The sequence below is a fragment of the Nomascus leucogenys genome, chromosome 12, assembly GCF_006542625.1.
Source record: "Nomascus leucogenys isolate Asia chromosome 12, Asia_NLE_v1, whole genome shotgun sequence".
NCBI lineage: Eukaryota > Metazoa > Chordata > Mammalia > Primates > Hylobatidae > Nomascus > Nomascus leucogenys.
The window spans coordinates 26,558,875-26,630,582 of record NC_044392.1 but is presented as its reverse complement, the minus strand read 5'-3'; the positions used below and the strand labels follow the sequence as shown (position 1 = coordinate 26,630,582).

At 45.0% G+C, this 71,708-nt stretch overlaps 2 protein-coding genes across 7 annotated transcripts in view; one reads left to right on the top strand and one right to left on the bottom strand.

Moving 5' to 3' along the window:
• Positions 1 to 19,988, top strand: part of TNN (tenascin N) — a 72,688-nt gene extending 52,700 nt beyond the window's left edge. For both annotated transcript variants that reach the window (XM_003258919.3, XM_030823193.1), the window contains 5 exons: positions 127 to 278; positions 7,706 to 7,802; positions 8,681 to 8,848; positions 16,582 to 16,745; positions 19,142 to 19,988. In XM_003258919.3, the coding sequence (XP_003258967.1) occupies positions 127 to 278; positions 7,706 to 7,802; positions 8,681 to 8,848; positions 16,582 to 16,745; positions 19,142 to 19,282 (722 nt within the window). In that variant the 3' untranslated portion in view covers positions 19,283 to 19,988. The remainder of the gene's footprint in view (positions 1 to 126; positions 279 to 7,705; positions 7,803 to 8,680; positions 8,849 to 16,581; positions 16,746 to 19,141) is intronic.
• Positions 19,989 to 35,278: 15,290 nt separating this feature from the next.
• On the bottom strand, positions 35,279 to 70,910 carry KIAA0040 (KIAA0040 ortholog). Of its 5 annotated transcripts, none has more exons than XM_012511587.2 (5): positions 70,783 to 70,910; positions 70,552 to 70,628; positions 55,487 to 55,560; positions 44,277 to 44,452; positions 35,279 to 38,873 (listed from the first exon to the last, which is right to left on the bottom strand). In XM_012511587.2, exon 5 carries the CDS (start codon positions 38,738 to 38,740, stop codon positions 38,444 to 38,446), a length of 297 nt encoding a protein of 98 aa, XP_012367041.1. In that variant the 5' UTR covers positions 38,741 to 38,873; positions 44,277 to 44,452; positions 55,487 to 55,560; positions 70,552 to 70,628; positions 70,783 to 70,910; the 3' UTR covers positions 35,279 to 38,443. The 5 variants fall into 5 exon arrangements, with proteins under 5 accessions (XP_012367041.1, XP_012367043.1, XP_012367040.1 ...); XM_012511589.2 differs by lacking the exon at positions 70,783 to 70,910 and adding an exon at positions 54,278 to 54,352 and having other exon boundaries at positions 70,552 to 70,688; XM_012511586.2 differs by lacking the exon at positions 70,552 to 70,628.
• Positions 70,911 to 71,708: the final 798 nt, after the last annotated feature.

Sequence of the window (71,708 nt, the reverse complement as noted above, 5' to 3'; positions counted from 1 at the left end):
AAGAAGCTGAAGTAGGAAGTTATGAAATAATTTCCAAACAAAATAAATTGCCTTAAAATAGGGAGAAACTCCACCTCTTTCCTCCTTGCCCTTGTCCTAACAACACTGTCTCTGCTTGGCTCCCAGTTGGTGCCCGTTTCCCACACCCTTCGGACTGCAGTCAGGTTCAGCAGAACAGCAATGCCGCCAGTGGTCTGTACACCATCTACCTGCATGGCGATGCCAGCCGGCCACTGCAGGTGTACTGTGACATGGACACGGACGGAGGTGGCTGGATTGTGAGTCACGCAGAACCCTGGGGAGCTCTGTGTAGGGCCTTGCTTCTCAGCCCAGGATGCTGGTCATGGATGCTCCATAGAGTGTTTGGAGCCCTATTTCTTCTCCACCCATGGAAGAGAGGAGTTCCCAATGTTACAGGAAAGGGGTCCCCATCCAGATCCCAAGAGAAGGTTCTTGGATCTCATGCAAAAAGGAATTTAGGGCGAGTCCACAGTGCAAAGCAAAAGCAAGTTTATTAAGAAAGTGAAGTGGTGAAAGTACAGCTACTCCATAGACAGAGCAGGGCGTTTCTGAAAGTAAGGAGGAATGCATGCACCCTAGGTACAAGACTTGTTTATATATAGGATAAAAAAAGATCATGAGGGGATGTGCTCTGTTACAATGGTTCGTGATAAAGGATTAATTTTCTTAATTACTATATTTTGCAAGAATCAATATTATTAAATTTAAAGCAAAATTAGGAGTGCTTCTGTTCTCAAGATATCAGGACATTCCTAAGTCTGGGTCTGCTTAGTAAATACTGTCAATCTGTTCTCTTAACCATAAACATCTGGAGGCTAGGAATACCTAACTTTCTGGGAATGCAGCCCAGCAAGTCCCAGCCTCATTGTCTTAGCACTCACTCAAGATGGCTCTGGTTCAAATGCCTCTGACACCAACCAACTGTAAGGATAGAGCCTGGTACTTAACCCCTGTCCTAGAACAGGCTTGGTTAGACTAAGGCTGATGACTATGAAGGCTTGTGGGTTGATCATCATCTAGTAATGCCTTATATGTAGGTATTACCTATATTTTACCTTCTTCAAAGCACTTTTGTACACATGACCCTCACACAACAGCTTTAGAGTAAGTGAGAGAGGATTGTTTTTCCTATTTTACAGATAGGGACAGTGAGTCCCACAGAAAGAAGTGCCTGGCCTAAGTCATACAAGAATGACAAAGCTGGGACCAGATTTCAAAACTCCAGACTCCTAATCATTGGTCTTCTCAGTGAGTTCATCTCAAGTCATCCAAGATGCAAATGCATAGCCTGTCTGGGGAGTTCAGACCTCTGAACTGGAGTCCATTGTCCAAGTTCTGTACCCTGGCTCCACAGTACAGCAACAAGGCCTTTGAGGTTTTGATTGGAAAGACTAAAGTCTGAAAGACGGAAACTTGGGCAATGCTCTAATTGTCCCTCTTCTGTGTAGACGTTTTATTCTCTTGGGCCATTGTCTGCCTAAACCACATGGCAGCTTCTTTGATTGCATCAGCCTGATCCAATTATATGATGAGCTGCTTTTGAGGGTTGCAATCTGATCCTTCCATCTCCCCTTGCCCCTTTTCTCCCTGTGCCTGAATGATAAAGATTCTCACTGCTCCAAGCCAGCATGCAGCCTTAACCTGCTGTGCATCCGCAACTCATTGTGGGAAAGAGAGAGCATGATCTCTTAGTGCTCAAACCTTATTCATTTACACATTCACTCAGGGGCCTGGGAAGCCAAAGACACTTGAGCAGCCACGAATAAAAAGATACCATCTGATGAGCAGCAATGAAGAAAACTTATTATCTGCACAGCGGCATCTGACGATTGAAAGGCAGTAATTGGATTGGCCGGGGGAAATTCCCGATTGATTTATAAAAACAACAGAACAGAATGTAACTTGGGAGGTCTTCCACCTGACCAGACCCATAGGGCCGTACCTGCTGCTTTTCATCAGCACCATTGTAAGGCTAAGCATTTTGTCCCTTCAGGCCTGCAGCCCAATTTCCTGCCTTTGTGCCCGTAATTGACCTTTGGCAGGACGTTTGTATTGTCTATTGTGGCCTTTTTGTAAGCCAAGCTCCCACAGAGAAGGAGGCATTTATTTGGGGCAACATTTGGAAAGAGATCTGTCAGTCTGTCTGCCCTGGAATAGTCATGACTTATTGCACAAATATTTATGGAGTGCCTACTATGTGTCAGGCACTGCTTCATGTACTCAAGATCCAGCAGCAAACCAAACCAACAGAAATCCATGCCCCCAAGGAGCGTGCCATTTACATCCTGCTCATGCAAATGACCCCTCCTCAAACACAGAGATCGGTTCCAAAAATAATAAAACCACTGTGCATTCTGACCCTCCCCAGCCCCAACCGCACCCCAAGTCTTGTTTTCTGAGCCAGACTCCTGGGGGTCATGCATGAACTGACGTTCTGCAGGGTTTTACTTAAATCCACCATGCTACAGAAAACATGGAGTCCTGAAAACTTCCCCACAAAACATTTTACTGACGGTTGTTATAGTTTTTTTGCGGGGGGTTCAAGAGTCCTTTGTCACTGAAGGATGACCCATAGTCTGTTTCTCTGTTTTATTGAGCTTTCAAAATCCTTTTATGGTAATTCTTCCATCCCAAGCAGCAGGAACTCAATTTGAAGAACAGGCCAGAAGAACTGTGCCCTGGGGTAAACTCTGTGGCTGGTGGGAGGCTGGAAAGAAGAACATCAGGGAACACTTAATGTCTCAAATATTTCCATCTTTGTTTTCCATCTTGAAAGTCTTAAGGGCTGCATTGGAGGCTCTTTCCACAGACATTTCAATGCAAGTTTGACTTTTTTTCTCTGTATTTAGTCATTCAGGGCATTGAGTAAGTTCTAGAATGCAATGACAACTCTAGTATAGAACCAGACATAAAGAGGTTTTTTGTTTGTTTGTTTGTTTGTTTGTTTGTTTTTTTCCCTTTGAAACTTATTTGGTAAGGGGGTTTTGTGATACCCAAATAGTTCATTATAGGGTGTTTTCATCTCATAGAATGGGAGTGGATTAGATTCTGAGTGAGTCAATTAAGGCTGCCTAATCAAGATGTATAAATGATCCCTGTGGGTCAGTTCACTTGGAAACTGATATAATAAAATGCAAACTAACATTTATTGAGAGATCATAATAACCTATTTTATCTATATATGCCAGGGTCTGGCTTAACTACTTTATGATTTACTATGATTAATGACCTTGCCGAAGCCTTGATTTAAGATTGTGACAGAGAGGCTGTTAACATCTTAATCTAACAGTTTAGAAAAGTGAGGCTTGTCAAGGTTGCCCAAAGACACAACTAGTAAGTATAGAGCTGGTTCTGGTTCAAAACAGTGATGCAAAGAGCACCAGAATCATTTTTGGAAGCCTCCCTGGCCCAGATGAAGTGTTATTACACACACACACACACACACACACACACACACACACATACACATACACACATCGCTGGAAAGCTCCTATCAAGCTTGGGCACTGGGTTCACTGATAGGAGATAGAGACCAAATACCTTTGTAATGCATTCTAGGGGGACAGGGTTGGATTTGAGCCTGACCTTGTGGTGGGAACGTGATTTGACACGATGTATGTGGAGCCATATATTGGTGCTACATCTGTCCTAAAATTCCACTGTCCATGGTACAACAAGAGTCCCAAGGAAGGGGTTGGACCAGGCACCTTGCTAGGAAATTAGCAAGTTCTCAGAGTCTTTGGAAATTCGATTTGGGAAACAGATTCAGTAGGGCTGGTATTTTCAAACTTTCTGACAGAAAGATAAGATTTATGCCTGGTCTTTGTATCAATGATTAGCTGTAGGACTCTGGATACTCGCTTTTCTGGACTTTCACATCTGTCAAATGGCATCATAAATACTTGCTCCAGGGCCAGCACTCAACAGATGCTCACGAAATGATTGTCGTCTGGCCGGGCGCGGTGGCTCACGCTTGTAATCCCAGCACTTTGGGAGGCCGAGGTGGGCAGATCACAAGGTCAGGAGATCGAGACCACAATGAAACCCTGTCTCTACTAAAAATACAAAAAATTAGCCGGGCGTGGTGGCGGGCACCTGTAGTCCCAGCTACTCGGAGAGGCTGAGGCAGGAGAATGGCGTGAACCCGGGAGGCAGAGCTTGCAGTGAGCCGAGATTGCGTCACTGCACTCCAGCCTGGGCGACAGAGCGAGACTCCGTCTCAAAAAAAAAAAAAAAAAAAAAAGATTGTCGTCTAAGTGAATAAATGAGTGAAGAAAAGTGAGGGAAGCCAAGAAGGAAATAGGGCATCTTTAAAAGATGGATACTTGAGCAAAGGGGAAAGAGAACAACGTTAATGTGGTGTTAACTGTTTGCCGTGATATTTCCTGCATTCTGTTCAGCAGCTCTTGCCCATTTATAGAACATTTTTATGTGATGTCTCATTTAGTCCTCCCGGAAGTCTTATGAGGTAGGCTCTTCTCTTCCCTTCTGTTCCTGTTTTACCATGAGCTGGCCGAGGGTTAGGAATAGAAGAGGCTGCCTCAGCAATCCCCACCCGTCCCCTGCCCAGGAAGTGGCTGTGGTCTGACTTGGAGCCTGAAGCCTTCTGCATCCATGGTGCCCCACTCCTTGGCCAGCAAACATGAATGGGTGCTTTGGAAGGAGTTAAATGTGAACTCCCATGTGGAGCTTTCAGCATTGCTGCAGGGTAACCTACTCTCTCTTCCCTCCCTTTCTCTTTCCGGAGAAAAATATAAAGAAGGCACGAATATCAGGTGGTTTACCTTATAAATTCAAGATAATGTGTTTTACTTCAAGGTGCATGCTGTGAATTCTAGTGGAAAGGAGGGAGATTAGATTTTGTGTTGGGGCTTCTGCATCTGAATGAATGCAAAGAAAAATAGGCAGAGAGAGGAATGCAATTCTAGCCTTTGGTTAGTGGGAGTCGTTCCTGAGGTTAGCTAGGATGGCGTTCAGCTTGGCTCTCAAGGTCATGTGGAATTAGATGTATTACCAATTCCAATAGTGTATACAGGTGTGTGTAGGTACTTTTCAGATTTACTTCCTATAAAAGAATCCAATTTACTGTGACTGGAACTGCCTTCCTTCTCCAAACAGAGGAATTTTTGAAAAGAAAGCAGTCCACACTTTGGTGAATAGCACCCAACTCTGCCTCCATTTTCTTGCTTCTCACTCATTCTTTGGTCCGTTCCAGTTTGGCTTCTGTCCATATCTCACACTGACACAGCCCTTGCTAAAATCACCAGTGATTTCTGTGCCACTAAATTCTAGGGATGGTTTTGGCCTCCTGTTCCTTGACCTCTTGTCAGTACTTGACACTATTGACCACACCTTTCTCTTTATGGTTTTTGTGATTCCATATTTTTCTATTTTCTTTTTCTCCACTTCTGTTGCCCCTTCTCTCTCCTTAATGGATTCGTTCTTCTTCATTATACATATTGGATGTCCTCAAGGCTTGATTCTAGGCCACTTTATCTTTTCAGTTCCCATTTTCTTCCTATGTGGTCTCATCTTTTCCCATGACTTCATTTTACCCTCCTCTGGGTCCCAAGCTTCTCTTTACTAATTAGGATAGAATGGGCTCCAAATTCCAGCGATTGAACAAACACGATGTAGTTTTCTTATGTGTGCAATGTCTTATGCAGGTTTGACAGCCAGTTATAAGTGTGACTCAGGGATTCAGGCTGTTTCCATCTTGTAGTTCTGCTGTTTCAGTGTGTGGCCTTTCCCATGGCCCCGTGGTACAAGGCAGTAGAGGAGAGAGTGTGGAGAACCCACCCACACACAAAAGGCTCCTACCTACAGCCTTTTGGCTGCAAATAGTCACATAGCTCCAACTTAAATACAAGGGAAGGTGTAAATGGACATCCTCCTGTGTTCCTGGGAAGAGGAAAGTGAACTGGGACTCAGTGAACTTCTAGCATTGCCTGAGACACACTCTACCTTAATAAGTCTAGCCTAGACATCTCTTTAGAACTCCAGCCCTTACATCCAATTGCTCTGTGGTATTTTCATTCACCAGCATACCTCAGAAATAACTCACACTTACCACATCCCCAAATGAGCTCATGACCCATTCATAAAACCTGTACTCGGCCAGGCGCAGTGGCTCACACCTGCACTTTGGGAGGCTGACGTGGGTGGATCATGAAGTCAGGAGTTCAAGGCCAGTCTGGCCAATATGGTGAAACCCTGTCTCTACTAAAAATACAAAAATTAGCCGGGCATGGTGGTGTGCGCCTGTAATCCCAGCTACTTGGGAGACTGAGGCAGGAGAGTTGCTTGAACCCGGGAGGTGGAGGTTGCAGTGAGCCAAGATCACACCACTGCACTCCAGCCTGGGCAACAGAGTGAGGCTCCATCTCAAAAAACAAACAAACAACAACAACAAAAAATAAATAAAAATAAACTACCATCTGTCCTCTCTGAATCCCCCATCTCAGTGAATAGCTGAGAGAAGAGTCATCTGCAAGTTCATACTATAAGAACCTTATCTTACCTTGACTTCCTCCTCTTTCAGTCATTCCTCCACATTCTGTCACCACCTCTGTCAACTTTACCTGCTATCCACTTCCATCTATTCTCAGGGCATCCCTCATCCAAGCTACTGTCACCCTTCATCTGCACTCTACAGTGGTCTCCTAATTGGTCATCTCATTTCCACTCTTGCCCTTGACCAGTCCATTCCATACACTACAAGCTAGAGATGAATCTGATCGGATCTCATTTCCTGCTTAAAACTGCAATAATTTCCAGTGCTCTTACTCGGACCAACGTCTTCAACAATCCCTTTTAAAGGCTCATCAGGACTGACTCTTGCCATCTTCTCAGCCTCCCTTTCCATCCCTTCCTCAGCCCCCAGCAGCCCCAACATTGGCCCCCGTGCACTTGACTGACCACTCCTACTCATCCTGCAGCTCAGCCATGTCCTGGGGGTAGTTTCTTGGCTCTTTGGTCAGATCCTCCTGTTTTACGCTCTTACAGTTCTGTTGCGTCTTTCCCTCATAGCCCTTATCACAGTTTTAAGTGCATTTAAAAATTATTTAATTTAGTAATTTTATTTACTGAACTATTAGCTCCAGGAGGGCAGGGACCATTTCTGGTTTCTTCATTTTGCATACTATCTTGCATATTGCCTAATACATAGTAGATGCTCAGTAAATATTTGTTGTATGAACTTTTTTCTCCATAAGTATTAAATAATCGCTATATTAAGAATCAGGTGAATTAAAAAATAATTTCTACTCTCAAACTATTTCAGAAAAGGGGAAAAAAGATGCCATAAACATGATGTGCCCCAATTGAGTTGAATGGGTATTGAAAGTTACATGTGAGAGTTGGCAGAGGTCTGGAATATCTTGTCCTAGACAACCCACACTAGCGACTGAATCACACAAATAATGGAAAGAACTGAAATTTCTTAAGGGCAGGAACCTTCTCTGCTTTTGCTCTACACGTCTTAGTACCTGGCATACTACTGTACATATAAAGAATGCTTATTAATATAGTGAATCTACTGACATATAAATAAAAAGCCTCTCTAAAAAGAAAGGTGTGCTAGCTGGAGGAAGGCAGTGTATGAGCAAGCTGTTGGTCCTCTCTTGTCTCCCAGCACCTATGTCTGTTTGGAGAGTCAGAGTGAAGTATTCATCTTCCTTCTCAGGTCTTCCAGAGGCGGAACACTGGGCAGCTGGATTTCTTCAAGCGATGGAGGAGCTATGTGGAAGGCTTTGGGGACCCCATGAAGGAGTTCTGGCTTGGTATGATCTCAGAATCCAGGAGGCTGGGGCTGTGGGGGGTGATTTCTCCCAGGACAAGCTAGCTAGGAGGCTTAGGGAAGCTCACCACCTTCACTGAGAGGCCCCAGTGGCAGGGAGACGGAGGACTGCCGAGCAGGTTGTTGGTGGAAATGTTGATGGGAAGGCTGTCCTGCACTCTGAACTTCTTGAAAGTTAGGGTGGTCACAGGGGTTTTATGCTGATTTAAGCTCTGCAGGATCTGCCTGCAGCCTGAAGATCTTAGAAGCCACAGTAGTAGAAAAAAAGTTCAGTGATTGGGATGCTGGTCCATTACTGGGAGGTCACTCTAGCAGTCTCTAAAATTCTGCTGGTAATGCCAGGCATTATGAGCAATTTTTTTCCCCTTTTTCCCTCTGCTGTCCTCTGGAGCAGATGTTCACAGACAGTGAAATAGCCAAAAGCATGAATTGAGAAATGAAGAATTAAAAAGTCATAATTCAGATACCCAGTGTCTAATAAAGTAGATGATGTTTGTGGTTTGCTCAGTATAAAATCTCTTTGGGGATCTTAGGATGAGCCGTTGACCTGCCCTCCTACTTGGTGAGATAAATGGATGATAAATACAACTGCTTCTATTTTAGAGGGATGGAGCCAATGGAGGCAGATTCCTTCTGGGGTTACCCTGCCCCCCTCACTGCTCCCTTCCATAGAACGTGGTCTCCACACTCCTTAGTGTGACTATGAGCCCCCAAAAGAGAAAGTGCTGAGACTGCCCCTTATTAGCAGAGAAGGTAAAGACTAAAGTGACTTTAGGTTCTGAAAGCCTCAGATGCACATGTTGAGTGCTTACTCGCACACATGGGTTGATTGGTTATTGGAATTCCATTTTTCATTTTTAGGACTTGACAAGCTACACAACCTCACCACCGGCACTCCAACGCGGTATGAGGTGAGAGTGGATTTACAGACTGCCAATGAATCCGCCTATGCTATATATGATTTCTTCCAAGTGGCCTCCAGCAAGGAGCGGTATAAGCTGACAGTTGGGAAATACAGAGGCACAGCAGGTGAGAAAAAATATTTTCTTACTGCGAAGGTCTCTTGCTGTCTGTTGTGTAAGGATTGGTTTGCCATGTGCCACTGATCTGGGGTGTGGAATATTATGCTGTGGAGGTGAATTGTTCTCATTGACAGTGGATGTCCTACTTTCTGCAGGGGGTCAGGAGTGAACAAGTAGTTAAAGCAATCCTTGACCACCATAAAATTGGAACTTTCGTATGTTATATGTCACCCCCCCACCCCAATAAAAACCCTCCCCTTGTACTCCTGTTATTCAGGCTGTTGTACATTAGCTGATGAGCCCATATTCTGAAAAATTTCTTTTTTTTTTTTTTTTTTTTTGAGACGGAGTCTTGCTCTGTTGCCCAGGCTGGAGTGCAGTGGCACGATCTCGGCTCACTGCAACTTCCACCTCCCAGGTTCATGCCATTCTCCTGCCTCAGCCTCCCAAGCAGCTGGGACTACAGGCGCCCGCCACCACGCCCAGCTACTTTTTTGTATTTTTAGTAGAGACGAGGTTTCACTGTGTTAGCCAGGATGGTCTCGATCTCCTGACTTCGTGATGCACCCACCTCGGCCTCCCAAAGTGCTGGGATTACAGGTGTGAGCCACCGCGCCTGGCCCTGAACAATTTCTCGATGCTTGTCACTCTTTCATTCGGCTTTAGCAGTGTGGCTGTCATCTTTGTCTGCACAGTAGTGTGTGTGTGTGTGTGTGTCTGTTATTATTTGAGCTTTTGGTGGCACTTTGCTATAAAAACAGAATAAGGAAAGTGCTGATTCAAATAATAAGAAGTATAGGTCTCATTAATTTAATTCAACTGTGACAACACAGAAATGAGCAGTTCAGTGGAAAGTGAGGGAACCTTTAGCCTCTAGTAGCCGCTCATTGGAGCTAAACCAGTTGCTGGTGTGTTTGGTTGTGAAGGAAAAGAGCAAAATTAAGCAACATGACTGAAATGCTGGAATGATACCAGTAAATTAAATATATTGTGTAAGAGGGGGAGGTGTGGTCACTGTTTTAATACTAATATTTTAAAAGTTGTATTTATGGTTTTTAAACCCTAACAAGTAAGCCTGTGTTTTGACATTTGCATGTTTTTGACTTTGGTGTATTTACATAGGAATGTGTTACTAGCCAGATTGACTGACTGTATAAGACATGGCAGTCTCTCTCCTTAGACTTAAATGTAAATAGGTGAAAACAAATAGAAGGTAACTTTTGCAGAATGTCAAATAAGGGGTAAGAAACATAGACAGTTACAGGAGTGTGGAGAAGGTGGGCACATGGAGGATGAAGCAACTGGAGGGAGTTGGATCTGCAAAAAGGGGCAAACTCAAGTCGGAGGAAAGAGAGGGCTCTCCAGGCCTGGGGGCTTTAGGGTGAGTAGGGACTGAGGGGAGGCAAGAATGCTGGAGTTTATCTCACAGCCTTGCTGGACTTCTCAAGATTGTCTACTCAAGGACCCCTGATGGCAGAAGACTGTGAACAGAACTTCTGAGTGTCTGGGGCCATGATCTGGAGTGGCCAACTATGAATGCAAACCTTCTTTGAGATCTTATAATTTCATTTAAAAAATAGTCACATGAATTTTGCATTTGTTCTTGTTTCCCAGTGCCTGTCTCAGAGCCTGGTACAGAGTAGGAGAGTTTAAAAAATGAAATTGCTAGCAGGACTTTTCTATGTACATAATCTTATGGATGTTTAGTATCTTACGTAATAGTCCCTGAGACCCAAATAGGTTCCATAGGGGTGAATGAAAGGGTGAGTTTGGTGACATGGTGACATTGGAGGGGACAAAGAGGGAGGGGTAGGCACCTACCAGAGTATGAGGCATTTGGGCTACAGACACGGGGAAACTGTTCCAGGATTCTGAGTAGGAGTTGGGTGAGAAAAAGTATGCAAAGAATTATTTCAGGGAAAAGACAATCCTTGAAAAAAAAAGCATTGCAGCTAGAAGATCCTCACTGCCTTTGGATACTGTCACTTCTTTCCTAAGTAGTCCTGGGTCTCCACGGGCTGGAGACAGGCTGTGCTACGTGTACTTGAAGTATAACATAGTCATGCGTCGCTTAACGACAGGGATACATTCTGAGAACTGCATTGTTAAGCATTTCATCATTGTGCAAATATCATAGAATGCACTTACACAAACCTAGATGGCAGAGCCTTCTATAGACCAAGTTATATGGTGTAGCCTATTGCTACTAGGCTACAAACCTGTACGGCATGTTACTAAATATAGTAGGCAATTGTAACACCATGGTAAGTACTTATGGATCTAAATATATGTAAACATAGAAAAGGCACAGTGAGAATATGGTATAAAAGATAAAAAATGGCCAATCTGTACAGGGTACTTACTATGAATGGAGCTTGCAGGACTGGAAGTTGCTCTGGGTGAGTCAGTGAGTGGTGAGCGAATGTGAAGACCCAGGACATGACTGTACACTCCTGTAGACTTTAGAAACACTGCCCTTCGGCTACGCTAAATTTATTTACAAATGTTCTTTCTTCATTAATAAAAATTAACCTTATCTTATTGTAACTGTTTTACTTTATAAACTTAAACATCTTTTTCAATTTTTTTGACTCCTTTGGAGTAACACTTCGCTTAAAACACAAGCAGATTGTACAGCTGTACAAACATATTTTCTTTCTTTAGATCCATATTCTGTAAGTTTTTTTATATTTAAACATTTTTTATTTTTATTTTTTACTTTTTAAACCTTTGTGTTAAAAACTAAGACACAAACACACACATTAGCCTAGGCCTGCACAGGGCCAGGATCATCAATATCACTGTCTTCCACCTCCGCATCTTGTCTCGCTGGAAGGTCTTCAGGAGCAATGGCACACATGGAGCTGTCATCTCCTGTGATAACGATGCCTTCTTCTGGAATACGTCCCAAAGGACCTGCCTGAGGCTGTTTTACAGGATTTTTTTTTGTTAAGTACTCATACACTCTAAAATAACAATAAAAAGGATAGTATTATTCACATAAACCAGTAACATAATTGTTTATTATCATTATCAAGTATTATTTACTGTATGTAATTGTATGTGCAAGACTTTTGTATGACTGGTAGGTTTGTTTACACCAAATCACCACAAACACATGAGTGATGCATTGGTTTGTGACCTTACGACAGCTGTGATGTCTCTAGGTAATTTTTAGATTTATTGCGATCTTATGGGACCACTGTCATATATGCGGTCCCTTGTTAACCGAAATGTTCTTATGCAGGGCATGACTGTATAAAACATGAAAGTCAGATATAGAAAAAGACAGTTATAATACAGTTGGGAAACATAAATGGAAATTCATATGATTATGAGGATATTAACTGAATGAGAGGGGATTTAAACATGCTATTTTGTATGACTAAGCACACTGCCCATATCCTCCCACCCCATCTCTAAATGAGATCAGACTATGTGCCTGACAGCTTATTCCAGGTTCTTCCAACCCTTTGGTATAATACAGTACACACATTCCAGTCTGTCCCAGAGCCCTTGGGCCTCTTCAGTCCACATGGAGTCCATCTGATCATTTCTTTGGTTCCCAGTACCCTGTTGTCTGCTCTTGATCATGGCCATCCGTTAGCCTCAGCCTTTCCTTCTCGGGTTAAAGAAGTCTATATAAGCTCTATGTGTGGGACCCTCCCTGGACACAACATGAAGTTGGGTGTTTTTCTTTGGCCTCTGTGCCCCACATCTCTCCCTGAAACCCAGTGCCCTCCCTGGCCTCCTGGTCATGAACCTCACTCAGGCCTGTCCTCCCAGGCTGCACATTTCCTTTCTGTTGGCCATTACCATTTGCCTTTTCTGAAGTCTGTGTTAAAATGATTCAGCAAATGAACTGATGCCAATGGGAAAGACACTGAAAGGCAGTCAACATGTTTGGGGAATTATTTAATTCTCCTCCCAGGTACTCTGTTTGCATGTTAACTGCAATGAGGGGATAATTCCTGTTCTAAGGTTGTTCAGGCCAACAGTGGCAGCCAGTAGAGGATGTATTTTTTAATAGAATTTATTTTTTAATAGGAGACTTTCACACAGCATTTAGGCAGCGATCTAGTCTTCCCATGTGTACTATCATTCCCGCTTTTAAATTCTGAATTACAATGGTAGGGTTAGTAGAGTTTTAGCGTTCCTTAGATATGCTAATTTGTCCATGAGGAGGGTTTCAGAATTTAGAAAGCTCCTGGCTACTCATGTCTTGAATGCTGAGGCACTGTTTAGAGGACACGGCACTCAAATGGAAGGTGAATATTTTGATACCTCTCTGCATGCACCAGCTCTCCCCAGCCTCTATCTTCATTTTAGCTCTGATTAGAACTGGCATGCATGCAGCCTGGCAGCAATGTGTGGCTTAAGGCTTGCTCCCTACTCATACTGTCCAGGTGGGCCCTCAGCTTTTGACTTCCACTCAAGTCATATCAGAAAGCCCATTTTCCCTTCATGAAGCAAATTCCAGCAAGGTAATGATGTGTAAATTTAGTTTCTGATTCTGAGTCTTCTAGTGGGGGCAGGGAGGCTATCTTATGAGCTCCACCATTAAGATGTGATTCATCTATTTAGAGATCATAATGAAAACATAAAGAGCTAGGCATTCAGAATGGTGCAGAATGAATTCTAGGGCTAACCAATTATTTACAGCTGATTTCAAGTCCCACCTGCATGGGCCACAGTGGGGACACAACCAGGGATGGATCCCAACCTGGGGGCACTTGGAAATGTGACTGGGGAGCTCTGGAAGCATTTAGTGGGTTGGGGCCAGGGATGGATTTTTAAATGCTGGCACTTGAAAAAGAAAAAAAATTAATGGGTACCTGGACGAAAGGGAAAGCTAGAAATGGCACAAATCATTTGTAATCATTCATTCCTAATCCTGAAATAAAAGACATTCAAGGTTCCGACACACAGTACTGTGTCTGTGTGTGACTGACAGGGGATGTGATGTTAATGGCTTCTCCTGATCTTTGAAGGTGCAGCTGCCTGGGCCTTCTTTCCCATCCTGGTGAATCCTAGACGGGAAGAGTGGGTCTCAGAGGGACATTTTGATGAGATGGATGGTGACCAGCTTGATCCCCTCTGAGTCTGGGCACAGACCTTTCATGGGCCTGCCATGAACCCCTCCAGTCCTCATTCTCACTCTCTACACACTGAACATTAGGATGGCTTCAGTTTCTAGACGGTAGAAAATCATTCTGCAGAAACAGACCTCCCACATTTGGGTGAAAACCTGCTTTACCTTTCTTTATCCCAGTGCCCAGGTTTAGATCATCACAAACATGTCTTTAAGAGAGCCTCTGCACAGATTCTTAGAAAGCAGCCCTGGGAACCTTCTATGTAAATTAGGTAAGCTGTGCTCATTTAAAGAAGTTTACTAAGGGAGACACTGCACGGTATTTCAAGCTGTGGTTAACTTTCTGTACGAAGTCTGGAGGGAGGAGGAAATATGTATGACTAGCATGACAATATATCTTTCTTGGATTGGAGAAAACTACTGGAGACAGACCTGTCTACTGCGTCTGCGTGGAAGTGGCCTCTGTGGCCCCGGAATCCTCCTGCTTTTTCTGGGTGAGGCATAAATGAGCTGCTGGTGAGATTGCAGACTTGGAGGGGCAAATTAGGACCTTCCCTTTTAACATATGCTACCAACTCTGCATATTCACCCCACCCACTCCAAAAACGTTTTTGAGACCAAGGACCTCCTTATTTTTGTGTTCACAGAGCCAAGCATGTGCTGCTCCATAGCAGGTGTTCAGTAAATGTTCCCTAAAAAACAAATGAGTGAAGTTGTAGACTAGAGGTTCTCACACTGTAGCCTGCGTCAGATCATCAGAAGGGCTTGTCAAGGCATAGATTGTCGGGGCCCACCCTGTAGTTTCCAGTTCTGTAGGTCTGGGCTGGGGCCAAATAATTTGCATTTCTTTTTTCTTTTCTTTTCTTTTCTTTTTTTTTTTTTTTTTGAGATGGAGTCTCACTCTGTCACCCAGCCTGGAGTGCAGTGGCACGATCTTGGCTCACTGCAACCTCCACCTCCCGGATTCAAGCAATTCTTCTGCCTCAGCCTCCAGAGTAGCTGGGACTACAGGTGTGCGCCACCATGCCCGGCTAATTTTTGTATTTTCAGTAGAAACGGGGTTTCACTATATTGGCCAGGCTGGTCTTGAACTCCTGACCTCATGATCTGCCTGCCTTGGCCTCCCAAAGTGCTGGGATTACAGGTGTGAGCCACCGTGCCTGGCCAATTTGCATTTCTAACAAGTTCCCAGGGGATGTGGACGCTGCTGGTCTGGGAACCCCACTTGAAGAGCCATTGATAGATGGCTCTCTCTTGCTAGCGTGCAAGAAGCCCCCCATTCAAATAAAGAAGCCATAGGTGGATTGGTGTCTCAGAAAGAACGTTGGACTTGGAATCTCAGGACAGAGATTTGAGTCCCAGCTCTGCTGTTTGTGGACTGTGGGACCTTAATAATTTCCTAGAGTCTAATCTTTTTGAATTTATTTCCTCATGGGACCAAGAGCTGCCCTGCCCACTTCACAGGGTTGCTGTGAGAGTGAAATGAGAATGCACATGTGAAGAAGATCACTAAACTCAGAGCTGAAATATAAATGTAAGAATCTTTATTGCAGGAACAGAGCTTGATGAAGCTTGTGATTGATATGGGCCCTTATTGCCTTTTATGAGCAGAAAAAGAAATCTTGTAAAAGGATGACAAATATGATAGGGAAACAGGAGATACACAAGCAAAATAATTAAAGCAGTTTTCCAGATGGGATGTAATGAAGGACTGAATTTTACGTGTGTCCCCAGAAGCGCTCTGGAAGTTCGGGGGTGTTTGTGTGTAGGAGTGTGTGTGTGTGTGTGCGCGCATGTGTGTTAGGAGGGTGCATGGGAGGACCAATAAGGAGAATCTGCCTTAGAAGGGGGCTTGAACTAGGCTCTGAAGGGATGGTTAGGATTTGGACAGATGAGGGCAGAGAGAAATTCCCTGGAAGGTGGGCTGGTCCACAGTGGAGGGTGCATGGTGGAGATGGTGGGATGCAAGATTGTGCATAGGGCACAGCCAACCTACAGGCCTGCAAGGCATGGAAGAGGAATTCACCTCCATGTGGTATGAAGTAGACTGTTAGGCCTGAGATGATGAAAATGGACGTCTAAACTCCAGAGGGGCTGGCAGGCAAGAAGCCAGAGAGAAGGCTGTTTTGTTAACACAGACCCAGGATGAGAGAAGGCCGAGGGTGGGTGTTGTGGGAGCAGAGACGTGGGGTGTATGTGAGTGACCTGCAGAGGGAGGGCTTGAGAAGGGGTATGAAGGGATTGTCAAACATGGCTCCAGGTTCCAGGTCTGGGTGGTGCGGAGAAAGGCGGACCCAAGGCAGAGTGGGGAGAGTGGAGAGTGGTGCTCTTGTGTGTGGCGTGGTCGGGGACTTGGGGAGAGTTGTTATGTTTGGATATTTGATCTGACTGTGGAGCTTCCAAGTGAAAACGCTATGAGAACTGTTGGAGAAACAGGCCTGAAGTTGGCGTACAGGCCAGGAAAGACAGCCTGTTCACATGTGTCATGTTCCCATTTGGGCTGTTTTGAGAGAGCGGTGACTATCTGTGACATGACTGGCTGCATCCTTGGCATTTTCATGCCTAGAGATCTTCCTGCTGGGTCCTCTTTTGATCATCTCCTCGGTGGCTAACCCTGGGCTCTCGCCTCCGTCTCTTCTCTCCTGCAGGGGATGCTCTTACTTACCACAATGGATGGAAGTTTACAACGTTTGACAGAGACAACGATATTGCACTCAGCAACTGTGCCCTGACGCATCATGGTGGCTGGTGGTATAAGAACTGCCACTTGGCCAACCCCAATGGCAGATATGGGGAGACCAAGCACAGTGAGGTAGGTGACAGGTGAATGTCTTTACTATCCCAGGGTATGCCCATATTCAGCTTCCAAATGGACACCCTCCAGGCCAGTCTGGCAGCCCCTCTCTTTCTGAAGCTTCCAGTCAAAGCAGTAGAGCTTCTCCTCCAGACTCCATGGCCTTGAGGTCGTGGCCTCCCTTCCTGATGGCCATGGCTCTGCTTGTTTTGCATTGCCAGTGCTGCACACTTGCCTAGGGGAAGGTGCAGGAAAAGCTTGGGCTGCCCACTGCCGTGTAATGACAGATGATGTGCTCCACACACTGTCTCATTTCACTAGTTCACACAATGTCAGCTCTGGCTGCTGTAACAAAATAACACAGACCAGGTGGCTCAAGCAGCAGACATTTATTTCTCACAGTTCTGGAGGCTGGGAAGTCCAAGATCAGACTGCTGGCAGATTTGGTTCTTGGTGGTGGACCTTGCTGGCTTGTGGATGGCTGACTGCAGCTGTGCGTCCTCACATGGCGGACAGAAAGGAGCTCTGATCTCTTCTTCATATAGGGGCATGTGTCCCATCATGAGGGCTCCACCTCATGGTCTCATGTAAACTTAATTACCTCCCAGAGGCCCCCTCTACATACCATCATGTTGGTAGGGGGTGGTTAGGGCTTTACTACATGAATTTTGAAGAGACACAAACATTCAGTTTATAACAAACACTGCCTACTTTCTAGTTGTTCTCCTAGTTGAACAAGAGCTATTTCTTTAGGCTGAGCATGGTAGTTCATGCTTGTAATCCCAGCACTCTGGGAGGCTGAGGTGGGCTGATTGCTTGTGCCCAGGAATTTGAGACCAGCCTGGGTAACATCGTGAAACCCCGTCTCTACAAAATATACAAAAATTAGCTGGGCATTATGGCGTGCACTTGTAGTCCCAGCCTCTAGGGAAGCTGAGGCAGGAAGATCACTTGAGCCTGGGAGGTTGAGACTACAGTGAGCCATGATCAAGCCACTGCACTCCAGCCTGGATGGCAGAGCAAGACCCTGTCTCAAAAAAAAAAAAAAAAACAACAACAACAAAAAAGCTGTCTCAAGTACTTTGAACACCAGGAAAACAGTCTTTTGTGCCTTAGGTCAGACCTACTCTTGGATCCACTTCACCCAAAACCTGCCCAGAACATTGAGCTAGACCAATCTCTCCACAGTGGGAGTATGCGCCCAGGGCCCAGGGGTCCAGGAGGGCTCCTCTTCCCACATTGCTCTGAAACTGTCCCACCCGCTATTTCTCAAGCCTCCTCCACCCCAGTGCATCATCCTGACTCTTTGACAGCTGTGGGGCACTTCCCACCTACTCCCTCACAGTTTCTTGAAAATTGCATCTTTGTCTCTGCTCATCAGTAATCCTCTCCCCTCCACAAACCCTGAGTCCCCATCCTAGGTTTCTAATTTCCCATCTGCAGCCCTGATGCTAAGCCTCCAGGAAGCCACCTCTTCAGAACTTACCTTGTACCAATATTACTGTAAATATTAGCACATCCAAAGTCCAGGTACATTTTGATTACCTTGGCCCTGACCAGGCTGTGGGACTCCCAATCTTTGTGTGATTTTTCAAAGGGAAGAAGAAATTCGCCCCCAGGGAAGCTGGGGAGGGTGGGCCCACGAATCATGGTGGCAGCGTGTGGGCTGACTCAGGGAAGCCAGGGATAGGAGATCAAATATTGGAAATGAGCAGCCAGGATGCCCTGAACCATCCCATATTTGCTAATAAAAGACATTCATCTGGTTAATGCACTTTTCACAGTCTGCAAGGCGTTTAGCTTCTTGTTTATTATTTACCTCACAAATTAAAATACATAAAATTGGTCACTTGGGCTTTTTATTGGCCAGGTTGCAGGGTTATTAAGTGAATTAAATATTATTGCGCTCACCAGTCAAAAGACATAAAATGAAATTTAGTTTTCAGCAGGCTATTTGTTACCCCAGAGCTAATATCTAAACAGTCTAAATTGAAAATGATTTTACACAATTGGCCAATTAATATGTTTATTTTTGCCTTTAATTTTTTGGAAAGAAAAAGAGTGAAGCAAAGATAATTTGCCCATTGCCGGCCCGGTTGACCCCTGTGTTGTCTCTGTGGCTGCTCTGGCCTCACCCAGCTCCTGGGCTCACACCCCTTTGCTCCCACCACAGAGACTGCCAGCTTCCAAATCGTCCAAGTCCTCAGCCCGTCTAACCCCAGCTGCCCAGCAGAGGGCGCGTGTGTCCGGATCCTGCCCTCCCCTCCCTTCTCATCACCCCCTGTCTCTTTCTCTCCCCTGAGCAGAGAGGGAGTGGTTTCACTGGTAAATAATTAATTCCTTTGTACCATAACGCACCCTGCCCTCCTCCCAAGAGGCTCTTCTTGATGTGGCTTTTTTTTTTTTTTTCGTAGGGGGTGAACTGGGAGCCTTGGAAAGGACATGAATTCTCCATTCCTTACGTGGAGTTGAAAATCCGCCCTCATGTCTACAGCAGGGAGCCTGTCCTGGGCAGAAAGAAGCGGACGCTGGGAGGAAGGCTGCGAACGTTCTGATGGGCCTGCGAGCAGTCCTCGCAGGAGACACCACCAGCTGTGGGAGCTTGGGGCAGGGTGGGTAGTGGTCACTGGGGTCTGGGAGTGCTCAGATAGCCCACAGAACAAATCATGTCACCAAGCTTCAAGCCATGGAGGTTCCTTCCCTCTCACCTGCATTTTTGCCCATCTTTATGAGGGTCTTGAAAATCAAAATAGTAGTTGCACAGTATGTGTAGGAAGGACATTACTGGAACGGCAAGGTTTCTCAGCTTATCTTCAGCAACAAATATATTGGATTAGGGCAAGAGAAGGAATCACCCAGCACTTCACCAATTGGAAATCTCTGGAAATTTACATCTATGTATTTAAAGCTCTGCTAATGCAAATCTTTTCTCTGGAAAGAAGCACAGTGGAGGGGTTCTGATGACCCCGGGGCTAGGGCTGAGACAAGCGGATGTTTGTCACCATCTTTCCTATTGGGTTTTTAGGAAAACAGTGTGAACCTCCCCCTTTTAATTTCTGGTGTTATGAGGAAGAATAAAGAGAATAAAAGGGGCTAAGATGGACTCACGTTTAGCTAAGTTCTGACTTGTATCCAGCATGCTGGAGACCAAAGCTGCCGCCTTACTGCTATTTTTAAGCGCCCTCTTTTCAGTCATTTGCATAATTGCGTCCATAGAGCTGCATATGTTGTGAATAAATTCTCACTCATTTCAACTTTGAATAGTTTGACTCTCTTGATAATTGGTTCCTCCCAGAGACTCTTCTGCAACTCCCGTTCCTGCCCACCAGGCCTCAGACTGCCTCTTTTCCCCGCCCCGCACTATTGGAGCCCTGGGTTTTGTGGGAGTGCTCAGCACCGTGAGTCTTATGTTTGATCGAACAGTTGGCAAGATCAGATCCTCTTTGCTTATTTTCTATCATTTTAGAGGGTTTTCTGTAGCAAAGTCAGTGACCAATGAAGTAACTTAAATTCCTATTGAAGAAAAAAATAACAAACCACTTGATTTAAAAAAAAAATTGCCATGTGTTATTTTCCCCCACATAAGTGCACTTGAATTCTAAATTTAACCTACGTGCAAGTGAAGGTACAATTCGTGCATTGTAATGGAATTTGGTTGGCTGTGGACTCTGATTTGCATGATGGGAAATAATGGTATTTAGAATGCAGAAGTGAGTGAATGGGAAGTAAGGCGAATGCCCGGAAAGCTGCTGTACCTCTCCAGGACCAGGGTGTGGTCTATTGCCTAGGTGTCTCCAGGTTTGAACCTCTGGGTGAATGTCAGACCATACTCCTGAAACCATTTCTGTCAACCTGTAAAGTCTTCAGCATCCCCCTCTGGTGCCTTCCTTCCCCAGACACACACATTGAGCAATGCCATGGTAACTGCTCGCTCTGATAATGGGTGGTCTCAGTGAAATACAGTTTTAGTGTTGATGCTGACGATGAAAAAATGTGCCTGCATGTTATTAATTGATTCAACAAGAGTTTATTAAGTGTTTGTCTGCTTTGTATCAGGCAGGGTGCTGGACACTGGGGAGACAGAAGTGAGCAAGATAGACACTATCCTTGTATTGATGGAGCTTGTGTGCTGTCATTCATTCATTTGTTTACATTCACTCAACGAATAGAGATGAAGCCCTATTATGTGCCAAGTTCCATTCTAAGCATTGGTGTTAATCAAGGACATAACATCATATTCCTGTCCTTGTGCTAATATTCTCATGGTGGAGGCTGACATTAAACAACAAATAAATGTGTAGTTACAAGAAGTGGGAAATGCCATGGAAGAAAAAGTAGGATGAGAAGATGAAGGTGTTGCATGGTGTCGGACTATGAAGCCTCTCTGAGGAGGAGATGTTTACAGAAATTGACCAGATTTCTCCTAGTCTTGATCTAGCTTTGTCAGGGCCTGAGCTTGAGCTAATTTCCTTGTCTGCCTTTTTTTTTTTTTTTGAATGGGGTCTCCCTCTGTCATGCAGACTGCTGTATATTCACATGATCAAGGCCACTGCAGCCTCGAACTCCTGGGCTCCAGCAATCCTTCCGCCTCAGCCTCCTGAGTAGCTGGGACTACAGGCACATGCTAGTGTGCCCAGCTAATTTTTTACTTTTTTGTAGTGATGGAGTCTTGCTATCTTACCCAGGCTGGTCTCATCTGTCTTAAAGGTCTGTCTGCACAACTTGCCAGTTCCAAGTCTTCTCAAATTCTCTTCTTTTAAAGACATTTTTGTAGTTTTTTAGTTGTTTTATTTAATAGAAATGGAGTCTCATTGTCACCCAGGCTGTGTGAGGAAAACAGTGTAAAGCTCTCCCTTTTAATTTCTAGTGTTGTGGGGAAGAATAAAGGGAATTAAAAAAGGCGAGTGCAGTGGTGTGATCACAGCTCATTGTAACCTTGAACTCCTGGACTCAAGCAATCTTCCTGTTTCAGCCTCCCGAGTAGCTGGGACTGCAGGCGAGTGCCACCATGCCCAACTATACATCTATGTCTATATCTATATCTATATCATCTATATCTATATCTATATCTATCTATCTCTATAGATATATAGCAGGCTCTCGCTATATTGCCCAGGCTGGTCTTGAACTCCTGGCTTCAAATGATCCTCCAGCCCTGACTCAGGAAGTAGCTGGGACTACGGGTGCTAGCCGCCGCACCTGGCTGGAATTCCCTTCTGCTGTTCCGTGACCCTGTTTGCATGTAGGGTACTCAACTTTGTGATTCTGAAGCTTTGGGCTCATCACAGTGGTCCAGGGTTTTTAGATAAGTGCCTCCTTTGCAAAATGGATCAAATCCCAGAGATTGACTTCGAGCCAAGGATGGTGGTTGTTGGCAATGCTTCTCGACTTTGAACATGCTTGTTAACACAGAGATCACGGGGTCCCTTCCCCAGACACTCTGGTTAAGTAGGTCTGGGTCGAGGGCTGCTGCTGGAGTGGTGTCCACTCTGAATAGCTCTGGCGTGGGGGAGCCACCGGTGGTCCTTTTGCTCTGGAGGAGTCTGTGATGGTAGCAAATTACAAAACGCACACCCCTGTGTTCATTGACCCCGGGGTTTCTCCACCACTGGCCAAGAGGAGCACTTTTGGGAAACAGGAGCTATTTCTTACATTCTTTTGCCTGTAGGACCCACGGTACACAAAGGAGCTGGTGAAGAAAACCTCAGCTGACCCTTCAAAGGTTCTACTGGGGACCAGGAAGGAAGTTGAGAGAAACTCATTTTCAAAGGGCCTTTGTCTGACTGAGTGAAACATTCCAACTCGAAACTTCCATGCCTAACCTCATTTTAACATGACCAGTGCTCATAACTTCCAATATGGTAGCTGAATATGGGCCCGTGGAATGGGTTTCTGGATAGACCTGCTTTTTAGAGAGAGTGCATTTTCTTAGAACCAGGTTATGAGCCATCAAGGTTTTGAAGCTTACAGGGACGATTTCTACCCTTTAGAACAAACTAAAGCAAACAAAAGCTCTCATAGAAGGCACAGGCTGCAAGCCAGACACTAGGGTAGATGCAAAGACAGAAGTCTTGGTAAAGTTTCCAAAGTGTTGCCTTTTATGCAGGACATGAGCAAGACAGTGATGAACAGAACACAAATGCGGCCCTCCAGCAGCTCTTGTAGTGGTGGCAGAGGCAGCCGTGGAAACAAACTGGGGAGAGTGAGTCCACAGGGAGGTGGACTGAGCACTGTGGGCAGAGTCGGGGTGACTCATCCTGCCAGGGGTGCCAAGGGAGAGAGCTTCACGGGGATGTGATGTCGGCTTTAAGTCTGGAAGGATGAGTTCCAGGGGGAGAAACCAGAGGCCTGAGGCGGGTGGGGCCCATTGGGTACAAGAGACTTGCCAGCAAGGAAGAGAAAGTGTGGAGTGTGGCATGTCTGAGGAGGGCAAAGTGGTTTCTTACTGGGGTGAGGAGAGCTTGGTGGGCCAGGCTGATGAGATGAGTGGGGTTTCTTCCTTTGCCAGGCCAGTACTGTGGTTCTCAGCGCTCACTACCTGTCGGAGGCGGCGGCGGGGGGGGGGCCTCCATGGGTACAGAAGCTCCACTCCCCTCCACAGGCTCTGCTCCAGTGGGTCTCAGGTGAGTTCTGTGCACCTGAGCTTCCTAAAGTGCCCCCAAGGATTCCAACATAGATCACACTTGAGAGCCACTGCTCAGATGAAAGCATGTGGAAAGTGGGGAACACACAGGTTTTTAAACCTGAGAGTGACGAGGTCAGATGTGTATTTTCAAATATCAGGCTGGTGATAGGATAGACAATGGGCTGGGAGTGTTGAGGGGAGTTTTGGAGGAAGAATAGAGACTCACAGGCAAGTTGAGTGCTATAGTGATAGTTCAGGCAAGCAGTCATAACTTCCTTGGCCTGTGGCAGAAATGGTGGAGAAGGGGAGGAGGATCTAGATTAGTGAGATATCCAGGAAGAAGGAATGGTGGGCTTTGAGGAGGATGGGTGGTACGGGCAAGAGATGGGTCCTTTCATGTCAGAGCTTAGAGCTGGTTGTTCCTGTCAGTGGCTTCCTCTGGGAATAGGGTCCCAGAGTTTATGTTTGTCAAATGAGATCAAAAGCTCTGTGTTTAAAATTTGAACTCTCAGGGATTTAAAGATGATTAAAGCCAGGAAATGCTGAAGGAGCTGAGGAGAAAGATAGAAAATGCCTCCAGAAATTGTGATCGAGGAAGGAAAAAGGCCAGGTGTGGTGTGTGAAGAGATGTGGACAGCGGACATGCAGATGAAGGGATGGCGTGGCAGAAGGAAAAACAAGTATAATAGCTAGAAACTCTTGGTGAAATTTAGCCAGTTGATGGAAAAGGCCCTCAGTGGAGGGATTAGTGATCCCAGCTACTCCGGAGGCTGAGGCAGGAGAAGGCTTGAACCCAGGAGGCAGAGGTTGCAGTGAGCCGAGATTGAGCCATTGCACTCCAGCCTGGGCAACAAGAGCGAAACTCCGTCTCAAAAAAAAAAAAAAAAATTCTAAGTCATTACCTCAAGCGCTTCTCTAGGGTGGTGGAGGGGATCAGGAGGGAGTTCATGTCAATACAGAGCTGATCAATACGGTTGGGACGGCAGCTTAGTGCAAGAGGCTTGCTATATTCAGCCTGGCCAGGAGATGGCAGTGTTGTCCTGTCGGGAGCCTCTCATTTCAGCGCCACTTCTCTCTTCTGTAAAGGGGAGTTCTGGGGGCTAGGTCCCCACTTTTCTCTTTTCCTGGGTGATGCTATCTGGAGAGTCAGTCGGTGAGGCCCAGCTTAGCATTGGGCCTGCACTTGGTGGTTTCTTAGGCAGCGTTCTTGCTGGACAAATGCGCAAAAAATAACTGGGAACAACCTTGAGGAGATTGCCTGGTGAGATTGGACTCTATCCCCAGACCCGGCGCACTGGGCTGCTGGGGAGGAAAGGCGGATGGAGGTCGTCAGCCTGATGAAAGGTGAAGGAGGGCACCCCTGGGAGAGATTTCAGGCAGCTCCTAATTTGCAAATGAATTCACTTCTCCAATTCCTTCTGTCAGTCGGCTGTTTCTGTGGGTGAAATGATTTGAGTTCCAATTCTAATGTTATATAAAGAAGGTAGGTTCTCAGGTTAGCCCAGAAAACTCTGTTTACTCTACAATATAGATGAGTTGCAGTGTATGTATAATGAAAAATAGAAAACAATAGTATTGCGGTACTGTAATTTAAATACAAGAAACAAAATATAATGGAAACAGTTCTTTATTTTGGTGAGTGAAGAAAATTAGGTTTAATTAGAGAAGGAGAAGGAGGCAGATGAGGCTTGCTGTGGGACATATAAAGGAGACATTTGGGCACTTTAAAGGCTTATGGGTAGACCCTTGATTGTGTTCTATAAGTTTCCAACTCAAGGGAGGGGCGTCTACAAGTTCAACAGTCTTTGAGGAGCCAAGATCAGATTGGCCTGGATCTCAATGCCTGGTGTGCAGAAGGAACACTGGGGTAGGAGTCTGAAGACTTGGGTTTCTATTCCAGTTTGGGTAAACTGGCTTACCTTCTCTGGGCCTCATTTTCTTCATTTATAAAGTGAGAATCAAGTGAAATAATGAAAGTGGTTTTTATGTATGAAGGCACTCTGGAATGGTAAAATAGTGGGCTTGGATCTTCAGTCTTCATATTTTCATTTAAAACTTTTTCTTTTTTTCTTTGGATAGAGATGTCTCTTTAGCAGCTCTAAAGCATATTTGCTATGAATAGCCACCACTAGGATTATTATGTGTTGCAAATGGAAGAAAGAGAGAGGGAAGAGTAAAAGAGAAAGGTTCATAAAGGTTAGTGAGAATCTGTGTACACTGCAGAAAGAGTTTCCTCTGGAGATGACATTGACTGAGCCTGTAGTGGAAGTCAGGAGCAGAGGAAGCGTGGAGTGCTCACTAGCTCTCTATGGAAGACGGGAGCAGGGGACGCGTGGAGCGCGCACCAGCCCTCCATGGAAGTCAGGAGCAAAGGATGTGTGGACTGCGCACTAGCCCTCCATGGCAGCGTTTCCCAAATGGTGGTCCCTGAACCTTTGTTCCTCCAGATGTGCTAAAAGAAAAAGAGGCTTATGGTTAAATAAATTTGGGAAAACTTTAAGTGGAGTTAAACCAAATTCTTTATTATAGCACCTGCCAGAAACTTTAATGTGATAAATGCGTTGCAGATCCCAAGGGGATAAAGTGGGAAAATTATACTATGGAGTGTTTGAAACTTTTTTGACCGTACACAATTCTTTTGTTGTTCTGATAGTATTTCTCAAGGTGTGGTTCAGGGACCACCTGCACTGACCTGGTGTTTATTGGAGCAGATTGTCTGGCATCACCCTAGACTTAATAATCATCCAGAAAGGCAGGGAGAGACAGGGAATTTGCATTTTTAAGAAACACCTCAGTGTTTATTTCCCCCAATCAACACATTTATTTAGCATATAGTGTGTGCCAGGCTCCATGCTAGGTGTTGAAGATATAGTAGTGAATAAGACAGTTCTAATTCTAATCTCGTAAAAGCTAATTCTAATGGGGGTCAAAATAGGGGTGGGATGCTGGGAATAGAAGAAACACACAATTGCAATGTGGTCTAGTCTTACTGCAGTGGGCAAGACGTGTGTGGTTAGGGAAGCTTTACTGTAGTGAGGCTATATATAGAACACTTCACCAATATATGTTTGTAACAACAGTTGAGACCTGTGATTTATGGAAATCCCCCATATGTCACATGAGCACGGCATTCTGGACCCTGACAGATTTGTGAATTTCACAAAAAACCCGGTGACTCTTTTGCACATTTAATTTGAGAACAGGTGAACTAGCTAGATGGATGTTCTGCAGGAAACACTTCTCAGGTGAAAAAGATGTTGACCCACGCTTTCTCCTGATCTGGCCACCAGGTGGCACTGTCAAGCTGGGGCGACTTGGTTGTGGGCAGAGGTGGGACAGATAATTAGGCAGCCTTGGAGCCAAGATGGCCGAATAGGAACAGCTCCGGTCTCCAGCTCCCAGCCCCAGCGACACAGAAGACGGGTGATTTCTGCATTTCTGCTTGAGGTACTGGTTTCATCTCACTAGGGAGTGCCTAACAGTGGGTGCAGGACAGTCGGTGAAGCGCACTGTGCGCGAGCCGAAGCAGGGCGAGGCATTGCCTCACTCGGGAAGCGCAAGGGGTCAGGGAGTTCCCTTTCCTAGTCAAAGAAAGGGGAAGCAGACGGCACCTGGAATATCGGGTCAGTCCCATCCTAATACTGCGCTTTTCCAACGGGCCTGGAAAACGGCACACTAGGAGATTGTGTCCCGCACCTGGCTCGGAGGGTCCTATGCCCATGGAGTCTCGCTAATTGCTAGCACAGCAGTCTGAGATCAAGCTGCGAGGCAGCAGCGAGGCTGGGGGAGGGGCGCCCGCCATTGCCCAGGCTTGCTTAGGTAAACAAAGCAGCCAGGAAGCTCGAACTGGGTGGAGCCCACCACAGCTCAAGGAGGCCTGCCTGCCTCTCTAGGCTCCACCTCTGGGGGCAGGGCACAGACAAACAAAAACTCTGCAAGAACTTCCACAGACTTAAATGTCCCTGTCTGACTGACAGCTTTGAAGAGAGTAGTGGTTCTCCCAGCACGCAGCTGGAGATCTGAGAACGGTCAGACTGCCTCCTAAAGTGGGTCCCTCACCCCTGAGCAGCCTAACTGGGAGGCACCCCCCCAGTAGGGACAGACTGACACCTCATTCAACCCGGTACTTCTCTGAGACAAAACTTTCAGAGGAACTATCAGACAGCTGAATTTGTGGTCTCACGAAAATCTGCTGTTCTGCAGCCACCGCTGCTGACACCCAGCCAAACGGTCTGGAGTGCACCTCTAGTAAACTCCAACAGACCTGCAGCTGAGGGTCCTGTCTGGTAGAAGGAAAACTAACAAACAGAAAGGACATCCACACCAAAAACCCATCTGTACATCACCATCATCAAAGACAAAAAGTAGATAAAACCACAAAGATGGGGAAAAAACAGACCAAAAAAACTGGAAACTCTAAAAAACAGAGCACCTCTCCTCCTCCAAAGGAACGCAGTTCCTCACCAGCAACGGAACAAAGCTGGATGGAGGATGACTTTGATGAGTTGAGAGAAGAAGGCTTCAGACGATCAAACTACTCTGAGCTACGAGAGGAAATTCAAAACAACAGCAAAGAAGTTAAAAACTTTGAAAAAAAATTAGAAGAATGGATAACTAGAATAACCAATGGAGAGAAGGGCTTCAAGGAGCCGATGGAGCTGAAAGCCAAGTTTCGAGAACTACGCGAAGATTGCAGAAGCCTCAGTAGCAGATGCGATCAACTGGAAGAAAGGGTATCGCTGATGGAAGATGAAATGAATGAAATGAAGAGAGAAGGGAAGTTTAGAGAAAAAAGGATAAAAAGAAATGAACAAAGCCTCCAAGAAATTTGGGACTATGTGAAAAGACCAAACCTACGTCTGATTGGTGTACCTGAAAATGATGGGGAGAATGGAACCAAGTTGGAAAACACTCTGCAAGGTATTATCCAGGAGAACTTCCCCAATCTAGCAAGGCAGGCCAGCATTCAGATTCAGGAAATACAGAGAACGCCACAAAGATACTCCTCGAGAAGGGCAACTCCAAGACACATTATTGTCAGATTCACCAAAGTTGAAATGAAGGAAAAAATGTTAAGGGCAGCCAGAGAGAAAGGTCGGGTTACCCACAAAGGGAAGCCCATCAGACTAACAGCTGATCTCTCAGCAGAAACTCTACAAGCCAGAAGAGAGTGGGGGCCGATATTCAACATTCTTAAAGAAAAGAATTTTCAACCCAGAATCTCCTATCCCGCCAAACTAAGCTTCATAAGTGAAGGAGAAATAAAACACTTTACAGACAAGCAAACGCTGAGTGATTTTGTCACCACCAGGCCTGCCCTAAAAGAGCTCCTGAAGGAAGCACTAAACATGGAAAGGAACAACCGGTACCAGCCACTGCAAAAACATGCCAAATTGTAAAGACCATCAAGACTAGGAAGAAACTATAGCAACTAACGAGCAAAATAACCAACTAACATCATAATGACAGGATCAGATTCACACATAACAATATTAACGTTAAATGTAAATGGGCTAAATGCTCCAATCAAAAGACACAGACTGGCAAACTGGATAAGGAGTCAGGACCCATCAGTGTGCTGTATTCAGGAAACCCATCTCACATGCAGAGACACACATAGACTCAAAATAAAGGGATAGAGGAAGATCTATCAAGCAACTGGAAAACAAAAAAAGGCAGGGGTTGCAATCCTAGTCTCTGATAAAATAGACTTTAAACCAACAAAGATCAAAAGAGACAAAGAAGGCCATTACATAATGGTAAAGGGATCAATTCATCAAGAAGAGCTAACTATCCTAAATATATATGCACCCAACACAGGAGCACCCAGATTCATAAAGCAAGTCCTGAGTGACCTACTAAGGGACTTAAACTCCCACACAATAATAATGGGAGATTTTAACACCCCACTGTCAGCATTAGACAGATCAACGAGACAGAAAGTTAACAAGGATATCCAGGAATTGAACTCAGCTCTACATAAAGTGGACCTAATAGACATCTACAGAACTCTCCACCCCAAGTCAACAGAATATACATTTTTTTCAGCACCACACCACACCTATTCCAAAATTGACCACATAGTTGGAAGTAAAGCTCTCCTCAGCAAATGTAAAAGAACAGAAATTATAACAAACTGTCGCTCAGACCACAGTGCAATCAAACTAGAACTCAGGATTAAGAAACTCAATCAAAACCGCTCTACTACATGGAAACTGAACAACCTGCTCCTGAATGACTATTGGGTACATAATGAAATGAAGGCAGAAATAAAGATGTTCTTTGAAACCAACGAGAACAAAGACACAACATACCAGAATCTCTGGGACACATTCAAAGCAGTGTGTAGAGGGAAATTTATAGCACTAAATGCCCACAAGAGAAAGCAGGAAAGATCCAAAATTGACTCCCTAACATCACAATTAAAAGAACTAGAAAAGCAAGAGCAAACACATTCAAAAGCTAGCAGAAGGCTAGAAATAACTAAAATCAGAGCAGAACTGAAGGAAATAGAGACACAAAAAACCCTTCAAAAAATTAATGAATCCAGGAGCTGGTTTTTTGAAAAGATCAACAAAATTGATGGACCGCTAGCAAGACTAATAAAGAAGAAAAGAGAGAAGAATCAAATAGATGCAATAAAAAACGAAAAAGGGGATATCACCACCGATCCCACAGAAATACAATCTACCATCAGAGAATACTACAAACACCTCTATGCAAATAAACTAGAAAATCTAGAAGAAATGGATAAATTCCTCGACAAATACACCCTCCCAAGACTAAACCAGGAAGAAGTTCAATCTCTGAATAGACCAATAACAGGTTCTGAAATTGTGGCAATAATCAATAGCTTACCAACCAAAAAGAGTCCAGGACCTGATGGATTCACAGCCGAATTCTACCAGAGGTACAAGGAGGAACTGGTACCATTCCTTCTGAAACTATTCCAATCGATAGAAAAAGAGGGAATCCTCCCTAACACATTTTATGAAGCCAGCATCGTCCTGATACCAAAACCTGGCAGAGACATAACCAAAAAAGAGAATTTCAGACCAATATCCTTGATGAACATTGATGCAAAAATCCTCAATAAAATACTGGCAAACCGAATCCAGCAGCACATCAAAAAGCTTATCCACCATGATCAAGTGGGCTTCATCCCTGGGATGCAAGGCTGGTTCAACATACGCAAATCAATAAATGTAATCCAACATATAAACAGAACCAAAGACAAAAACCACATGTTTATCTCAATGGATGCAGAAAAGGCCTTTGACAAAATTCAACAACCCTTCATGCTAAAAACTCTCAATAAATTAGGTATTGATGGGACGTATCTCAAAATAATAAGAGCTATCTACGACAAACCCACAGCCAATATCATACTGAATGGGCAAAAACTGGAAGCATTCCCTCTGAAAACTGGCACAAGACAGGGATGCCCTCTCTCACCGCTCCTGTTCAACATAGTGCTGGAAGTTCTGGCCAGAGCAATCAGGCAGGAGAAGGAAATAAAAGGTATTCAATTAGGAAAAGAGGAAGTCAAATTGTCCCTGTTTGCAGATGACATGATTGTATATCTAGAAAACCCCATTGTCTCAGCCCAAAATCTCCTTAAGCTGATTAGCAACTTCAGTGAAGTCTCAGGATACAAAATTAATGTACAAAAATCACAAGCATTCTTGTACACCAATAACAGACAAACAGAGAGCCAAATCATGAGTGAACTCCCAGTCACAATTGCTTCAAAGAGAATAAAATACCTAGGAATCCAACTTACAAGGGATGTGAAGGACCTCTTCAAGGAGAACTACAAACCACTGCTCAATGAAATAAAAGAGGATACAAACAAATGGAAGAACATTCCATGCTCATGGGTTGGAAGAATCAATATCGTGAAAATGGCCATACTGCCCAAGGTAATTTATAGATTCAATGCCATCCCCATCAAGCTACCAATGACTTTCTTCACAGAATTGGAAAAAACTACTTTAAAGTTCATATGGAACCAAAAAAGAGCCCGCATCGCCAAGTCAATCCTAAGCCAAAAGAACAAAGCTGGAGGCATCACGCTACCTGACTTTAAACTATACTACAAGGCTACAGTAACCAAAACAGCATGGTACTGGTACCACAACAGAGACATAGATCAATGGAACAGAACAGAGCCCTCAGAAATGATGCCGCATAGCTACAACTATCTGATCTTTGACAAACCTGACAAAAACAAGAAATGGGGAAAGGATTCCCTATTTAATAAATGGTGCTGGGAAAACTGGCTAGCCATATGTAGAAAGCTGCAACTGGATCCCTTCCTTACACCTTATACAAAAATTAATTCAAGATGGATTAAAGACTTATATGTTAGACCTAAAACCATTAAAATCCTACAAGAAAACCTAGGCAATACCATTCAGGACATCGGCGTGGGCAAGGACTTCATGTCTAAAACACCAAAAGCAATGGCAACAAAAGCCAAAATCGACAAATGGGATCTCATTAAACTAAAGAGCTTCTGCACAGCAAAAGAAACTATCATCAGAATGAACAGGCAACCTACAGAATGGGAGAAAATTTTTGCAACCTACTCATCTGACAAAGGGCTAATATCCAGAATCTATAATGAACTCAAACAAATTTACAAGAAAAAAACAAACAACCCCATCAAAAAGTGGGCAGAGGACATGAACAGACACTTCTCAAAAGAAGACATTTATGCAGCCAGAAAACACATGAAGAAATGCTCATCATCACTGGCCATCAGAGAAATGCAAATCAAAACCACAGTGAGATACCATCTCACACCAGTTAGAATGGCCATCATTAAAAAATCAGGAAACAACAGGTGCTGGAGAGGATGTGGAGAAATAGGAACACTTTTACACTGTTGGTGGGACTGTAAACTAGTTCAACCATTGTGGAAGTCAGTGTGGCGATTCCTCAGGGATCTCGAACTAGAAATACCATTTGACCCAGCCATCCCATTACTGGGTATATACCCAAAGGACTATAAATCATGCTGGTATAAAGACACATGCACACGTATGTTTATTGCGGCACTATTCACAATAGCAAAGAGTTGGAACCAACCCAAATGTCCAACAACGATTGACTGGATTAAGAAAATGTGGCACATATACACCATGGAATACTATGCAGCCATAAAAAATGATGAGTTCGTGTCCTTTGTAGGGACATGGATGAAACTGGAAAACATCATTCTCAGTAAACTATCGCAAGGACAAAAAACCAAACACCGCATGTTCTCTCTCATAGGTGGGAATTGAACAATGAGAACTCATGGACACAGGAAGGGGAACATCACACTCTGGGGACTGTTGTGGGGTGGGGGGAGGGGGGAGGGACAGCATTAGGAGATACACCTAATGCTAAATGACGAGTTAATGGGTGCAGGAAATCAACATGGCACATGGATACATATGTAACAAAGCTGCACATTGTGCACATGTACCCTAAAACCCTAAAGTATAATAAAAAAAAAAAAAAAAAATTAGGCAGCCTTGCCTGTCACATACTGCAAATCTGGAGACCTTAATCCATGGAGTATTGGTAATCCTGTAGATAGTGCAGTATGTGGTGAAATTAGGGAACACATCACACCATGGGGAATAGAAAATGCTATTTTCAATCCCTGTCTCATTCGATTTGCCTGCATCATTTGACGCTATGGACCATCACTTTCTTCTTGGAAATTTCTTTTCCTTTGGCTCCTAGGACACAGCTCTCTCATGGTTTTCCTTCAGCCCTTAATAATAATAAGTAACATTTATTGGGCACTTAATATAAGCCAGGTCCTGTGCTAAATGCTTTATACACACGATCATTTAATGCTCCCTATGAGGTAGCTACTCTCATTAGCTTTATTTAGCAGGTAAGTCTTACAGAGAGATTAAGCCATGGGTCCAAATCACATAACTAGTGAGAGTTGGAGTTAGCATCAGGGTTGGGACAATCCTAGTCCTGAGTCCTAGCTCACTGCACTTATGGCCTCCGGAGAGCCCTGATGGTTTCTGAATGGTCCTCATCAGCCTGTCTGCCTGCATCACTACTCCAGGGTGCACTTGCCTTTGTAGACTGTTCACCTGGGGACCTCCTTTCTCAGTTTCTTCCTGTGCAAGTCTCCAGACACCTCCTAGGCGATCTCCCCTGGCCTGTCCGGAAGCCAGCCTGGGAGCTTCCCTCTAAGGAAGCAATGGCCACACTTGTTTGCTTGTCTGTGCCCCCCTACCAGGTTCTGAGCCCCTCTACAACTTAGTATCACTGGCACCCAGTGTGCTTGGCATATAGTAAACAGTCACAAATGTTAATGGGTTGGACAGCCTCAAAAGAGGGCTGGAGGTACACAGTCACAGCCATTCTTGAAGAAATATAGTGTGATGTTGCCCACACAGGTGTTTGAAAACAACCCTTTGAGTCTATGACAGACAGAAAGCAGGTTGAAGGGATATTTTTCCAGTCCAGTAAACCTGTGACTTTGAATTGGGAAATACTACTAAGGTCAAAGGGCAAGGGGCCAGCGCAGAGTGCTGTGATGAGTTGAGAATGCTAAGGGCGTGATGGCATTCATTATCCAAATCCGTATTATACCCCAAGGTCAGGATGGAGCCGGGGCAGGTGTGGCTGAGGGCATTGAGCACTGGCATCCCCTCAGGCATGCAGCAGCTGCTTCCCTCCCAGATGGTTTCTGAGCATCAGTTTCTCCTCTGCACTGGAAAGTTTAGCAATGTCCTGGGTGGATGAACAGGGAGCTGAATGAAGAGTCTCTGTTCTCTGGTTGTCATGAGTGTGTGGTGATGGGGAAGGGAGCCCAGGAATGAACTTATCTGAACTACAGACATAACCTGCCCTGGGCAAGATAAGGCAAAGAGTCCACCTGTGCTCTAGGCCTTCCTTCCTAAGCCCTCCTTGAAATCCAGTCAGCATGGCTGTTTTTCCCAGATGTCTGACCCTGCCCCCAACAAGATCATAGACCTATGCTGTCCAGGATGGCAGCCGCTAGCCACGTGTAGCTACTGAGCACTTGAATCATGGCTGGCATGGCCAAGCGCAGTTGCCCATGCCTATAATCCCAGCACTTTGGGAGGCTGGCGGGTCACTTGAGGCCAGGAGTTCAAGACCAGCCTGGCCACTGTGGTGAAACCCCATCTTTACTAAAATACAAAAAAAATTAGCTGGGCATAGTGGCACATGCCTGTCATCCCAGCTACTCAGGTGGCTGAAGCATGAGAATTGCTTGAACTCGGGAGGTGTCAGTTGCAGTGAGCCGAGATCATACCATTGTATTCCAGCCTGGGTGACAGAGCAATACTCCATCTCAAAAAAAAAAAAAACAAAAAACAAAAAACAAAAAGAAATATGGCAGACATAGCTGAGCTAGTATACCTTTAATTTTATTTCATTGTAATGAATTTAAATAGTCACATGTGGCTAGTGGTACCATACTGAACCACATTGAACAGTGTACACACACATACACACACAGTTTTTGCCCTAGTGGCTACTATAGATGTTTTTGATCCCTCCCTTCCCAACAGTGGATTTAACTCAAAGGTCCATTTTTCCCTAGGTTTTTGCTATTTCCCCCCTTTTCCTTTAAGAAGCCATTGGTGGACCTTGTTGATGGAAAGTTCTGTAAGTGTTGCCAAGGAACATCAGTGTATTTTTCCTGTAGCTGGCACCTCTGAGGGAGTCTGGTCTCCAAGGCCATCTGTTTTGCAAGCAAGTGTGAGACAGCCACATTCCTTGTCCTCAGACCTATGACTCTACCATGGCGAAGGCGGTGACCAGGGAGGGCTGGGACATTTGTGTCACAGAAAGAGTCCCTGCATTGATCATTTCTGAGTGATGTCTGAGTGGGGGTAATACCTAATGTTAAGAAAGTATAACTGTCTGACTCCAAGACTTTTCATTTTAAAGTATTTTATTTAAATAAATTTTTCTTTTGTGTGTGTTTGAATTTTACAGAAAAAAAATACTGACAAATACTATACAGCTTGGACCCTTTACATTTTTCTTGGAAAGGAGACTGCCAGTTTTCTACCTTTCTCCCTCCCTGGTCCCCCCAAGAAAAAGAAACAGAATCCATTGAGCAATGGGGAAAGGCCTCCTCTGGCTGCCGGCCGGAGCCTGGCTGAAGCTGCTCAGAAGTCCAGGCCTAGGGGATCTCTTTCTTGAGCCTGTGCTGGTCTAGGAAGCCTCTTCTTTAGGAATCATTTTTCTGTTCCCCGTGAACTTACCCTCCCCAGATGAGTCAAGCAGTCTCTGGTCCTGAGGTCCCATGGGTTGCCAGTGGCAGTTCAGGGACAGAGGCTGGAAGGAGTGAAAATGGAGAGGAATAAAGGGCTGGGGCTGGCCTGGTGCAGGCAGAAGAGGGAATCAGAGAAGCATGAAACAGAGAAAAAGATGAGAAGGAAGTGGAAAGAAGAGAGTGGATATCAACAATGGCCTTAGGCTCCTTTCATGCACCTGTTTATTCAGCGAAACGTTTAGGGCCTATCCTGTGCTGGGACTCCTCTAGTTACGTCAGGAAAGGTTGTCAGGGGAGTCTGTGGTGGGGAAAAGAGAGGCACCATTCTGGGTTTGGCTCTTCTGAGTCATCGGCTGTGGAAGTGACTGAGAAGTGAGTTTCTGGGTGTTTCATGCCTGGGGTAAGAGCAAGTCCATTGGATTAGGAGACAGCAGGGATATTGTGCCTGGAGATAGAGGCCTTGTCATGGCAATGACAACTGACTGCTGTCTTAATTCAAAGGAGCAAGCAGTTGCCATGGAAACCATGTTACTTGTATGGTCCCGGATCCCGGTGATCCGCCCTCCTAGATCGTATCTGACACTACGTCTCAGCTGTCAGCCTCCACGTCTCCCCAGCCATCCATTTTAGGAGGACTGAGAGGTGGAGACAGGAAGGGCAGCTTGTCCTGGTGAGCAGTGGGAGATGTGGGGAGATGTCTTCCACATCCCTGGGTTTGGTGCAGGCAGATGGCAAGTCATTCTGTTATGTGAAGGGCACAGCCAGAGGCCCCATGACAAACTCTCTATGTGACAAGGGGATAGAGAACTAGAGTGCTTCTTTCTCTGGTCAAAGGGGTTGATGAGTGGGAGGCCTGAGTGCTTAGGCAGTTTATGGCCATATAGGGTGAGAGGGCAAATGTGACTGGCTATAAAATATATGCAGGTTTGAATTATGATTCACAGGGTCATCTGTTAGAAAACCCTGGTGCAAGGGTCACCACTAAATGCCCACCCTCCACAGGCCTAAAGTACACCTGGAGGGCAGGTGAGTACCAGGCACCCCAAGTGAGCAAATAGAATATATCTTTCCTTTAATGCAATCTTACAGAATTTAGTTTTCTGCTACTATAAATATCATAGTTTAGCTACATTATTAATTAGATAGCAATTTTGCCACTGTGTAGAATAGCTTCCTTGGGAAAATATTTCAAGAGAGCTTCCCAGCATATTTGCAAATAAACTTCTAGAGCATAACTTGCTCCCAAGGAGTGAATTGTCCATCTTTGTAATACAGTCACAATACAACCAAAATACCAAGCAGTTCATCCTATAAGTGGATTAACTCTGCTTCCCAACCTCACTCTGGTGGGGAAAGCCCTCCTCAGCTCACTGTGGATCTAATTTACATGTCCTCACATACCTCAAGGCACACGTGTCACCTACATGTACTCTCCTGCAGCATTAAACACACAATTTCATCCATTGCAGCAATTAGTGGGCTCACTTAGAAGAGAAGATCCCTCGGGGAGAATTGGTGAGGTATTACAAGCTTACCCTTAACAACATCACGTATCCAACAGTAACCACAGACAGTTATAAGTACCTACTGTGTGCAAGGCACTTGCCTGAGCTTCAATATAAATATAAATAAACCTCTTTATAGCTTCATCCTACTTTCATTTAAAATCTGTTACCTCTGCATCCCACCTGTGCCATACCATGCATGCATCACAGCCTTATGACATCACTTCCAGTGTTGCCTTCTGTGAGACTGTACTGATGATTGTCTAGTTCCTTCCCTGCTGGAAACTTTGGTTATATAGGAGATACCTAGCTCAGGTGTAGCATCTCCTCACCCTTTCCATCTGTAAAACATTGCACAGGTACACAGTTGCAGTCCACTGACATAAATGAGTGGGCTACCACAGCTTTCTAGCAGTCACTACCAAGAGCTGTTTGTTCTTGCTTGGAGAAAGGCACTTTGCTGAGTGGTTTGGGGGGGTCATGTTTCAGAGAGGTCTTGGATCACATTAAACACCTCTCAGTGGCAATGAGGACGGACCTTGTCATGAGTTACAAGAAAAGAGCTTTCAATGAATTTTGAACCATCACACTTTGGACATCTTGGCACAGGTGAGGGGTCAGAGGCATGGAAACTTGGTGTGTATGTATCAAGACAACACAGGGGTTGGGACTGTAGCAGGTTGCTGGAATGTCCAATTATGAGTACTTCCAGTAAAAGTTTATGATGTGTAGAGATAGAAATAGGAAAGTATGCATCTCTAACCTGAGTGGTTTATGGAATAGATGGTGTATGGGGACCTTGCTGGTTATGAAATTGTATATATGTGTCTGAATCTGGCAAGGCTTTCCCATGAGACATTTTTGTGACTGTAGATAATGTACTTCCCTGCACAAAGTACATAGCCAATGACCATTTGATGAGCAGAATATACTTGCCCACGTACCTGTTGCCTGAATTTGTGTGTGTGTGTCATGTGCATGTGCACACACTTGGGAACCATATTGAGATGTATGGATAAATGTTCTTTGTGCTTTGCATGTGGGGTATGCCAGAGACAGGTGGGAGGCATGCCTGGGTCTGCAGTAAGGAGCATTGCTATTGGACACATAGCTGCCAAGACAGTATCCAAGAATTGTCCACGTGGTCCCTGGGACTGCCCTCCACTGGGGCACTTAGTCTGAGGTTTGTTCCTTGGTTGAGTAGTTACTCTGTGGACATGGACATAGTGCATCATTTCAGGGGTTCCTGAAATGTCTGTGTGTGGTCAGAAGGAGGCTTAGCCCCAGAAAGGAAACACCTCTGCCTCCTGCCTAACTAAACAGGCAGTGATGGTCTCTTCTCCATCTGGAGAAGCTTTGGTTGAGCAGAGATCCAGAGGTCTTCTTCATCCTTCTTCTTCTTCTTCTTTTTCTTCTTGTTCTTCTCTGGCTGCTGGCCCCTCTTGCCTGGTGGGCTCCAGCAGCAATGGCAACAGATGAAGAGGAGTGTGATGATCACCAAGAGTGGCAGGCCCAGGAGGACTCCCAGGCAGATGGTGTTGTAGATGCCTTCTTGGTGTTTGGTCAAGATGATGTCCCAGATGGAGCTGAAGAAGGCGCTGATTCTCTCCATGGTGCTTGGCTAGATGAGGGCCAGAGAACCCTCTCGGTTTACAAGCAGGTCTTGGGCTCAAGAGGATGCACCCTTGACCACTTGTAATTTATTCCTCTTCCAGCTTTGGGTTTGGGCATGCCACTGACAGCACCTGAAGAGATTAAAACAGACAACTGAAGAGAAATGCAGGGGGACTGGTCTACAATTTTAATAGTTTCATAGATTTTAGGCTTAGGAAAGGGGAAGGAATTGAAGATTTCCAGAGTTCAGTAAACTTGTATTGAGACTCAATAAACAAGATAAATGCATGCATGTAATCAATAAGCATCAACTAATTCTTGCTATGTACGCACATTATATTGGGCTTAGGATATAAAAATGAATAGTATATCAGGTCTGGCACATAGGAAGTTCTCAGCAGCTGTTGGATAAATGAATCAATGTGTGTGTTCAGTGTTCTGATAAGGGGTTGCTTCCCTGGACCCTTTTGCAACAGCAGTTCTCAATCTTTTTTCCACTGCAGCTCACCTGACAGATGTTGAACACACACTCCCCACAGGACAGGTCTGTATGTAACCTTTTATTAACATAACTTGCCATTTTCAAAGCTTATTGAAGCTTAAGCACAAAGTGAGATGTCTACGTCTTGCTGTCTGTAGTAGGGGACTTGGGTCTCCTCTGGGCTAAGAGGTCATCAGTCCTCATCCTGCCCCATGCCTGCTTTCCTTGCTGTCCCCTCATGATCTCTTCCCTGCTCCATGTCTCCTCCCCTCCTTATATCCCATTCCTGTGCCTGAGAAGTCCTCTCCTCCCAAGGCTGAGAGAACCAGGGGTGACCATTTCCTGGCTTTCCACTTTCTACCTTCTACCTTCCTCTCCCTCATTACCCTTGTCTCTGTTTTCTATTCCTTGACCAAATACTCCAAAGTCTCCTGCTCTCTTTCTTCTCCATGGGAGAGGAGTCCTTGCAGGGGCTTAGTGATGGTGCTTGGAAACCAGAGTGAGGTTCCTGGGTGCCTCCCTTCTCCTGTTCTGAACTCAGCATACAGCTGGGGCCATTCTCCTTGTTGCTTATACAGAGCTGCCCCTCTTCCCTGGTCACCCCTCCACATATATCTTAAAGCTCAGCTCTCAAGTATAAGGTCTTAGAGGCTGCCTTCCATTCTGGAATTACAGGTTCTTGTTTACAAACAAGACTTCAAGGACAGGCATGATTCAAGGAAATTTAAGAGGCCTGTTGGTGTAAGACATTCCCCAGGACCCAAATATTAAGGAGTGGTTGATTTTCAGGATGGACACTCCAGAGATCATCCCAACGAACTCTCTCACTTAAGGATAAAGAATCTGGGGTCCAGAGCAGTGAGGTGACATGTCTGAGGCCACAGAGACCCACCCAGGCCACACAGGCCCACCCAGACCCACCCAGACCTCTGGACAATGGGTTCAGCTCTGCAGGCTGCCAGGCAAGCTGAGGAACTAAGGATGATAATGATGTCACTTTATACTTGCATTTCACTTCATACTTTTCTAATCATTTTCATCTGCATTTAATCTTTTGAGTGAGCCATGTCTATGGATAGGAACACTGGGGACCTGGACCTGGAATTCAAGATCAGCTTAGGCTTCATTGCACATAAGTGCAGCCCTCCTGGGTGATGTTTTCTACATGATGCCCCAGCAATTGTCCTCAGAGGTCTAATTCCTTGGATAGCATGTTCTATCAATGTCTCATGATCCCAGTGCCCATGTGTCCATCTAAGCCCCAGCTGTCCTCAGTCCTGGTCTGCTGGCATGTAATCCCACCCTCTCATGGCATTATTTACATAGTTTTTGCAAGCGTACAAATTGGCACCTACTCCTGAGCCATTTGGTCCATGGAGCCCAAAGAAATGCTATAGGATGACAATAATAATTTTAGCCAACTTTTAGTAAGCACTAATTATATACCAGGCACTGTTCTAGGCACTCTATTAACTCATTCATCTTCATGACACCCTTATGAAGTAGGTACTGTGGTTCCCTCATCCTGCAGCTGAAGAGATGGAGGCTCAGGCCACACGGTGAGTGAGTGCCAGAGCTGGTCTCACTCATTCTGGAGAGTTTGGCTCCAGATCTGCGAGGAGTGATCTGTTCACAGGCGTTGCTCTGTGGCCTCCTATTCCTTTCTGTGGAATTAACCCATTTTTGGCAAGCAGCCCAGGATTTACAGAATCTTACAATATTTGGCTATTCCCCAGATTAACTTAAATGCTTATCCCAGTCTATTGTAGGAAAGACTGCAAAGAGACCTATTTCTCATTGTTAGATCCTTCCCAAATGCATGAAGATACATAAAAGAAAAACAAAGTCCTGCCCAAGTGCATGTTTATAGAAAGCATATGGCTGCCTGAACTTAAACTCAACATGTAACAAAGAAAAGTATCCTGAGGAGTCATGTCCTCTAGTCCAAGGCTCTGCTCAAGCCCCTCTGAGGCCTGGGAACAGCCCATGCCCACACACCATCAAGCTGCCAGGCTTTCTGTAGAGGAAAGTAGCCTTTGGCATGCTTCTAAGCCCCGGTGATGCTGTACCTCAGGCCACTCATCTCTCTTCTGGATTTTCCTCCTCCCTCTGCCATGACCTTTGTTTTTACCTCAGTCTTGAGTGGGTTTTTGGCCCTGTCTGTTGGGATCTTTCTGCTCGGTTGTGGAAAGGCTTTGGGTGCTTTTTTCTAATTTGATCCTACTCACAGCTTTCCTGATTCACGTTAGACAACACCACCACCACAAATGTTCACCAACTATTCTGTGCCAGGGGTTGTGCTATTCCTACAGGGAGCAGACGGGTATCAGGGGCCCCTCTGGGTTCAGCCAACAAGGAAGGAGGGCGAGCCCAGGGAGAACATCAGGTCAGTTTTCATGAAGGTGGAGCCACCTGGGGAAGACCTTGAAGATGAGTAGTATTTTGACAGAGAAATATAGGTGTAAAGGATGTTCAAACATTCCAGGCAGAGAAACTTCTAGAACATGAGCAGGAGAACGGGGGTCTTCTGGTGAGCCTGGAGCTCAGGGTGGGAGAAGAGAGGATGAGAAGGGACACTAGGAGGTAGGCATGGCCAGGGTAGAGGGGCCGTCACAGGGTTTGCGCTTATTTGGGGGCTTTACAACAGGAGAATGTTGTGATCAGAGCTGCCTTTCAGGAAAAGATAACAAGATCTGAAGAACTCTGGAAAATGTGTTAAGAAAGTTCTTTAAATCTCCTTATCCGTTTATCAAACACTCACTGAGCACCTAATATGTTTCATGTACTGTTGGGTGTTGAGGATTCAATAGTGAATGACAAAGGTATGGTTTCTGACATCAGGGAGCCTCGTCCATTCCAGGGGAGTTATTACTATTGATAGATCAAGTCATAAAAGCCAAGTATAATAAGCAAATTCCAAACTAGATTGCTTAGTTGGCTGAAGTAGAAGCACGCATTTGAATTATATGTTTATCTCAACGTCTAGGGCCCTCCCACCCCTCCCAACCTTTGTCTTAAACTCATCCATCCCTTGGCACCTAAAATGGCCTTTGAATAAATAGATTTCTTTTCAAGCTAAAGCTAAGCCAATAATTCACTTCTGGATTCCTAAAGGGACTTATTTGAGGCTGCTCCCCATACAGCCAAAGAGTATTCATTAACATTTGGGAAGCCAGTCTGGGGAAAATTTGATTAAAAGGTATTCTTTATATTTTTTAATCTAAGAATTCTTTTCTAGGCACCCCCCACGTTACTTGCTAAGCTCTGCTAATCTACAGTGTTTCATTAGTATTTATGAGTCTTGCATTATTAGCATTTCCAAAAAACAATCAAATATCTCCTTAGTGGCGTGAATTAAAAGTGAGAACTTCCATGGAATGCAAAAGAAGACACACTTCGGCCCCTGGAAGTACACTCTAGCCTTTTGTTGGCTTTTGAATAGCACTGACACTGCTTGAAAAGTAATTCATCTATTTTTATAAGACCAACAATAGGTGCCAACCAACCTCATCTGTCTGATTGTGGCTGTGGGGGTGGACGAGAGGAGAGAGAAGAGGGGAAAACTTACTTTCAATTTCTTTGAAACCAAATATTATTTACCTCTATACCCTCTGTAGTAGCTAGCTAGGGAGACAGAATCATTCATTCACTCTTTCTGTCACAAACTTCTATCCACCCAAGTATGAGGTGTCGATGAGAAACAGTGATCCCAGAGCCAGAAGGCCTGGTTTTGAGCCTTGGGTCAACCTGCATGATCTTGGCAAGTTAACCAGACCTCAGCTACAAAATGAAGCTAATGAGCTTCCCTTGTAATGACATTGTGGGGATCAAAACGATTCAATATATTTAATGCATTCTGTAAACTGTAAAATACTTACACAAATATAATCCATAAAATAGTGAGTTATCTTGAAATAACAATGGACTAATTTCAGTGCTGGGCTTTTCTTCCTCGTTCCTCACCTCCAAGCCAATCCCTATTGCCAAAGAACCATGGGCCCCTACCGCATTGAAATGAAAAGGTCTTCAGAAGTAATCTCCCTGATATGGTTGGTCTGTAGGTCTGTGGCTGTTGCTCTAGACTCTGACATCCAGAAATCAGATGGAGAGGGGTGGCTTGGGGAACATCTGAAGGTGCTTAGAGGATTACTGAGTTCATAGGTGAGGTGGAGGAGTGCAGCTAGCCATCTACAGGCCCCAGCCTCCCTCCCAGGCTTTGGGACCCTTGGAAGTGTTACAGGGATGGGTCATTCCACAGGGAGGTCTGCTTCAATCTCTGAGAGCCAAAAGCTACTGCAGGCTGTGTCCAGGGCTGGCCCTGACACTGCTGTTCCTTCCAGTGCTCTCCAAGAAGGGAGCAGGGCATTCTATTCTGCTCAGCCTCTCATTGTTCTTGTTTGTTAGATAAAATAATACACTTAAAGCTCTAGAACAGTGTCTGTGAGACAGTAAATACTTTCTGGAAAGGTTAATAATAAGGATCACATTGGCACCCAATTAGAATCCCTGAGACCAACTCCAGAGTGACCTCCAAATGGTACAAATCATCACCCTTCTCGTAGGGGGAGGTGGGAGGTTCAGTTCTCTATGAGAACCTTAAGAGGCCGCTCTTCTGCGACTGCTGACTCCTGGATTTGTGTGGGGGGCCATTTTATAATTGACAGTTGGGAGCAAAGACCTCCCCTTGGGCCTTTGCTCAAACAGCTCCACTGAGCTTTCTGTCTTGGGTTGTGCTGATCACTGTGCTTGCTTTAGCTCCTGTGCCCAGGATCCCAGGTGACAGCAGGATGGACTGTGGGCTACGAAGAGTCATTTAAGGAGTTAAAAATACAGATTCCCGCATCCTGCTCCTGGAGACTCTGATTCAGTCGGGTCTAGGATGGGCCCAGGAATTTATGTTTGTAGCAAGCAGCCCGAGTGTTTCTGGACAATTGTCAGGTTTGAGAACAATTGCATATGCAAGTCGAGCAGCCGACCTTCATTTATGAGCACAGGAGCCATGTGCTAAATGAGGGAAAGAATCATGGGTGAGGAGAGGGGGGAAGAAGTTTACCTCCACACACAGCAGCAAAATGGCCAGCCAGCTTGGGGAGCCTCCTTCCACGTTACTTCTTGCTCCGCGTTGTCAGGGGATCTTGGCCAGAACTGCTTTCCTGGAGGTCACGTTCAACGTAGTAAACAATTGCTGAACACCAGCCATGTGCATTCAGATCCTGATCACCGCCCAGTCTAGCAAGGGGGAGAAACGAAAATAGAAGTATAGTGTGATGAGTTCTGTGGTCAAGTTCTGTGTAGGGGGACATGGGAGCAGCATGGCAGAAGCAGCCAGCAGTCCTGCTTGCAGAAGGTTGAGGGAAGGCAATGAAAACAAACGACCATCAGGACTGGTGTATGGGCAGGCATTGTGCAGTGCCTAATTACAGAGAACCTACTCCTGCTGGGAACTGTGTATCCAGGACAAGCAAACCAGATCCCTGTCCTTTCTGTGCTCCAAGTCTAGTGTGGGAACCAAACCAAACATTCATCAAAGAACCATACAGGCAGGTGTGAAAGTGTAATTATGGTGAGTGCCATAAACAAGACCCCATGATGCTACGAAAGGGGTAACAGGGAGGTTAGGAAGGCTCTGATGAGGGATGACTGAGCGAAAATCTGAATGACAAAAACAGCAAACACATGGCTAGGGTGTCTGAAAAGTTTTGAAACACAAAATAAACTTATTTTAAAGCATTTCCAAGTAATATGCTTGATAGGCTTTTCTTCAACCCTCCAAGACCTTTTCAGGTGAAGTTCTCTACATTTAAAGAAACGAGTTCAATTGTTCATACACTGTAAAGTGACCCCCCAAAGTCTGGAAACATAGGCAAATAATACATGTATTGTGCTTTTTATTAGATGAACAAATTAGACCCATTGCTGTCCCTGAAAAGGACCCGAAGGGACAGGGTAGCTGACAGCAGCAGTGGTGGGATGAGCGTGGATGGCAGGGCCCACGAATGGCAGCCCCACACCACAGGACCTTGTAAGCCACGTGGAGGGCTAGAGTTTGCTGTGAGAGCCACGGGGTTTTAAGCAAGGAGGGGACATAATTGATGTGTATTTCATAAAGAACACTCTCTCTGACGTGTGAGAGGACAGATGGAAGAGGGTGCAGGGGGAGGAAATGATCACAGTTGTCCAGGGAAAGTGGCTGCTGGGCCAAAGGTGATGGTGGCCAGAAAGGGCGGGATGATGGCGTGGCTCAGGTGTTTTCCAGCAGATATGGGTGGGAGAACTCTCAGGCAGAGGGACACGAGAGGAGGTGTCCCTGGGTGTGCTCAACTTTCCTTCTTCTAATCCTAGTCTCCTATGAGGGCTCTGAGTCTGGAATGTATATGTATATTCTTTTGTTTTTTTTCCTTTCCAAAACAGGAAAACCATCAGTCTCTACCTGACTACTCACCATCTCTCTTGGGGGTTTAAAACACCTTATTCAACCCCAGGCCTCTCCACCCTGCCTGTCCAAACCTTGCCCCAGCTCTCAAACCACACTGCCTTACAAAATCCCTGTGGTTACAATAATATCACACACGTCAGAAACCAAGGATTTCTGGCAGTGAGGGCACGGAGTGGAACCTCGGTCAGTGGTTATTAACTTGGCTGCTCTGGATATATATTTTCGTGATGGTTCTCACCTTGCTCACCTGGCATGCTTAGGTGCCCTCTAATAGAGGTAAGTACTGTTTTGTACAAAAATGGTCTCGTCACAGTAAATGATCAGCTTGTAGAACATTACATTTATTACTTAGACCCAGCTCTAGGCATTCTGAAATAGGTATCTACATTTTCCCCAATTTAATGAATTGCTTCAAATAACTAGTCCTAATACAAAGTCGGAAGCTCTTTTCTTCCCCCAGAGTATATACGATGCATAACTAGATATTGAGTATTAAAGGAAAATAGTATTTTCCCTCAGAATTGATGTTATAATTATGGTTGCAATTTTGAACAAAAGCACAAATAGAGCATCAATAGAAAAATGATTAAGGCATCATGGTTATTTAATAAAATGATGCTTTATCATGTAAACATTCTGGATTAGAAGACTCCTGAAATGGGCCATCTGGCTGATTACCTTTATTGATGGGAAATCTGGGACCAAAGAGGCTGCATCTTGCGGGAGATTACCCAGCTAGTGACTAGTAGAGCCAGAGCCAGAACCGATGTCTTCTGAGACCCAGGTTACCTTCCTGCCAGGTCTCTTCTACAAACATCCTTAAAAATAAGTGTTGGCACAGTGCTTTGCAAGATGCCCACCATATTCTCTTTCTGAGCACAAGTGAGACCATACTTCTCAGCCCCTTACGTCTCTGTGGGGCTACGTGACTGAGTTCCAGCCAAGGAAACGTGGCTCCTGAAATCTTCTCCCGGGCCCTCCCTGTTCTCTCTCTGCTTGCTCATTGGCTGGCCAGATGCAGAGCATCCAGGGGAGGACTCCAAGAGCCCTGGGGATGGCAGAGATGGGAGGTGTTCCTGAATGACTGTGTGGAGCAGAGCACCCCTGCTGACCACAGTGAAAAATGAAATGAGTTAGAATAAACTTTTGTTGGATGAAGCCACTGAGATTTGGGGATTTTCTGTCACAGCAGTTAGCCTATCCTGCCTCATACAAGTGACAAAAAAGCTAATGTTGGTAATGATTATTAATTACCATTGCATATATAATCCCTAGAATGATTTGCTTATAACAAATGTGCAATGTGTTCAACAACTCTCCTATAGGGCAGCTTTGGCCCAAGAGGGGTTTACCTTAGTGCTTTTGAGCAGTGGTTCGGGAACCAGATATCCTGGGTCTGAATTCTGGCTCTCCCACTCACTAGCTGTATCACATTGGGAAGGTTAACCTCTCTCTCTGGGGCTCTGTTTTTTCATTTGTAGAATGGCGTTTGATAATAATAGGATGTTGTGAGAATGAAATGAGTCAGTAGAAGTAGAGTGCCTCAGAAACTTGCCTGGCAATAGAAGTTAGTCTTGATTGTTTGATCCCAAACAAACAGGCTGGCCAAAGTAAACATCCCTTGACTCCTTAGCTAATGATGGTTTTGTTTGTCTTTTTCAAATGTGAGATGGTTCTGGAGTCATAACTTTGATTATGTAGGTCTCCTTTACAAGGCATTTTCTCTTTTCTCTAGTTTTCCTGTGGTAGACTAAATTAGTTCCTTCACCATTCTCTTTCAAAGCAACCATTTCAGAATGAAAATATGGATAAGCATCACTCAGGAGCTGAATCACAAGGGTTTAAATACACTTCCTTCCCCTCTCTGCAGGGCTCTCCCAAGATTGTGTGGAGTAGGACATAAAAGCCTCCTTCCTCACCCCCACACCAAACTGCCCTTTTGTCTTTTCCTACTTTTCCTTCTTTCCTTCCCTCAGTGTATTTAATGAGCTCCTAGGATGTGTCAGTTCCTGTCCTGGCACCGTGGGTATAGTCATGCATAAGACAGACATTTTGTTTGTGCATTTATTATCTCTCTTCTCCAGGTAGAAAGTATACACGTTAGTGCAATAAAGGAAATAATTGGAGTGGCCTCTGCAAAGGTGACTCTGAACCGAGATCTCGGGGTGCCGAGGACCAAGTGTGCACAGTGCTAAGGGCAGGACCTCAAGTAGCAGGAACATTAAGGGTGAGGGCTCTGAAGTGGGAAAGAGCATGGCACATCCATGAGAGAGGGCAGCCAGTGTGGCTGGACCGTGGTGAGCATCGTAAGTAAAGCAGGGCTTGAGCTAGGGGGACTTGGGCCCTGTGGGTATGGAAAGGCACAGAAAGGTGCCTTCCGCTTCATCCCCATTGTTACCTCATTTGTCCAGGCCTTCAAATGGCCTCTAGTTTTTCCTTCTTTCAATTTGTCTTTCTAAAATCTGAATGTAACGCGCACTCCCTGTGCAACCCTCGCTTAGCTGCTCACCACTTGTATAATCACACCTCCTTAGCAAGGAGGACTCGCTGGTAATCCAACTCTCCTATTACCCCAGCCTCACCTTCCTCCACCACCCCCACCGCCCTAGCTGTTTATCACATAACAGGTGCTAATAAATATGGGACAAATAAATGAATTCTTTCAACACTCAGACTAAGCTTCTCTCCTGGGCTTTACCTCCCCACCCCTACCTCATCAGCTGGTCCTATCTGCTCTCTCTCTATGTCCTGACTCCATCCACTTCCCACCATTTCCATGGCCAGGCCTTTGCTGTCTCTCACCTGGGTTACTGCAGCAGCTTCCTAACCAATCTCTCTGGTTCTGCTCCTCCTTCCCTGCGGCCTGTTCTCCCCACCAGAGCCAGATCATATCACCCCCAGGCCCTGCTCACGCCTCATGGCTTCCCGTCACTAGAAGTATGACATCTAAATTCTTTCTCATATCCCCAGGCCCTGCCATCGTCTGGCCCCTGCCTCCTTCTGGACCTTGTCTGGTACTCTCTTCTCTCCCATTCACTGTGGTCTAGTCGCGCCTACTCCTGGACTGTCCACTCGCTCAGGACCCTATTTGTCCCTTTGCCTGGTATGGTTTTCCTCAGATCTTGACGTGATTGCTTCACAACACTTGCGTCAGCTCAAATACATTTTCATACAAATTTCCTCCCATGTTACCTCATCAGGAGGCCTTTTTCTAATGGAGTATGGTTATCTAATGTCGCCCAATTCCCAGCCAACCCGTCTCACCATCCTGCTCTACTGCCTTGGTGATACTCCTCACTTTGAAATTTCTCAGTCACTTACAATGCTGCTGTCACGCTGGTTTCCATGTTTACTGCCTGTCTTCCTCCATTAGAATATAAGCTCCATGAGAGCAGGGCCCTGCCTGTCCTATTCTGTTTGGATGCCCAGAGTCTGGCATGTAGCTGAATGAATGAATGAATGAGTGAAGTTAATTCAAGGGTTCTAAAAAAATGAGATCTTGAATAATCATCTGTCAGGCAAACCAGGTCACTGGGGAGAAAGAGTAGAAGCACCAAGGGGCATAGAAAAGTGACCATCAGTCACACTGTGGCTGGACTTTGATGATAATTATCCACCCGCAGATTGCACTGTCCAGCCAGATCTTCCAGCCACGAAAACTCACCGGAGGGAGAAACAATGATCAAGAAAATCTCCTATCACTGAGAGCAATAGAAAGTGGGGGCAGGGGTGAGTGTTTTATCAGCTCCTAAATAATCACCTACCTTCCTTTTGCTCAGTTACAAAGAGCCCATTGTAGCTGGGACTTTCTGATAACAAGGGATTCTTTCCTAATTACTATATCCTCTATTTCAGGTTCAGCAGAAAAGAAAATTAAAAAGCTCCATTTCACTTTGGGTTCAAATGAGTCAATCTTTCAGTCAATCAAGTATTAATTAAGACATGCTAGGAAATACGGGGGAGGTAAAAGACATCCTCTCTTGTCTCAAAGATGATACCAGGGAAATAATTAGAGAATGATTTAAGAACAATGAAAAGAATTTTAAAAAGGCTTCATGTGGACTTTCTTTGATTTTCTATTATGGAAGGTCTAGAATCTCCAGTTCCTTTATTCTTCTTTACTCTTTTCCCTTTCTTCTTTCCTTCCTTTTCTCTCTTTTCATCCCTAATTATCTTTTCTCCAAAGGGTCCAGACTATACACTCTAAGAATAGTTAGTTCTCTTCATGTTACCCTTAGGATTAATCATGAGAAATTATGTTTGATTCCCTGAAAATTCCAGCTGTACTAAATGTGAGTGAACACAATTTCTCCAGTCTGTTAGCAAGTCAACTTCCTCATATTTACCTCCTCAAGGTCAAGGAAATTTCTTAATTTTTCTTCTTATATGCCAGACAACTTGTAGCCAAGAATTTTGCCAGCCTGGGCAACATAGCAAGATCCTATCTCTACAAAAATAAAAATTAAAAAAATTAGCCAAGTGTGGTAGCATACGCCTGTAGTTCCAGCTACTCAGCAGGCTGAGGCAGGAGGATCGCTTGAGCCCAGGAGTTTGAGGTTACAGTGACTGCACCACTGCACTCCAGCCCAGGTGACAGAGTGAGACTTTGTCTCTAAAATAAAAAACAAACAAAAAAACCTGTCTCCACCACTAACGTGGTGTGGGGTCTGGGGAACATTCACTTAAGTGCTTTTTCCATTTATACTTCTGTAAACAAAGATATTACTATCTTCCTCAGAGGGCTAGGTGTTTTATGCACTGTGTTACATCATTTTACTCTCAGTATCTGGCACAGGGCCTGGTAGAAAGTGTACTGGCAGTTAAGTACTTGCTGAATGGATGAATGAATTAATGCACTGCTGGGGAGAGTAAATGAGATAATGTGTGTGAAGCATGTTGTGTAAGTATATTTCACACAGTGGGTGCCTTAAAATTGCCTCGCCAACTATAAAGCACTATATTTATTATTATACTATTCATATTGTGTGAAAGGTGAAAACATCCATTTGTGAAAGAATTATTTTGCTCTAATTAGAGTTGGATCAGCTTTTCACTGAATTGGTGTAGAAAGTCAGTTAACCAGCCCCTAGTGAATCAGGGCAGCCACCTTTGCCTCTCCCCTGCCTTCATGCTAACTTTATTTCCATTCACTCCCAGGTGCTTCTCCCTCCCTCAGCCCTCCTGACCTCCAGGATCACATTTCTTAGGGGAGCCTTGTGTTGTCCATCACTATCAATTTTCTCCTCTTCATTTCAGCTAGAATGCTCATTTGTTTTCTTTTGACAGTCCTCTTTTGACTAAGATACTTCAGGAGACCAAAATCTCAAAACAGAGGGTTGGCAAAAGTCTTATCACCTTTCACAGGAACAGGGAATGATCTGTTGAATCAAAAAGCCATCATTTGTTGAGTTCTTACGAAGTGTGCAACTCTGTGTGGAATCAAGGGTTTACAGACATGGTCTCATTCAACAACTTAAGAGGTAGGCTTTTTTCATGCCCATTCTACAGATAAGGAAACTGAGGCTATAAGAGATTAAGTGATTCGCCCAAAGACATGGAGCTACTCAAGCGCAGAAAGAGGTTTGACTCTAGTCCTCTCTGAGTCCAGAGATCCTGCTGTAATCACCATTCTCAGAATGCTGAGGACTTTAATTTCTGGATCTTCTAAGATGATGGGGTGTTCATCCAACTATTTATCTATCAACATGTAAAAGCCTGCCACATGCATCACACCCTGTGGGTGCACTCTTGATTACGATGCCTTCTGTGACCTCAAGGAGCTCATGTTTTAATAGGACCAAATATGTTGAAGAGAAGTGCAATACAGCATCACACATAACACGTATAACCCCATATATGCTGGGGCCCCAAGGCATGAAACTCCATTGAATACGCATAGCACTCACTGGCAGTCTGGGAGCTATATCCAACCCACAGGCACTTTTACTTTGTATTATTTTTCTGCTTCCTTCGGTTTCATATCAAATCCTCGATCTTCAGCTAGTCCTAAGATTTGGCCACACTAACCTCCCACATGGCCACAATCTGCTGGAGCTTTAAAAGGGCCTGTGTTCTCCCCATTCCCCGACCCCACACCCCAGTCCCAATCCTGCCTGCTTCACCCAGTCCTGTTCACCCACTTGGTCCCTGGAAGCATTTTAAGGTCACCTCCCCTGGATTATAAACTCACTCAGGAGTAGGAACTATGGTACATGTTCTGTGTGCTGTCATCTATGTAGAGAAGAGCCATGCAGGGGGCTTAAAAAATATAAATGAGGACAAAAGGCAAGCCTCACATAGCAGCTTTAACCTCCAGTTTGATGGACTGATCCTGATCTGTGGTTAATCAGACAAATGATAAGGATGAGGGATGTTTGCAAGAGGAATTAATGCATATCAAATTGCCCCTGGGCACAATACAAACAGCTGGCCCAAGGGTGCAATTAAGCAAGGAGTCAGAGGACCCTCTCCTAGTCGCAGTTCAGTTGTCCTCCAGGCCTTTGACCTTGGGCAAAATCAGTTAAGCTTTCTGAGCCCTTTCCTCATCTGAGAAATGAGGTTATTACTCATCCTGGATATCTATCAAGATTACTGTGAAGAACAGACAAGACATGTGGAAGAACACTGAGCAGGGAAAACTGCAATCTCAATGCAAGGTAGTGGTATTTTAGGGGATTATATTAAAAGGCTGAATTAAAGCTCAAAGTAGAACACTGAGCTTCTCTTACTGATGCAGTCCTCCACCCTCCTATCCCCCGCCTTTCCCCTAGTCTGTGGTTATTAGGAGCTACATTTCCAAGGTGGAGAATTCATAGGGGAACTCTAATACCACTCACACTCCTATTCGTCATCTGTATGTGTGTGTGTGTGTGTATATATATATATATACACATATATATGTATATATACACATGTATATATATATACATGTATATATATATACATATATGTATATATATATACATATATATGTGTATATATATATACACACACACATGTACATACATGTATATATATATACATGTATATATATACATATATATGTATATATATATACATGTATATATATACATACATGATCTGACCACATCCTGGTATTAGTGCTAATAAAACCTGTAGCCATGGTTACAGTGAACTATCTTGATTATACAGTTCTCATTTTCACTTTTCAAAATAGTTTGGTAAAGGATTTTGGAGCCAATGTTTGTGGGTGTGGTGAAGTGTCTAGGTGAAGTTTTGTTTTTGGAGAGCCAGAAGAGGAGGCTCTGAGGTCATCTGTGAGTTAGGAGCACTTGAGTGGGGCGTTGCCTTTCCTGTTCCACAAATAAAGGGAAACCTCTGCTTCTGGCCAACTCCAATAACTGATGCTTAAGTGTTCAAACGTCATATCCTCTTGGAGGGAAAAAATGTTTTTTGAAAAAGCATGAGAACAACCAAACACTTGTGTCATTCAGGGTCTCCCACACAGGTGGTAATTAAAATTAATAATTCTATGCAGCCAACAGACACATGAAAAAATGCTCATCATCATTGGTCATCAGAGAAATGCAAATCAAAACCACAATGAGATACCATCTCACAACAGTTAGAATGGCGATCATTAAAAAGTCAGGAAACAACAGGTGCTGGAGAAATAGGAACACTTTTACACTGTTGGTGGGACTGTAAACTAGTTCAACCACTGTGGAAAACAGTGTGGCGATTCCTCAGGGATCTAGAACTAGAAATATCACTTGACCCAGCCATCCCATTACTGGATATATACCCAAAGGATTATAAATCATGCTGCTATAAAGACACATGCACACATATGTTCATTGTGGCACTATTCACAATAGCAAAGACTTGGAACTAACCCAAATGTCCATCAATGATAGACTGGATTAAGAAAATGTGGCACATATACACCATGGAATACTATGCAGCCATAAAAAAGGATGAGTTCATGTCCTTTATAGGGACATGGATGAAGCTGGAAACCATCATTCTCAGCAAACTATTGCAAGGACAAAAAACCAAACACCTCATATTCTCACTCATAGGTGGGAATTGAACAATGAGAACACTTGGACACATCACACACTGGGGCCTGTCATGGGGTGGGGGAAGGGGGAAGGGACAGCATTAGGAGATATACCTAATGTAATGACGAGTTAATGGGTGCAGCACGTCAACATGGCACATGCATACATATGTAACAAACCTGCACATTGTGCACATGTACCCTAGAACTTAAAGTATAATAAAAAATAAAAATAAAAAAAAAACTTGTGTAATTCTCTTTAATACTAGAGACAGGAACTTAAGAGTTCTGCAAACTTTGTGGCAATAACAGAATGACGGACATATTTCTTTTTGTTAGTGGTGGTGGGGGAGCCATTTACAGGTTGGAATAGCTGAAAACTAATGGAGTGGCAAAAATGTACAATTATGCAACTCAAAAGTGATATAGATATGGTTCTATTTTCCTTTCCATTTTGTCCTTTCATTTAATGTTAACAAAATTTCTGGGCAATTAAAAGCCAAAAGCTACCTTACTGCAATATTAAGTCTTAAAATGCAAAGATCAAATCATAGAGGGAGTGAGCATAAATATTCTCATTCCAATAATAACTCACCTCTATGGAATGTTCAGTGTGGTGGATTTCAGATTTGCCAGGCTTTGGATGGCAGCTTCTGCCCCAGAGGGCGGGCTGTGCAGAGGAGTTCATATGTCTGAGGATAAACCTTTACTTCCTCTCTGTATGGGCTTAAATCTGCATTCCTAATGTTGCAGGGAGTGTTTGTTTATGGTTTTGATAAATAATGGTTGATGAATGCAGAGAACATATATGAGTGAGCTAAAATACTTATTCAGTACACATCCAGTGTCAGGTAAGTAGCATGCTTTTTTTTTTTTTTTTTTTTTTTTTTTTTGCTTCAGCACCTTCTTTCTTTGATATAGATGACATACGCTTAGTCTCATCACATGCAGTTTTAGTTGCCTCCGTGCAGATATTGTTGTCCCTAAGAATAGCCGTCATCTCTTCCCTGATGCCCTCAGCATGCCCAAACATTTTCCTCTCCATCCTTGAAATGCCCTTCCCAAAAGAGATGGCAAGTATTGCAAATTCTTGAATTGGGATTATGTATGGAAGAAACTGCTTAAGCTGGGGATTGCAGGGGGGTGTCCCATATTCACCCCCCTCGACACAGGGTTCCCTTAGCCTCATCCCCTCATTTTTTCCCATCCACCACCTCCGCTCCATCCATGCCTGGAGATCTCAAGGCTTTGTGGGAGACCCTCTGGAAAGCACTTAAGGCCACTGGGAGGTAGAGCGGATGGTGGGAGAGGCCAGGGAACTCAGCCCTTGTCTCTGGGCTCTCCATGATGTGGCCTCAGGGCTGAGCTGTCTGCAGGCTTCCCACCAGACTTTAGGCTTTATCTCCCATTAGCAGCCCTGATACATTTTTTTATCAGACCAACCCTCAAAGTATCAGGGTCTTGAAGAAATAACACATTAGGTGGGAATGCTTTGATAGAGCAAGACATTCTGAACGTTAGACCCTGCCCATGACAGTTAGAAGGCAGAAGATGCCATAGGGATGGCAGTTGGCCTAGAGTGGCCAGAGAAGAAAGTGGATGTCCTTGAAGCGCCTAATAGGCGTAGGCAGATTCCGCTCAAGAATCTGTGGGGCCTAGGCCCCCTGTTCTGACTTTGATTTTTACCTGATTTTACTTATTTACATTCTCATAACTTGCCCTAGGAATCAAATTCTTGGCTAAAGAGTAGTTTGAGTGCAGAGGAAGCTAATAGATTGAGGAATGAGAAGAAGTTACAACTCACTCAGTGTGTGTCCTTGGGAAGGTCACTCAGCTGCTTTGAGTCTCAGTTTCTTCATCTCCAAAATGGGGAAAAATCTAGAATAATACACAAGAAAATGATAGCATGTACTGCCCCTTTGGAGGGAAATTGGGGCTATGCAGGAAGGTAGACTGGCTTTTCTCTCATTCCTTTGGTACCATTCTGAATGACTGATCACATGCATACACTTTCTAAATTAAACCAACAACTGGAAGTGAGTTCCTGCTCACAGGGTCCTTAGGTAAAAGCACATAGTGCATGTAATGTGTGTCTGGGCTGTTAGGAACCGTACAAATATTTAGACTCATAACTGGTATTATTCCTGGCAGTTGCAGGGGTGTGGCAAAAAACAAAAGTCACTCCTCAATTCTGCCAGGTAGTCAAAGTGGCCTGAAATTCTTGGGAAATTTGCTCCAATGTTGGGAGGTCTTCCTGCCTCCAATCCAGAATGGCTGGATGGAGACCACTCCTAAACCCTCTCCATAACCAGGCCAGCCCCTTCACCTACTTGTGTAGTGGAGCTGAGGCTGCTGCTGGGTAACTTGAATCCTCCATGTGTACAAATGACCCCAGGTTTCCAAGGGCCTAGCGGGCCATGTCCACTCTGCTGAGCAAGTTCTGACAAGTACATTCCATCCACTGCCAGGAGGCGGGGGGCAGCACCTTCAGTGTGAGCAGAAGGAATGGTACCTACATTTGTGGCTGCCTTTTCTTGGCCTCTGGGGCTGGGGAGAGCTTTGTATAAAATGTGTGTGAGTCTCCCTTAGGTTGTTTACTGAGTCCCTATAATAAAAATAATGCACAAACATACTGTTCTTTATACATGAAGAGGCCAATAGCACTAATAACAATTGTTTGTGTCAATAAAATATGCCATTTGAAGGATTTTTCCTGTAGTTGCATGTGGATTTCACGTCAAGAAATATTAGTTATTTACTATGTAACTGACATAGTGCTGGAGGGGAAAAGAAGTGTACCAACTGGTTCTTATCCTAAAAGAGTTTCTTCACAAACCTTAGAGCACTGAAGTCCTGCTCTGCTTAGCCAAGTGGCAGGGCAAGTCACAGAGCTTCATGAGCCTCAGGATCCTGATCTCTAAGATGGGAAGACAATTATGATAACATCAACTACCCTCACCATTCAGTGTGGTTGTGAAAGTCAAATACTAATATATATGAGAGTTCCTTGTAAATTGAAAATGTCCTGCAAAGTTGAATTTTCAAAAATAATAGTAATTAAATGCTAAACTAAATACCAGAAAGTGACAAAATGCAGGTACTATTAGAAAGGAAAGAGATCAATGCTGGCTTAGGTTTTATCAGAGCGGGGGACGGGGCGAGGGGACATCATGGAGGAGATAGAGGCTGTGCCAGCTCCTGGGCTGTGTGTGATTACATGGAGGGCTGGACATTCTGGTGGGGAAAAGGGCGAGTTGGGGTGAGCTACATAGGTTGGAAAAGCCAGAGCAGAGGTACAGAGGCCAACAGGTACAGAGTTCGAGATGGGGATGGCAGCGAAGAAGGCTTCTAAGGAAGAGTGAGAACTGAAGTGGCACAGGCAAGATTGGTGAGATCATAGGGGGCTTTGAAAGCCTAACATGGAGTTGGTGCAACAGCCTCAAGGAGGCCCTGAAAGTTGTGAGCAGAGGAGACCTAACAGCCTCACTCTTTCAGTGGCCACATTCTCTTATCTGATCTTGCTTGTGATGGAAAGTACGTCCTACCAGAGCTCCGGATTATACAGGATTAAGCTCCCACCCATGGGCTTCACTGGCAATCCGCCCTAACCAGTCAGGCAGAGTAATCACAGATACCACAATTAAAAAAAACTTTTATTAATAGCATCCGTTCTCCCTTAGACAAAAATCTAATTATAAACTGAAATGAAATATCACCAAACCAATCAGAAAGAAATGGCTATTTATCTCTTGATCCCTTGGGAACAGGGGGAGTGGGATAAAAACAGGATGCAATCAGTTCTCCCTCCTTCAAACTGGCACCCAGATGGGCTTGGGTTTATTTATGATTGGTGAAAGTCCAATCAATATCCTACACTTACAACTTAGTTTAGTTTTTTAAAGCCTCCTGAAAACATTTCTTCCTTCAATCTACTGTAATTTGTAGAGGGGAGGGATTTCTTGCCCTATTTCACAGATGAATAATCTTTTCACAGTAAAAGTTTGTTCCAAATTTGTTCAAAATTGTAAAGCTGGCTAGTGGCCAATGGCACACAGGGCTCTAGTTTTCCACTTCCCCAATGAGACGCTTTCTGCACTGAAGTAATTCCTAAAATGCAACAACGAGGGCAGCAAGCAGTGGCAACCAAACCCCTTCGCAGTTTACAAAGCCTCCCATTTCTCAAACTCTGTGAGGTATGGGGTTCCCCTCCAGCTTTGGATCCGTATACAACCATAGTTCTCTCTCACCCCACCCCCATCCACTGCTCCCTACCCCAACTCCTGGCCTCTATTCAACATTGTTGCCCTGGGGAAACCTTCCTTGACCTCATTACAGGTCAGAGCCCCTGCTCTGTGCCCTTCACCATACCTATAGTGTCACCACAACCCATAATCTGCAGTAGAGTAATTGTTTAATCATTGTTCTGCCTTTCTAGATGGAATCTATTCCCACCATGGCATCCTCTGCATCTGGGACACATTTTGCCCTTGGGAAATAAGTGCTGAATTAACAAATGAACATGTTTATAGATGAAGAAGCTCTGAGGCTCACTGAAATTAAATGACTCGTCTAAGGTCTCATACCTAATAAAAGATCATGTGCCAATTCCTCTATCTCTAAATAGCCAGTTTTCCTTCTGCTCTGCCACACTAGTTTCTAGGTTCACACAGATCATGTTGGTCAGTTGGAAAGAGATACCCAGGAAAATAAAGTCTCCAGTTGAAATGTCAGTATCTCGGGTTTGGAGAGCTCTTTCAGCCTGGGCAGTATGCTCAAATACCAGGTATTCTTGGGTGCTCCTGAGTAGATCTCTTTTGGAGACTGGCTACTTTTTAATCTCCAGTGAGGCTGTCAGGACTAAGAAACAGAGATGAGAGCAGCCGAGGCTCGACTTCCAAGGAACACTGGTCTCAAATGGACAACAAGCTTTGTTTTCATGGGGTGCCATGTTGAATATCAAGATTATATCACTTGGAAGTGAGACTACCCTTGTTGGAAAGCCCTGATTGGCTGTGTTTGACTTCTTGGTGTTCTTGATTTTTAATTTTTTTTAAATATACAGGGTCTCACTCTGTCACCCAGGCTAGTGTGCAGTGGCACAATCACTGTAACCTTGATTTCCTGGGCTCAGGCAATCCTCCTGCCTCAGCCTCCCAAGTAGCTAGGACTACAGGCGTGCACCACCACATCTGCCTAATTTATTATTATTATTACTTTGGTAGAGACAGGGTCTTCCTATGCTGCCCAGGCTGGTCTTGAACTCCGGGCCTGAAGTTATCCTCCTGCCTCAGCCTCCCAAAGTGCTGAGAGTACAGGCATGAGACACTGTGCTTGGCCTCTTTGTGCTCTTCAATTGATATGATTTTATTTGGTAACTTCTGGCTGCAAAGTCAACTGAGTAGAGTATGTGTGTATTTGTGGGGGGCGGTGGGCTGGCTCACTACCTCACTGCTATTACTGTAAAAAGACCTCCCTGCTTTTTCCTGGAGGGAGGAACTTCCTTTGCTGGCTTTTTCTTCCTTCACTGATTCTGGGTTGTTGATACCATTGTGGCCAAGGAAGCCAGGAACTTCCATTTCCATTCTCTGCTGTACAGCAGCAAATTATTCAATTCAACTCACATTTGTTGAGTACCTACTATGTGCATGAAGAACTTCTCTCTCTTCTAAGGCTTTCCCAGACAATGCTGCCTAGTGAGAAGTAGAAAACTTGCCAGCTATCCGGGTAACGAAATCAAAATTGAATTTTTCTTCTTTTGATAGAGACTTTAGGAATAAAGTCAAGGAATTTATTTTTTTTTTTTGTTGGGGAACGGGGCAAGCACAGGCGAAGTGCCATAAGGCATGACTAGTTCAGTATGCCAAGGGAAATTCAAAAAAATGCTTACGGAAGCAGCAAGGAGGGAGCCGTTAATTCTAATGACGAATCCAGGGCAGACTTCGATGAGGGTGTGATTTGAGTTGGCACCTGCAAGGTGCATAGAATGTTTAAAGGCAGCGGGGACGGGAAAGAAAGGTGACTCCAGGCTGCTCAAGAAACCCAGCTGGCTCAGAGAAAGAATCCAGTCAAAGTGGCCCGTGCTCCAACTCAGCTCTAGAGGCCTCCAACCTCCCGATGTTATGGCTGCAACACTAAAATAGCTTGCTCCACCCGACCCCCTCTCCCAGGGCCTTCTCGCAGCCACTGCTTTAATTGCCATGGCATTCCAGGGACCACTCCAGCACCTGATGGGTATTCTTCAAGGTTCTGGCCCTAGGAGGAGGCTGCTCCTGATGTTCTCTCCCTCCATACATCATAACATGTTATGACTTGAGTGTCCGGGGATAGGGCCATAGGCAGGAGTGACTGATGACACATTGGGCTTAAGGACATTCAGGGCTACAATTTCAAATTGTTTTCACATTTGACTATGAAGGCAGATTACTGTGTTAAGGAAACTTGAGTGTATAGTGAGTTTTCTGCCTCCTCCCTGTCCCTCACCCTCACCCCAACTACATTTTATCTCTTTGTACAGCATATCCTTACACTTGATGATAATTCTGACTTCAAATTGGGTGTCACAGGCCCTGCATAACCAAAGCCAGTTCTACTTGGCTCACGTTCAAAGGGATCCCTCTTTCACTGCCCTCTCACCCACAATCAGCCTGCCAACATTTAGCACAAAGTTTGTGGAAACAAAATGACATTCTGCCCTAAGAGTCAAGCCTAGATCAGTCTGTGGTCAGAGGTTGCACAACGGAAGCCCAAGAGGCAGCTGCCACCAGAGAGTGGATTGTGTTTGATCTGCAGCTCTCAGTCTGCGCTCTCACCCAGCTTGTGTGACCCTCTCAGATGGACCAGCCTGGGTCAAAGCCTGGTCCCACCACACACTGGCTTCTGAATATGAAAAGTCCCTTTCCCTCTCTGTGCCTCAGTTTCCTCAACTATAAAAGGGGGATAAGAATAGACCCTCTGTCGTAGGATTATTGTGGGAACCAGATGAGTTAAATACTCTGTGTGATGTGGGTGAAACAGTGCCTGGCACAGAGCACATCTTCAGTGCATGTTGGCTTTACCTGTCAGGCACCCTGTAGGCATCTGAGCTTATGACCTCTGCTGGGGCCCAATGCTGAGGAGCTCGAGTATGCAAAAGGGAAGACAGTGATGAATCCTGTGTGCATGATGGAAAGACACCACTGTTTCATTATTTCAGAGCGAGTGAGGAATGCTCAGGCCTGTAAAACTGATGCAAAGCACCCTCTAAATAGGTGGGAAAAAGAGGATTTGTTAGCCCAGGGGCCATTTTCTGGAATCATCTGTAGCACAGAGATATCATAGTTGAAAATTTCTTTCCTTCTCTACCACCTCACCTCCCTGACAATGCTTGCTCACTGATAGTACACAGGCTGCTCCTGTTTGCTTTCCCACTTGACATTAAGCTATTACAGAGCTTTCTCCTCTGGGTATCCCCAGGGTCTGGTTCAGTGCTGGCACATATTAGATGTACAATAAATGCTTTTTGATTAAGTAATTGACTGGTTATGATCTGAGGAGATGAGAAAGAACCAGAGTGAAGAGTATCTCTGTGAGGGCTATGCTATGTCCATGGGCCAGGAAGCCCACATTCACTTCTGGCACCCCAAGCTCTCATACTTATGCAAGCTTCTTGTGGGCCCCTGCAGAGCCAGGTGATAGGTTGGGATAGCAGGGTAGGTCTCCAGCAGGGTGAGGGGACCAGGACCCGGGCCTGGGCAGAGCAGGAAGACCTTGCAATGGGCTGAGCTTTCACAATTGGGGTTGCAGCTCAAAGCAGCAGCTTATGGCTCAGGTAAATTGGTTGGACATCTGGGGAGCCAGCCGAACAAGGGTGAAGCAGGACTCAGGGATTCCAGAATGGCACAGCCACAGCCTGAGCAGTGGGTGAAGAGATGGCCACACTAGCGAGCAGAGATCTCAGCATAGACTAATCCCAGGAATGGGCTTTTCTCACAGCTCTCAATGAGAGGCGCAGGGCTTGCAGCTAGGTGCTTGCAGGCTCCTGGGTGGTAGGTGGTAGGTCCTTGAGGGTGGAATCTGTGCCTGCATTTTGTTCTGTTTTTTAAAAATTCTCCACAGCCTCTAGTGCGGTGTCAGGTACACACAGAAGAGCTTGAGAACTGTGTATGGAAAAAAATGGAAGCAGCCAGAGTCATGTCCGGGCAGCTTCTGCCTTGTGAAGCAAAGCCGCCAGGCCTCCTAGGAGTCCTCAAAATTCTCTTTATGCAAAGAGGAGTTGCAGATGACTGACCAAAAGCAAGTGATACACCCTGACAGTGCCTGGGAGAGAGGAGTGAGAATTACCAACTGGAGAGAGTCTAGACCTTCCCATGAAGCTACTGCTTCTTGTACCTGCCAGCTGAGATGAACTGGCAAAGATACTGTATAGCCATACGCTAGGAGTCTTTGAAGCAATAACAAACCTTAATTGAAATGTAAATCAGAGTTTAGGAAAGAGGTTTCCCAGTTCATTTCTTCTCTGCGATCTCATGTCACATTACAGGGTCTCCTCCCTGGGCATTGGCCGACCTCACACGGTGCCACTGGAAGGCCTCCTGCCCCACTCCCTACCCTTCTTCTCCCTCTTCCCTTGTCTTCTTCTCATGTACACCGTGTCTGTTCAGAGACGGAGGACAGCCAAAGCCATTGGAGGCCTTTTCTCGTCTCCCTTCCCCATCCCAGGGCACATCTGTTTTGAGAAAGTCTATGAGTTGAAATATAGGACCAAGGCATAGGAGTTCCATGTCAGTGTAACAGGGCTGGGGATTCCTTCTACAGAAGCACACATGTTTATGAACCTATGTTTAATAAGTGGCAACTGTGTGCCAGACACTGTGCACTGGAAATGCAATGATGGAGTAGTAAAGTCAAAGGGTGCCTGGGGAGGGTCAAACATTGCCAAGGGCCCCACAGGGTTATCAACAAAATAAAAGACTTAGATTTCATCTCCTTTGAAAAGTCTACAGCCTAGGGCCAGGATAAGTGCTCTACCTCTGTGTCCCTGTCATGACACCTATCATAGCTTTTGTAACACTGTGTTATAACTGCCTCTTGACCTATCTGTCTGCCAAAATGACTGCAATCCCGAGAAACAGAATGGCTTCTTATTCATCAGTGGTGGCAGCTGCAGAGTTCCTTTGCAGGAGCTGGGGAAGAGCACTTAGCTCTTGGTGGAGACCTCAATTGCTTCTTCTATAAAATAGGGATGTTACAGGTTGAATATCCCTAATCTGAAAATCCAAAACCCCAAATGCTCCAAAATCTAAAAGTTTTTGAGTGCTGATGGGACACTGAAATGCACATTGGATTTTAAATTAGGGATGCCGAACTGGTAATTCCAGTATAATAAAAATATTCTAAAATCTGAAAAAAAAATCTAAAATCCAAAACATGTCTAGTCCCAAGCATTTTGGATAAGAAATACTCAACCTGTAGTAGTACCTATTTTGTTCAGTTGACATGAGGGTTAGATAAGGGAAAATAGGTAAAGCGCTTAATGTTATTCCCAGCACAGATAGAGTACCATAAATGTTGCTGTTGTTAGCTGTTGCTTCCTACTCAGTTATACCGAGAAGGGGCTTTAGTTTACCCCCAAATATTTTCTATCTCAAGCATCCAAATAATCCCGAATCTCTAGGGCAACGAGAGGCAGTATTTAATATCTTTTATAAAAGCATAAGATCAAATGCATCAAGTAAGAGACCAGACAGGAAAAGGTATGCCACTTAATATGTGTATTATCTTCAAGAAAGGAAAATTACTTTCTAAGTATGTTGATAAAAATGAGGGGAAAGGAAAGCAGTTTGGCAACTCCTCAAAAAAGGTAAAGGTAGAATTACCATATGATCTAGCAATTCCATTCCTAGGTTTATGCCCAAAAGAACTGAAAACTGGTATTCAAACAAATCCTTGTTCACAGCACACTATTCACAATAGCCACAAGGTGGAAACAACGCAGATGTCGGTCAACGAATAAACAGATAAACTCTTATGGTATATGCACACAATGGAATATGATTCAGCCATAAAAGGGAATGAAGTACCAATACATGCTACAGCATACATCAACCCTGAAAACACGTTAAGTGGAAAAGGCCAGTAGCAAAAGGTCACATATTGTATAATTCCATTAATATGAAATATCTAGAATAAGCAACTCCATAGAGGTAGGATGCAGATTGGTGGTTGCTGGGGACTGGGAAGAGGGAACAATAAGAAGAAATTGCTTAATGGGTATGGGGTTTTATTTTGGGGTGATGAAAACGTTTTGAAACTAGATGGAGGGGTGATTGCACAACATTCTGAATGTACTAAATGCCACTAAGCTATTCACTTTAAAATGGTTAATTTTATGTAACATAAATTTCACCTCAATTAAAAAAATGCAAGAGGAAATAACAAAATTTCTTGAAAACTAATAGATGTCACATGGTAAAGAATGGCAGAGTTTCCCTTATTAATTGTTTGAGAAATATAAAATGTTGTCTGTGATCTCTTTACTGTGTATTTATTCATTAATTCCAATGCCAAGTGTTGAATGACCACATGCCCAGTAGTTTAAGTACTTTTCCCCTTACCCTCAGGCCCTACCTTGAAGGAATAATATTTTATAAACCACCAAAATCTTATTCCTGGAAAATGTCAGTCAGGAGCATCCGAACTTCTTCCCCTGTGGCACATGCTCTGTGACTGTGTCTCCTCCCTTGTTCCAGACAGTGTGGAGGACTGCAGTGCCTTTGTCTGGAAATGAGGTGTTCTTTCCATGGCCAGCTTTGGGAAGCTGTGCTATCCACCCACTGAAAATAGTCAAAACCCAGCTCTTTCCTCAAAGGGGTCAATGATGTCCTTATGCAAAACCAAGAAAAGCACAGTCTTTGGAAATCGGCAAGGAAGAAAGCACTGCTTTCTTCCTGTACTTGTGAAGGCTTTGGTCCAAGTGTCTTGCAGGGCAAGATCTGAGTTTCTAATTGGGAAACTAGGAAAGCTCTGAGCAGGCTGCATCTGGTGGGGTGGTATGCAAGTGTGTTCCCCTTTCCCAGTGGAGGTTTCATTATGCAATGGTGTGGGTCACCCATGTAATGAGATGGGAGGCTTTTATCTAGGCCACTGTTATGCTATGCTGGCAACTGCTACTCAGCAGATTGTGGGCCTTGGGCAGGAGGGAAGTTTCAGGTCAGGAGTGGAAGGTGGGGAGAGAGAATGGAGGGTGGAAGCCATCAGTCATTTACAAGAAAGGGGTTTCATAGATAAGCTAAGTCTGCAGGACTGGCCTTAAGAGTAACTTATTCTCTTTTGTTATTGACACATCTCCCTAACATAATGTTGAAGAAACGATATATGTTTCTGGTGGGGGTGGGCAGGACTGTATGCCTTAAATTCTTAGCACCACCATTCAACAAGTGGTTACTGAGAGCCTAGCATGCACACTGAAAATTTGTGGGAGCCAAGAAAGTTTGGATAGACATTTGTTTACTCTGGGTTCCAAATCACTGGGAAGGTCACTTTGACCCCAGCGTTAGTCCCTGGGTGGTTTCAGGCCAGTGTGCAGGAGTGGCTGTCTGGAACTTGCAGGCTACAGCCAGGGCTTTGGTACATGATGATCACATGCAGAGGGGCTTTTGAAAACTGGTACTTTGGCCCATGGGGCTGCAGAGGAATCACAGGTTAGAAACCATGAGCAGATGGATGCACATTCAACATCTTACCCGAGTTGGGGAGGAACAAGAAGCTCTTGACTCAGAGTGCAGCATTCTTTTCTCTTATTTATGGTGGCCACTGTCACGTCATTTACGTTAATACACAGCATATCCACTGTACTATTCTATTCCCGTAATACTAAGCTCATGGAACTTCCCTGTTCCCACTGCCTCTTTCCCTTCCCCTGCCCTTGACCCTCTTTCCCTGCCCCTACACCACCTCTGAACCTGTGGCCCACAGCTCTTTTCCCTGTCAGGACAATGTGAAGACTAAACATACTATCACATGCAACTATCCTTATTGTTATTATTTGTATATTATTTTCCTCTCTTCTGCCAATTTTCTTTTTATGACTTGCCTGGGAAACTAAAAAAAAATGCTGATGGGCTTTTCTGAAGACTATCCAGCTTGAAATTAGGGTTGTATTTGAGGAGAATAAAATGTAACCGAAAAACATCCCATCAGGAGAAAGCTACAGTGAAGAGCAAGGGCATGTCTGCAGCGGCTTCTAAATACAATCATCTCTTCAATTTTGACCAAGAACTACAGCAATGGTTAGGTTTTGTTTCATTTCTTAGTGACAAACTCCATGGAGTGGCTTGCTCACAATCGTGGGAGCAAGTCTCTTCCCAGGGGTGGGGATTGGGTTTGGATGCCGCCATGTCCCCTGGGAGTTGCCTCTGAGAAAGAAATCTTGTGTTTGTGTGAGGTTCATTTTGGAACTTAGCTGCCCTTTCCTGGTCTCCACTAAATGTCCACTCATGTCCCCAGATGATACTCTGTTCAGATGGCTCAGACTGATGTGGGGGAAAAGCCAGAAACCTGGCCTGGGCTCTGGCCCTGGGGATTGTCTTTCAAAGAATTTGCACCCGATTTTCCTTTTGCTGTCCAGGGAGGGAAAAAGTCTATCATGCCACTGTCTTTATCTCTCTTACTGTGTCTGTGACGAGTCTCCTGAAAGCCCATTATTCATCTGGAACCCTTCTTGCTGAATGGTAAGTTACATATCGATATTGGATATGTAATTCCGACTGCTCCACTGGTCTGTAGCTCATTCTTATCTCTGAGACAAAACACTCTTTCTGACAAGTTTGAGGAAACGCTAAAAGGATTTTAGTTAATTAAGGCACCCAATGTTGTTTCTCTTCTTGAGGGGTATTTGGGAACTCCTGAGAAAACTTAAAGGATTGAAACTGAGGAAACAGAAGAGATGAGGGTGGTATGGAGGTTGCCTTAAAAGTTGAGAACTACCTGCATCCCTTGAGGGTCTGCCCCTAGTTTGCCCTGGAGGCCACTGGGGGAGGATTGGAACTTCAGGTACAATTTTCATTTCACCTTTCCGCAGGCATTTGAATGCCTAGCTGTGTCCTTGTGTGCGAGATACAAAAGGTGATAGAGACCCTGGATAGTATTGGGTATTCCTGGGCAGAGGCAGATAGAACTTGGATTCTGGTCCCTCCATTAACCAGCTCTGTGACTGGGCCCACACTTCCCCTCCCTGAACTGTAGTTTGCTCATCTGTGAAGTGAAGGGGTGGGGCTGGCTCTTCTCAGAAGTGTTTTTCCATTTAAAGTCTCTGAATCTGTGGTTACTTCCTCTTTTTCATCAACAGCTTAGCCTCTATTAGAACCCCGTTTACTTGAAGGTTTTTGATGTTGGCATAACATTCGAACTTCACGGGGTTGGAGTAAGTCAGGCTTCCCTGGTTGGGACAGGGAAAAATCACAAATATACCCAAGCCATTGACTGATGCTCAGATTCCGGGCCATTGGATTAAATGAGTTAAACCAGCACCTTGGTGAGAATTAGAAAAAAGCATCCCCTCCATGTGGACTCAGTTGCAAGTGGGGTGGGTCTAAGGCCTAGCAGGTGGAATTCTGGTACTTTCAGCTCCATAGACTCCCAGGAGTCCTTGTGCAGTACACAACCTGCATAAGCAATAGCAGAGCATTGACTTCTTTGGGCTCTGACCATTTTTGCTAAGGAGGACAAAAGAGGCCAGAGTAGATGCATGTCATTGATACAATGGAAGGAGACTTAAAATTACTGCCTTAAAATATGTCATACAATAAGAAAGCTGCAAGTCTGGGCCGAAGATGCTGCCCAGAGCCTACACCTACACAGTCTGTCTAATTTTGGTAGTTTCAAGAGGCAAGATTAGAAATAATAATAAAATCCCTTATATTTTTATAGAGTCTTATAATTTATGTAGCACATTAAATGTACTTTCTTTTTCAATTTGATTCTGATTCTAACCATTGCCCTGGTGAGTAATAATTATCCCCATTTTAAATATAAGGGAAATGAAGCTGAGAGATTCAAGAACTTGTTCAAGGTCAGCCAGCATGCTATGCTACTTAGCGGGATTGTGCGACTGATTGTGTTGTACGAGGAAGGGAAGCGGTTAAGCCAGGAACTGAACGCATGTATGTCTAGCTCCAAGCTCAAGGTTTTTTCTTCCATGCAGGTCACACAAGATCCTGAGCAGAGCACTGGCAGCCAGACCTAAGTAACTACTCTGTAGGGGTCTGAAATTAGTCAGAGTAGGTCATCCTTCTTGTTTTTATGAAGTCAGGACTCTCCCACACAGGGGTAGGTAACTAAAGACTTGGAGTGTGAGTTCTGGAAAGGTCTTCACAGATCTTACAACTGAACTAAGTATTAATTTTTCACATGGAGGAGTGATAATTAAATGCTTGTTTACTATCTATGTGCCATGAACCCAGAATTCTCTCCTTCATTTTAGGAATTATCCTCGAAGGTATCTTGAGAAAGCCTTGAGCGTTTGGAGAAAGTCATCTGGAAGTCACCACATGATATGAAAATATCTATAGGCCACTACTGACAAATACAAGACTCTTCAGCACCAATGTGGTGCTACCACAGGCCTCTTTAGCTGCCTTCCACCTCCACCTACGTTCCAGACCTGTATACCCAACTGCTTATCTCCATCTGCACATTTGCTGGGCATATTCAACCTTAATATGTCTACAGTGTTAATCACTGCCTTCTCCACAATCTGCTTCCCAAGCCCACTCCTTCTCTAGCTTACATGATTTTTATTAATGGCTCCACAAGGTACCTTCCACTGTCTATCCCACTCAACACCTTATAATCACTCTCTGTTCACTCATTCCTCCTTTACCACATTCACTTGGTCACCAGGTACTTTTGATTCTACTTCCTAAAATCCATTCCTTTTCCTCGGTTCCCACTGCCATTGTCTTAGCTGAGGTCTTAATTATCTCTGCTTTCCATCTCTCTAAGCCAGCCCCCATCTGGCCAATACTTCTTTCTCCAAACACAAATCTGACCGGATCCTTCCTCTGCTTAAAAACTCAAAAATGGCTTCCCATAGGAGGGAGTTCACCCTTCTCAGTCTAGCAGTGTAATTCCTATTACACGCTGTTCCCTACCTGCCATTGACTTTGCATACCCTCTTTGTTCAAAACACACTTTCCCTAGGAACTCCTAGTCATTTTCAAGATCCTGCTCATTCATCACTTCTGTGGTGTGGACTTCACAGATGATTCTGGGGAAGGATCTCCTCCCTCTCCCCTGGATTAGTCAGTGCCCTGTAGCTACTGCTATTATAATGTATATTATCCTGAACTGCAGTTTATTTCTGTATCTGTCTCACTTACCAGACTGAAGCTCCTCAAAAGCAGAAACCATCTCATTATCTTTGGACTCCAAGGCCCTGGCATACTGGCCAGCACACGGTAGGTTTGGTAAATGCTGAATGAATGTATGGAATGGTTGCACCTCCCTCTTTGGTGAAATCAATAACTTGGTTTGTTGAGTGTTTATTATTCTCTTGGGTTTAGTCTTTAGGGAAGAGGGCAGAAGTCATATTCATTTCACAGGCTAAATATTGACAATGTATGGAGGCCAAAGAAACATTTGTTTTACAACACATCTCTTTCCTAAAATTGTACCTGGGGTGGGGACAGACAGGCAGAATTTCAGACAAAAGGAAAGACTTGGTCAGATTTTCCTGTACAGCTGCCTCTCCAGCCCAGCACTGGGTGAAGGGCAGGCACATCAGACTAAGTGGTTGATGCAACTGAACCAGCTTAAAGGCTGGTAAGACCCTTGCAGAAGTCTTTAGATAGAACTTGCAAACCATTTGCAAAAGGGTTAGGAACAGGATACATCAATGCTATTTTTAAGTCCTGCTCTTTGTAACTCAAGGCTCTCCATTATCTAACAGAACTTCAGAATGAGGGTTCCTTAAAATTAGCTTCAGGTCCTTATGAGCTGTAGCTGAGCAAATGAAATGCAACTGCTTTAGAAGGGAGGGGCTTCCAAGATGCTCCAGTGGTCTTTTCCTTCCCTTCCTCGTACAACACAATCGGTGGCACAATCCCGCTAAGTAGCATGGCATGCTGGCTGCCGGTGTTCTCTGTTAAATTAGGGTGAGTGCTTGTCTGTGCTTCAGTTTCCCTTTCGGTTAGGCAGGACTGGTCTTCCCACTAGCTATCATCTATAGTTTACTTAACTCCATTATCATATGACGAATCCCCGTAAAGCTCTTCAGAATGTTAGGGAAACAGGTCCTATTATGCCCCCATTCTACTTTCATGGATGGGATGGGGGGTCCGGGAGTGGGACCATTGATTGTCAAAGAAGTTAGGAAGTAATCTGTGTCACAGCAAGCTCCCTGGAAACTCTCAGAATAGCAAACAGGTTTCCTCTCCGCCCCTGGCTCCAGGCCATATTTTCGTTTTGGCTAGTTCCTTAGCCCCAGAGAAAATCTGGCTTCTCCTAGAATGGTTTAGAAACACCTAAGCCCGCGATGCTTTCCGGAGGGTCTCAGGCCTTGGCTTTCTCAGTAAAAAACAGAATTTCCATGTGTCCCCTTCAAAGCGCTCCTACCGGCAGCTGGAGTAAGGTAACTCCACCGCCGACCTCCGAGGAGTTCATGTGGACTCAGCCCAGGCGCAGAGAGGAAGACTCCTGAGAGTCCTCGCGAAGGAGGGAAACACACCAGAACTAAAGTTGTGAAGGCGCAAGAGGCTACTTAGGAATAATTCCTTGTATCTCTGGGGCAGGTCTCACCCTTCTAAAGACAGGAGTGAGTGGGCGTCCCCTTCCAAACAGAGGGCGCTTAAAAATGTATTTTTAAAAAACATAACAGAAAGTCCTGAAACTCACCTTTTGGTCCGCGGAAGGGCTTCCTGCAGGCCCAGGGAATCTCCCGGGTGCTGCCCCGTCTGACAGCGCCCCGGGCCCTGGAGGGAACTGTGGGTTCCTTCTTGGTTGCCTCTGCACTCCCACCCTGAGCCAGGTCTGGCGTGTAGGGCCCCCGCGCCGGCCGAGGTCTTGGGAGCCGCCCGCCCCGCCCCGCCCCGCCCCGCCCCGCGCCGCCCCCGCCCCCGCGCGTACCTGCCGCTGCCGCCGAGGACAGCGCCCTCTGTGTTCCCTGCCTTCCTGCGGGCCGACGCCTGGCATAGTTGAGGTTTCGCTCCAACTCTGTCCTGCCCCTGATGTCAGAGGCACAACTTCCTGAATCTGGCTTGCCGTTCCGCCCGCTCCAGGGGCTCGGCCCAGGCTTTCCACCCTGGGCCAGCCCACCTCGGGTGCCTCTGGCCTTGGGCGCACACGCCCCAGACGCGCCCTCTCCGTCTTCCCGCCAGTGGCTCCCCACTCCCCGCCCCGCCATTACGTGTCCTCGCCCCCTCAGTCCCGGAACACGCCTCCTTCAGGACACAGCGGCTGCGGAGCCAGCCCCAGTGTCTTTCACAGACGCACCAGTGTTCCAGGAACGGGACACAGAACTCTGGGCAAACCCGGCTTCAGGGAAAACAGCAGCCTAAATAGAGCGGCCTTCCTGGAAGGGGTGGGAGGCGTTGGAGAGGGATACCATGCGGCAGGTTGGGTGAAGGCGCCAATGTCTTATCGGGACAAATGAGCATGACAGTCCCCTCTAGCCAACACCGGTTGCTGCAAGGGGTGCAGGTGACATCTCAGAAGAGTCTTTGTCTCTGCTCCCTGGAGGCGTTAAGGAAAACTGTACCCAAGGAGCTGTCACAAGCAATGATGGAGGGGAAAGCTGACTTCAAAAAGTTCTCAGGGGTTCTTCCCTCTCATCCTCAGCTGCTCTCCATCTACTTTCTACTCAGATCTCTTGGCTCTAGTTCGGAGCACATGGGATGCTAGGTAATGAAAAGACCTGCGCCCGGTTGAATGGTGGACTCCAGACAAAAAGCTCTGATGATTCATAGCTTGTTCAGTGCCTCCAGGGATACTGTGGGTGGGAAAAGAGGGGGATGCCAGGACCTGGCTGTGGAGCATCTCAGGGGCCTCCTCAG

Bases quoted from the DNA above. Each gene is read 5' to 3' on its own strand.
- KIAA0040 (XM_012511587.2), bottom strand. From the start codon at position 38,740: ATGGAGAGAATCAGCGCCTTCTTCAGCTCCATCTGGGACATCATCTTG.